At 44.2% G+C, this 71,593-nt stretch overlaps 1 protein-coding gene across 1 annotated transcript; it reads left to right on the top strand.

Annotated features, from left to right (window-relative positions):
• Positions 1 to 34,129: 34,129 nt before the first annotated feature.
• On the top strand, positions 34,130 to 56,399 carry LOC309857271 (conserved oligomeric Golgi complex subunit 2-like). The gene is made up of 3 exons (XM_082750032.1): positions 34,130 to 34,328; positions 54,528 to 54,689; positions 55,859 to 56,399. The coding sequence occupies exons 1-3, from the start codon at positions 34,257 to 34,259 to the stop codon at positions 56,042 to 56,044; spliced, it is 420 nt and encodes a 139-aa protein (XP_082606158.1). The 5' UTR covers positions 34,130 to 34,256; the 3' UTR covers positions 56,045 to 56,399.
• Positions 56,400 to 71,593: the final 15,194 nt, after the last annotated feature.

Genomic DNA, 71,593 nt, shown 5'->3' with positions numbered 1-71,593 from the left:
CTGTTGGAGCTTTCCTGTTTTGGTTTTGTCTGCTTAGCATAACATGTAAGACTGAGTTCTGGTGGCAGGGACCTAGTCCTTGGGGCTATAGCACTAGCGAGGGGAGGTCAACTGCTCTGGGCCTTGGCTAAGAGCAACCCCTGCTCCAGAGATATGGTGCCAAGGGCTTATTAATTTTGATACTAATTTGCTTTGCTGACCAAATACCTGGTATCAAAAGATGGGAAGGCAAAGGCTGAAAGCAGTGTTGTCACCATGGGGTCCAGCCCCAAACTATGAAGAAAACACAAAGTGTATAAATCTGAGTAAGTATATATTTACACACCTTTTTAAATAGGTTGTTATCAAAGATTTAATCAATGGGTAATGTGCTCCTCGTGGCTGGGAAGCATCAGTTGCCATATATTAAAAACAAAGAAAAGAGGTGTCTGGGTGGCTTCCTCCATAAGTGTCCCTTCTTTTCAGGTCATGATCCCAGGGTCCTGGGATGGAGCCCCACATCAGGCTCTCTGCTCAGTGGGAAACCTGCTTCTCCTTTTCCCTCTGCCCTGCTTATAGTTCCTCTTCCTATCTCTCTGTCTGTCAAATAAATAAAATATTTTTTAAAAAAGAAATAAACAAAATGTTTTTTAAAGGTCTTTTTTTTTTTTAATTTTCTAGGGGTGCCTGGATGACTCAGTTGTTTAAGCAGATGTTTGCCTTTGGCTGAGGTCATGATTCCAGTGTACAGGGCTCCAGCCCTGCATGGGACTACTTGCACCCCAAGGAGCTTGCTTCTTCCTCTCCCTTTGCACATGATTCCCCCCGCTTGTGTGCTTCCACTCTCTCTCTCTCTCTCTTTCTCTCTCTTGCTGTCAATAAACAAAATAAAATCTTTTCCTAAATAAATAAATAAATAAATTTCTAAACCTACTTTCACTTTAGGTCCCTTAACAAAAATTGCTACTGCTTCATTAAAAAAAAAAAAGATAATTTATAAATGTGCTTCCAGAGCTAAAAAGCTGTTTTTTTTTTTGTCAGGATTAAATATAGAAGTGCTTTAAAAAGTAAAAGAAAAAATATGCTATATAAACACTAATCACACTATAACTTTGGTGGTTATATCAAGATAATGAAAAGTGATTTTAAAGCAAATTTCATTATCAGACATAAAGATCAAGTCAAAATTACCGAAGAGTAAAAGGATGAATTCCTCAGGGAGTATAATAATTCTTGACTTTTAATACTTAATAACAGATTTGGGGATATATAGGGAAAAACTAAGAACAAAAATCATAACTTCTACCTTAGAAGAGAAATGGAAAAAAATTTCAACACCTTTATTTTAAGAGTATATAGACAAATGGTCATCAAATTGGTAAGATATTTAAGACTTGAACAAAATTATCAACTAACTAGATATGCTTGATATTACAGAACACTCCCAACAACCGCATACTACATATATCTTAAGCCATGATTTTCTTTGCAAAGGTCAACATTGATAATGTTCTAGTCATTCCTCCGTGTACCAGGAAAGAAGTAGCACTTTCTTGAAAGCACAGCTATCATAGCTCCATTGAGAAACCGTAAAGATGGAGAAGGGATTTGCAAATTATATATCTGATAATGGACATCTGCTCTGATTATTAAAAAATGAATAAAAATAAAAAACCTTACTAATAACCAAACAGAGTAACCAATTTTACATGTGAAGAAAATTATTGCAGAGACATGTCACCAAAAGGATATGGATGGCTTATATGCACATGACAAATTTCTCAACATTTAGACATTAAAGAAATACAAATTAAAATCATAATGAGGCATGCTTACATATCTATTAGAATGGCTAAAATTATAAAGGCTAATTGTACTTCGTCTGAGCTAGATTGAGAAGCAACAAAAAATCTAAACTGTTGTTGGCATATATCATGATACCACCATTTTGGAAAATATCTGTCATATAATAGGTTCAGTAGACAATTTGTAAATTTCAGAAAAAAATAATGTTGAGAGTATACTGAATTTCATAAGTCATTTCAATATTTTTTTTCCAAAAAATAAACTATGTAAAACATACCTTAAATTTACTTTCAAAATATTTTATAGCATATAATGGACAATATACATAAGCCTTAAAGAAACAATCATATAAATAACCATTTCATACCTACTTAAAAATTGCATAATACCACGCTCCTAGATCCTCTCTGAATGCTCTAAAATAACCCTTCAAAGGAAATACATTTTTAAAAATAAGTTTTTTTGACAAATAATTTAATAAATAAAAATTTCATTCATCTACGTAGATCATAATAAATGTTTTTAATAAGCATGAAATTATAACTCTGAAGTGTGCTAAAATGAAACCACCTGCGAAGGGTGAGAGAACAAAAATAAACATCATTTTTCCAAATAAGAGGAATTTATTACCTTTGAATCCAAGCATGTGGATTTGTTCAAACTGGCAATAAAGGAATATGGAAACACAAACCATAGAAAGTCATATTTTAGATTTCTAAAAGACTTCAAAGTGAAGAGTATACATTTTTTAAATGTTACATAATGCTACATAATGACAAGTTGACAGGTTGTGACAAATAGCATTTTAAAAGCTCTACTCATAATGGAATGGAAGGTGTCATTTCCCTATAATTTTATATATGTCATTAATTTACTATATCTGGATACAACATATTACTAAAAAGATGTTCATCAAAGACTAAATCATTTTTAATGGAACATAATAATTTGAACCTACATCTATTAATCATTTTTTTCGATCAAAATTTATAGTTTCACTAAACATTTTATCAGTTTTCGACAAAATTAAAAAACAATAGGATAAAAAGTCGTGTTTGGAAAAGTAGATTTTCTTTGAAATTTGCATTTAAATGAAAATATTTGCTGATATTTTTAAAACTTTAAATGTAATTTTATATATATCTAACCTATCAAATGATATAAAATTTTTGGAGACTTAATATAGTTTGGGGCACATGGTAAGCAATAATCAATTTTTTTGTTGATCCAAGTGTTCTTGTATTATTTTTCTTAATTATTCTAGTACCACAATTTATAGTTCTAAGATTTTTCCACCCCCCCATTTTAATATCTCTTAAGGTGGCACTCACCTTGCACTTGATGACATATCCTAGTTTAACTGACAGCATTTCACTTTCTTAGTCGAACATAAACTATAGTGCATCTTACCCTTGATGAAAGCTAGGATGCAATTAAATACTCTATTATGGTTACGATTCTGATATGTGAAATCCTCCGGTAGCTCCCTGTGCCCCCACAGTGTAGTACCTCACCTCCTCGCCAAGTATACAAACCTTCTCACCCCCAGTGTTAACCCCGGGGCTCAGCCTCCATCCCCAGGTGATGCTGCCAGATCAGCTGTCGGTTGTCATGAACTTGCTGTAGTTTCCCGAATGCACTGTGCTGGCTCCTGACACTTTAAAACTTGACACACTCATCCTCATTCTTCGCTTTGCCCTTGTCTATCACCTCCCCTGAAAATCTGTTCCTAAGTGGCTTTTCCCAGCTCCAACCTACCCTTGGCAGTCTTTTATCTCCCTGTGGTAAAGCCTGTCACACTGCACCATGGACATGCCCATTGTCCCCCTGAGAAGAGAAAAGGGACAGTTAGGGCCCCCCAGCATTTGCAGCTCTAGTGCAGAGCCCCATGCCTGGCTTGCAGGAAATGCCAGATCATGAAGACAAACGGAGATTATCCTCTGACTAAAACCAGCTCTTCTTTGCCTACCGCAGGATCTGGATCAATAAAGAGCAGCCAGTTATTATTGCTGTTTGTCTAGGGATTTTTTCCCCATATATTTCCCAGGTCTTTACTCTTTTTATAGCACTTTAATTCAGGCTTCAACCACTTCCTAGTCAGATCAGGTGAAATCATTTCCTTCCCATACCCTCGATGTATTTCACACCTAGTAATTCTTTTTGTAAATATCTTATTTACCCATTTGACAGACAGATCACAAGTAGGTAGAGAGGCAGGCAGAGAGAGAGGGGGGAGGCAGGCTCCCCGCTGAGCAGAGCGCCCGATGTGGGGCTCCATCCCAGGACCCTGAAATCATGACCTGAGCCGAAGGCAGAGGCCTAAACCACTGAGGCACGCAGGAGACCCCATATCTGGTAATTTTTTTTTTAAAGATATTATGTATTTATTTGACAGAGAGAGAGAGAGAGATCAAGTAGGCAGTTAGGCAAGAGAGAGGAAGCAGGCTCCCCGCTGAGCAGACAGCCCGATGCGGGGCTCGATCCCATGACCCTGAGATCATGACCTGAACCAAAGTCAGAGGCTTAACCCACTGAGCCATCCATGTTCCCCCATATCTCGTAATATTTAATCAACGTGGATTTGCTGCATCAAATAGTTCCTTCTTCAAATATAAATATATAAATATATTGATCAAGTCACTCGCATGTCTTAGGAGAATGTCATGCCTTTAGTAGCAAACTTGAAATCTTGGCCATTGGTTTTGATTTTTGATTTTTGTTTTGGTTTGATTTGGTTCGGTTTTTGTAATTTTAAAAATGCCTCCAGCCCTTGCTCGGTCTAACCTGATTGCTTTCAGCTGCTTTTGCAAAATTGTCCCGGCAGTGAAAACTCTCATTGTTTACAGTGGCGCCCCCTTCTGAACACTTTGTTAATAAAAAGCTTTTTTTTTTTTTTTTGGCTATGATAAATGTGCAACAACAATGAGGTATTTCAAAGAGGTGAACCACAGATAAATTTCTCTAAGGGTGGGGTGAGGGTTACTCAAAAAGGAACTTGACAAGGCTTTTAAAGATATCGACAATCATTATAACGTAATGTGACTGATTGTTACCGTGCTCTTAACTGGGCAAACACTTGTTGGCTTCCAAGAAAGACTAACATTGTTGAGATGGTTCTAGCGGTCTTCTAGCACAGGGTCTCATGAGGCAGGGATTCTAGCCACTGGCTGTGCAAGGCATGAGGCCTGTTAGTGATTTTATTTTTTCCTCTGCAGAATGGGTCTTTCTACATTCCAGGTTCTTTCTACCCCAATAAATAATGCGGCAATTCTCTCAGTGAGGTGTACTTTTGGTTTAAACAGCCAACTGTCTCTTAAAAAGGACTTTTGTTTAAATTCCTTAAAAAAAAAAGTCTTTTTAAAAAAAATCTTTTTTTTTTAATTTTTTGTTTTTTAATCCCATATGTTTACTCTGATCGTGGAACTTTGTCATTATGACCTTCTCGGCTGATTAAAATATTCATCATCAGCACCTACTGCTCTCCTCTCCTGGTGGTCTCTCTGGAAGGGGACTTCTCTAGCTTTTCTAGCAGGAGATGGGCACTTCCCCTCTACCCCTGTTGCCGGACCAGCCTTTCCTATCCTGCAGGGTCAGGTCGTTCTGGCCTTTTATCTGTTGTTTTCTTCTGAGTGGTTAATTTTTCATAGATACCGTGCTTTCCTTTCGTCAGGATTTACCCTGGACTATCAAAACCCTTTTCTTGTGCCAGTGAAGCCTACGAAACAGTCCTGATGAGAGAACCAGGAACTCGAACAGATCATATTTATCCTGAATGTTGTGTCCAAAATGAAAAATACATTTCTGAGGAGCCTCAAGATCTCTGAGAAGGGAAGTTTCACCAACTCTGTCATGTAGGGGCATCAATTCCGATTTTGTGTCAATTTTCCTACTTTCCCAGCTAATAATTCTCTACCTCATAAAGCCCAATCTCAACCGTTTCCTCTCTCAAAGGCAGTTGCACTTAGAGTCTTCACATGGTACATGGGGCCTGCTGGTCGTTGGCTACTGCGCTCTTACTTTGGGTCTAACAGCTGGGCGGCATCAAGATGAGAACGTCTCTTGTTCTAAGACTTAATATAGTTTGGGGCACATGGTAAGCAATAATCACTTTTTTAGTTGATCCAAGTGTTCGAACTTTTCTTAATTATTCTAGTACCACAATTTACTTTTCTAAGATTTGCCCCCCCCTATTTTAATATCTCTTAAGGTGGCCCTCACCTTGCACTTGATGACATACCTAGTTTAACTGACAGCATTTCTCTTTCTTAGTCGAACATAAACTGTAGTGCATCTTACACTTGATGAAAGCTAGGATGCATTTAAATACACTATTACGGTTACGATTCTGATTTTTGAAATCCTCCAGTAGCTTCCTGTGCCCCCACATTGTAGTACCTCACCTCCTCGGCATAGTATACAAACCATCTCACCCCCACTGTTAACCCCGGTGCTCAGCCTCCATCCCCAGGTGATGCTGCCAGATCAACTGTCGGTTGTCATGAACTTGCTGTAGTTTCCCGAATGCACTGTGCTGCCTCCTGGCACTTTGAAACTTGACACACTCATCCTCATTCTTCGCTTTGCCCTTGTCTATCACCTCCCCTGAAAATCTGTTCCTAAGTGGCTTTTCCCAGCTCCAACCTACCCTGGCAGTCTTTTATCTCCCTGTCGTAAAGCCTGTCACACTACCCATGGACATGCTCGTTGTCCCCCTGAGAAGAGAAAAGGGACAGTGAGGGCCCCCCAGCATTTGCAGCTCTAGTGCAGAGCCCCATGCCTGGCTTGCAGGAAATGCCAGATCATGAAGACAAACGGAGATCATCCTCTGGCTAAAACCAGCTCTTCTTTGCCTACCGCAGGATCTGGATCAATAAAGAGCAGCCAGTTTATTATTGCTGTTTTTCTAGGGATATTTCCCCCATATATTTCAGGGGTTTCTGGTTAGCCCCAGAGGGCAATGTTTTTTCTTCTGGAAGGCAGGCAGAGGGCTGCATTGTAGTTCTGGAATTGCCAAACTGGAGGGCTTGTGGGCCAGTAGTTGAGGACAGAAGTCTGAGAACACAAGCAACCTTAGGGTCTGGGCAAGGGCATGGCAGGTACGCTCTGCAGATGAAACAAGATCTCGTGCATCTGAAATCGGGTGAGGATCTGACGAACGCTCAGGTTGGAGTTTTTGTCCCTTATGGCCCTCTTCATGAAGAGGTGGTAGATCACGAGGCTATGGAATTTTTCCCATGATGGGAGTTGTGAGATGCTCCAAACCGTAAAGATTCTTCTGCAGGGCGATTGAGACCTGTTGGTTGGCTCCAGGACTTCCCATACGGATCGATTCCGAGTAGGGTTCTAAGGATGGATAGCTGGGAAGCCCGACTCTCATTCCTCTTGTGTCCTAGTGACAAGACAGGTTAGATCTGCTGGATCTGGGGGAGAAACTGAGAGGGTTGAGTTGAAATGAACTCTCTTGTGGATGGGTCCTAATGTGGGTTTGTGTCCATGGAGAACTTGGAATGAGGCAGTGGCACAGGGTCCCTGAAGGGTTCTCCTAACCAGAGGCTTTGACTCAGCTCCAACGTGCAAGATTCCCACGTGGAGACGAGATTTCTTCTGATGGGTGCCTCAAAAAACAGCCATATGCTGCTATTGGAATCCAGGCCTCTGAGGAGAGATGCCTGGACAACAAAGCAATGGATCCGATTAGGATCTAGGGGCCTGCTCATTGCAATTTACCTCTGGGGACATCTGTCCACGGGTCTAAGTGCAGGTAGATGCTCAGCTGGTGTCAGACCGCCCTTGTTTTTCCTGGGCAGTCAACACTATTGGGATGGCCCCGGGCACTTTGGAGGTTTATCATCCTATTTCTAGTTTTGTGGCCAATGGAATGGGCAGAATTCCCAGGTACAGTCCTCAGGTTTGGCTCCAAGCACCTGTGCCTGTAGGTTTTGTGGGCCAGGGCTGTGGGGACAGTTGTCTGAAAACACAAACTCGGCTTAGGTTTCGGGTCGTAGGTATTGCAGGACTGATCTACAGACAGTGAGGAGAACTCTTCAGGATATGAACAAGGGGGCGAGTGTGAGATGCTTGCTCAAGATTTTGTCTCTGGATATTGTGTCACTGATGGCCGTGGAATGTCCGGGTGGCCTCATGGGCCATGGACGAGTCTTCCTCTCTGGGCATTTGGCCCGATCTGAAGAGTTTGGGGTTATTCTTTGAGATGGGAGGAGTTGGTTTTGTTTTGTTTTTACCTCAGGTGTCCCACCAAAAGAGAGTTTCCAGAGCAGAGCCCTGGGGAGGGGCGATGGGACAACCAGAAAGCTGGTTAAAACTTGGGGCCTAGGGGCATGGCAAGCCCATTATGACGTCTAATGGTCCAGCCACTGAGAGGACTTACTAGAGGACAGGACTCACGCTGAGGGTCACAATGCGTGTTTGTGCCCTCTTCGTACTTAAGCATTGGCGGGGCATAATGGTGTCAGGGTCAGGGTCAGTGTCAGCGTTCGGGTTAGGGTTTGGGGCAGGCTCAAAGTCAGTGTCAGGGTCAGGGTTAGTGGTTACTGTTAGGGTTAGCCCCGCTCCTGGGTCATGGACCCATCCGTTCAGGGTCTCAGGATAAACCCTGTGCAGAAGTGTGTAGACCCTCCACCCGATCCCCCTTAACCAGCCTTAAACTGGTGTGTGAACATAACTTGCCCACCAGACATCTAAACCCTCATCAGCCTGATCCTGCTTGGGGCATCTCCTCCCACGATGGCATGGCAAGGTCCTCTTTACACACAGACACACAGACACCCAGAGGCACACAACACACACACAGAAACGGGGAAGAGACCTAGGGCTACACCCGTGGATCAGAAGGTGTGGGACTCTCTGACTCTGAGCCCCTGGTGTCACCTTTTGATTTTATTAGCCAAAGGGTCTGAGGCATTGGGGAAACATGATCTGACCTGAAGGGAGGCGACGTGTCTGGTGGGCGAGCTCTCTTCTCCCTGCATCCTCTCGGCTTCAGTACAGCAGAAGAACATGTCGCTTCCTTTAGGATGTGCCTAGAAATGAGCTGCACAGGGGTTTTTTCTCTGTAATGGGTTGCCTGGATACGTGGGTTCCAATTCCGTTGGGCTCTGTCGTCAGGGAAGTGAGGTCACCACTGCCTGGGGGCTCCTTACCGAACTTCCTGCTGTACCAGAGCTCCCTGAGCCACCGGTGCACAAGCTGCTCAGGCTCACACTCCACTCAACGCAGTGCCCATCCAGTGACCCCCATTCAGACTCCACCCAACCCTTGGGAGGCCTGGGTGCAGCTGTTGTTCCCGCTGGAGGCAACAGAGCTGGGTTTAGACTAGGTTAGAGTTAGGGTTAGGGTTAAGAAAGACTTAGGGTCAGGGTTAGGTTTAGACGTCGTTGGGGTCAGGGTTAGCATAAGGCTTAGGGTAGGGGTCAGGGTTATGGTTAGGTTCATGGTTAGGTTTAGGGTCAGGCTCACAGTAGGGTCACAGTTAGCGTAACGGTCAGAGTCAGGGTCAGGGTCAGTGTTAGGGTGACGGTTAGGTTTAGGGTCAGGTTCAGGGTCATGGTCAGATTTAGGGTCAGGTTCAAGTTTTGGTTTGGGGGCAAGGTTCATGTCAGGGTCAGGGTTAGGTTCATGGTTATGGTAAGGTCAGCTTTATGTTTAGGATCTGTTTTATGAGTAGGTTCAGAATCAGGGTTAGCTTTAGGGTTAAGATTCTGTTCAGGATCTTGGATTGGGTCAGAGTTAGGTGTACATTCAGGGTTAGGGTCAGTGTTAAGGTCAAGGCCAGGGTCAGGTTTAAGGTTAAGGTCTGACATAGGCAAAGTTCAGAGATAGGGTTATGATCAGGGTCAGGTAGAGGGTCAGGATTATTGTTAAAGTGGGGTTAGGGTTAGGGCTAGGTAGGTTGAGGGTTAGGGTTAGACCAGGTTAGAGTCAGTGTCAGTGATAATGTTAGGGGTTAGTTTTAGGGTTAGGTTCAGCGTTAGGTTTCGGGTCAGGGCCCGTGTTAGTGTCAGGGTCAGGGTTACGTTTAGGGTTAGAGTTAGGGTCAGGCTCACAGTCAGGGTCAGGTTCAGTGTTCAGGTCAGGGTCGGGTCACTGTTAGGGTCAGGGTAAGATTTATGGTCATGGTCTGGGTCAGGGTCAGGGTGAAGTCTTGGGCCAGTGTCAGGGTTACAGTCAGGATCAGGTATTGGTTTAAAGTCCACATTCGGGTCAGAGACAGGGTTATGTAGTGGTCAGTGTTAGGGTCATGGTTAGGTTTAGGCTCAGGGCCAGGGTCACGTATAGGGTCAGGGTCTGGTATAGGCAAAGTTCAGGGTTAGGGTTATGATCATAGTCAGGTATAGGGTCAGGGTTATTGTTAAAGTTAGGGTTAGTGTTAGGGTTAGCGTTTGGTTGACGTTTATGGTTAGAGCTTGTTAGGATCAGGGTCTGTGGTAGGGTTAGTGGTTAGTGTTATGGTTGGGTTCAGCGATAGGATTCGGGGGAGGGCCCGTGTTAGTGTCAGGGTCAGGGTCACATTTAGGGTTAGTGTTAGGGTCAGACTCACAGTCAGGGTCAGGTTTAGTGTTCAGGTCAGGGTCGGCGTCACTGTTAGCGTTAGTTTTAGATTTATGGTCATGGTCTGGGTGAGGGTCATGGTGAAGTTTAGCGCCAGTGTCAGGTTTAGGCTCAGGTATAGGTATTGGTTTAAAGTCCACATTCGGGTCAGGGACAGGATTGTGTAGTGGTCAGTGTTAGTGTCATGGTTAGGATAAGGGTCAGGGTCAGGGTCAGGTGAAGGTCAGGGCCAGGGTCAGGTTTAGGGTCAGGCTTTGGTTTAGGGTCAATGTTTGGTTCAGTGTCACAGTTAGGTTAGTCGGTAGCGTTTGGGATTGGGGTTAGAGTTAGAGTTAGAAGTAGGGTTATGGTTAGGGTTAGTGTTAGACAGCGTAAGGTCAGGGTTAGGGTTTGGTTTAGGGTCGGGGTTAGTGTTAGGGTCAGGGTCAGCGTTAGGTTTAGGTTCAGGGTCCGTATTAGGGTCATGGTTAGAGATACCTTTAGGTTTAGGGTTAGGGTCAGGCTCACAGTCACGGTCATGGGTAGGGTTAGGGTCAGGGTTATGTCAGCGTCAGGGTTAGAATTAGGGTCATGGTCAGGGTCATGGTTAGTTATGAGTCTTGGTTACAGTAATATCAATGTTAGGTTTAGGTTCAGGGTCCACATCAGGGTCAGTGTCAGGCTTAGGTTTAGGTTTAGGGTTCCGGTCAGGATCACAGATAGGGTCAGGGTCAGGGTCAAGGTTTGGGTTAGGGTTTGGGGCAGGCTCACAGTCAGTGTCAGGGTCAGGATTAGTGGTTACTGTTAGGGTTAGCCCCGCTCCTGGGTCATGGACCCATCCGTTCAGGGTCTCAGGATAAACCCTGGGCAGAAGGGTGTAGACCCTCCACCCGATCCCCCTTAACCAGCCTTAAACCGGGGTGTGAACATAACTTGCCCACCAGACATCTAAACCCTCATCAGCCTGATCCTGCTTGGGGCATCTCCACCCACGATGGCATGGCATGGCCAGGTCCTCTTTACACACAGACACACGAACACCCAGAGGCACACACACACACACACACACACACACACAGACGGGGAGGAGACCTAGGGCTACACTGGTTGATCAGAAGGTGTGGGACTCTCTGTCTCTGAGCCCCCTGGTGTCACCTTTTGAGTTTATTATCCAAAGGGCCTTGGGCGTTGGGGAAACCTGATATGACCTGCCATGGAGGGGATGTGTCTGGCAGGCGAGCTCTCTTCTCCCTGTATCCTCTCGGCTTCAGTACAGCAGAAGAACATGTCGCTTCCTTTAGGATTTGCTTTGAAATGAGCTTGGATGGGGGGTTTTCTCTGTAATGGGGTGCCTGGATACAAAGGTTCCCATTCCGTTGGGTTCTGTCATCAGGGAAGTGAGGTCACCACTGCCTGGGGGCTCCTTACCAAAATTCCTGCTGCACCAGAGCTCCCTGAGCCACCAGTCCCCAAGCTGCTCAAGGCTCACCCTCCACTTAATGCAGTGCCCATCCAGTGACCCCATACAGCCTCCCATAAGCTCCTGGGAGACCTGGGTGCAGCTGTTGTCCCCGCTGGAGAGAACAGAGCTGGGTATAGACTAGGTTAGTGTTAGGGTTAGGGTTAAGAAAGACTTAGGATCAGGGTTAGGGTTAGACGTCATTGGGGTCAGGGTTAGCGTAAGGCTTAGGGTAGGGGTCAGGGTTAGGGTTAGGTTCATGGTTAGGTTTAGGGTCAGGCTCACAGTAGGGTCACGGTTAAGGTTATGGTCAGAGTCAGGGTCAGGGTCAGTGTTAGTGACGGTTAGGTTTAGGTTCAGGTTCAGGGTCATGGTCAGATTTAGGGTCAGGTTCAAGTTTAGGTTTGGGGGCAAGGTTCATGTCAGGGTCAGGGTTAGGTTTCGGACAGGTTTAGTGTCAGGGTTAGGTTCAGGTTCAGGGTTAGGTTCATGGTTATGGTAAGGTCAGCTTTATGTTTAGGTTCTGTTTTATGTGTAGGTTCAGGATCAGGGTTAGCTTTAGTGTTATGATTCTGTCAGGATCACGGATTGGGTGAGAGTTAGGTTTACAGTCAGGGTTAGGGTCAATGTTAAGGTCAAAGCCAGGGTCAGGTTTAAGGTTAAGGTCTGACATAGGCAAAGTTCAGAGTTAGGGTTATGATCAGGTTCAGGGAGATGGTCAGGATTATTGTTAAAGTGGGGTTAGGGTTAGGGTTAGAGGTAGGTTGAGGGTTAGGGTTAGACCGGGTTAGGGTCAGGGCCAGTGATAATTTTAGGGGTTAGTTTTAGGGTTAGGTTCAGCGGTAGGTTTTGGGTCAGGGCCCGTGTTAGTGTCAGGGCCAGGGTTACTTTTAGGGTTAGAGTTAGGGTCAGGCTCACAGTCAGGGTCAGGTTCAGTGTTCAGGTCAGGGTCGAGTCACTGTTAGGGTCAGGGTAAGATTTATGGTCATGGTCTGGGTCAGGGTCAGGGTGAAGTCTTGGGCCAGTGTCAGGGTTACAGTCAGGATCAGGTATTGGTTTAAAGTCCACATTCGGGTCAGAGACAGGGTTATGTAGTGGTCAGTGTTAGGGTCATGGTTAGGTTTAGGCTCAGGGACAGGGTCACGTATAGGGTCAGGGTCTGGTATAGGCAAAGTTCAGGGTTAGGGTTATGATCATAGTCAGGTATAGGGTCAGGGTTATTGTTAAAGTTAGGGTTAGTGTTAGGGTTAGCGTTTGGTTGACGTTTATGGTTAGAGCTTGTTAGGATCAGGGTCTGTGGTAGGGTTAGTGGTTAGTGTTATGGTTGGGTTCAGCGATAGGATTCGGGGGAGGGCCCGTGTTAGTGTCAGGGTCAGGGTCACATTTAGGGTTAGTGTTAGGGTCAGGCTCACAGTCAGGGTCAGGTTTGTTGTTCAGGTCAGGGTCGGGGTCACTGTAAGGGTCAGGGTTAGGTTTATGGTCATGGTCTGGGTGAGGGTCATGGTGAAGTTTAGTGCCAGTGTCAGGTTTAGGGTCAGGTTCAGGTATTGGTTTAAAGTCCACATTCGGGTCAGGGACAGGATTATGTAGTGGTCAGTGTTAGTGTCATGGTTAGGATTAGGGTCAGGGTCTGGGTCAGGTGAAGGTCAGGGACAGGGTCAGGTTTAGGTTCAGTCTTTCGTTTAGGGTCAATGTTCGGTTCAGTGTCACAGTTAGGTTTGTCGGTAGGGTTTGGGATTGGGGTTAGGGTTAGAGTTAGAAGTAGGGTTATGGTTAGGGTTAGGGTTAGACAGTGTAAGGTCAGGGTTAGGGTTTGGTTTAGGGTCCGGGTTAGTGTTAGGGTCAGGGTCAGCGTTTGGTTTAGGTTCAGGGTCCGTATTAGGGTCATGGCTAGAGTTACCTTTAGGTTTAGGGTAAGGGTCAGGCTCACAGTCACGGTCATGAGTAGGCTTAGGGTCAGAGTTAGGTCAGCATCAGGGTTAGTATTAGGGTCAGGGTCAGGGTCATGGTTACATATGAGTCTTAGTTACAGTAATATAGCGTTAGGTTTAAGTTCAGGGACCAATTCAGGGTCAGTGTCAGGCTTAGGTTTAGGTTTAGGGTTCAGGTCAGGATCACAGACAGGGTCAGGGTCAGGGTTATTGGTTACTTTTGAGGTTAGACCCGCTCCTGTGTATGGACCCTACCCTTCAGGGTCTCAGGATAAACCCTGGGCAGAAGGATGTAGACCCTCCACCCAACCCACTTAACCAGCCTTAAACTAGGGTAAGATCATGACTTGCCCACCAGACATCTAACCCCTCATCAGCCTGATCATGCCTGGGGCATCTCCACCCACGATGGCATGGCCAGTTCTTCTTTACACACACCCTAACAAACACCCAGAGGCACACACACACACACACACACACACACACACAGAGACGGGGAGGAGAACTAGGCCTACACCCGTGGATCAGAAGGTGTGGGACTCTCTGACTCTGAGCTCCCTGGTGTCACCTTTTGATTTTATTAGCTAAAGGGCCTGAGGCACTGGGGAAACCTGACATGACCTGCCAGGGAGGGGACGTGTCTGGCTGGTGAGCTCTCTTCTCCCTGCATCCTCTCGGTTTCAGTACAGGAGAAGAACATGTCGCTTCCTTTAGGATGTGCCTAGAAATGAGCTGGGCAGGGGGATTTTCTCTGTAAAGGGGTGCCTGGATACATGGGTTCCTATTCCGTTGGGCTCTGTCGTCAGGGAAGCCAAATCACCACATCCGGGGTGCTCCTTACCGACCTTCCTGCTCCACCAGAGCTCCCTGAGTCCCCGGGCCCTGAGCTGCTCAAGGCTCACACTCCACTCAATGCAGTGCCCATACAGTGACCCCCATACAGCCTCCCCCCAACCCTGGGAGGCCTGGGTGCAGCTGTTGTCCCCGCTGGAGGGAACAGAGCTGGGTTTAGATCAGGTTAGTGTTAGGATTAGGCTTAGAAAGCCTTAGTGTCAGGGTTAGGGTTAGATGTCATTGGGGTCAGGGTTAGCATAAGGCTTAGGGTAGGGGTCAGGGTTAAGGTTAGGTTCATGGTTAGGTTTAGGGTCAGGCTCACAGTAGGGTCAGGGTTAGCATTATGGTCACAGTCAGGGTCAGGCTCAGTGTTAGGGTGACGGTTAGGTTTAGGGTCAGGTTCAGGGTCATGGTAAGATTTAGGGTCAGGTTCAAGTTTTTGTTTAAGGGCAAGATTCATGTAAGGGTCAGGGATAGATTTGGGACAGTTTTAGTGTCAGGGTTAGGGTCAGGGTCAGGGTTAGTTTCATGGTCAGCTTTATGTTTAGGTTCTGTTTTATGAGTAGGTTCTGGATCAGGCTTAGTTTTAGGTTTACGATTCTGTTCAGGATCACGGATTGGGTCAGAGTTAGGGTTATGATATGGGTCAGGGAGGGGGTCAGGATTATTGTTAAAGTGGGGTTAGGGTTAGGGTTAGAGGTAAGTTGAGGGTTAGGGTTAGACCGGGTTAGGATCAGTGTCAGGGACAAGGTTAGGTTGTTAGTTTTAGGGTTAGGTTCAGCGTTAGGTTTAGGTTCAGGGTCCGTATTAGGGTCATGGTTAGAGTTACCTTTAGCTTTAGGGTTAGAGTCAGGCTCACAGTCACGGTCTAAGTTAGGGTTAGGGTCAGGGTTAGGTCAGCGTCAGGGTTAGGATTAGAGTCAGGGTCTGTGTCATGATTAGGTTTGAGTCATGGTTACGGTAAGGTCAGATTTAAGTTTAAGTTCAGGGTCCACATCAGGGTGAGTGTCAGGCTTAGGTTTAGGTTTAGGGTTCAGGTCAGGATCACAGTCAGGGTCAGATCAGGGCTTGGGTTAGGGTTTGGTGTAGGCTCACAGTCAGTGTCAGGGTCAGGGTTAGTGGTTACTGTTTGGGTTAGCTCCGCTCCTGGGTATGGACCCATCTCTTCAAGGTCTCAGGATAAACCCTGGGCAGAAGGGTGTAGACCCTCCACCCAATCCCACTTAACCAGCCTTAAACTGGGGTGTGAACATTACTTGCCCACCAGACATCTAACCCCTCATCAGCCTGATCCTGCTTGGGGCATCTCCACCCATGATGGCATGGCCAGGTCCTCTATACAACACAAAGACACAGACACTCAGAGGCGCGCGCGCGCACACACACACACACACACACAAACACACACACACAGTGAGAGAGACTGCGAAGAGACCTAGGGCTACACCAGTGGATCAGAAGGTGTGGGACTCTCTGACTCTGAGCCCCCTGGTGTCACCTTTTGATTTTATTAGCCAAAGGGCCTGAGGTGCTGGGGAAACCTGATATGACCTGCCAAGGAGGGGACGTGTCAGGCAGCGAGCTCTCTTCTCCCTGCATCCTCTCGGCTTCAGTACAGCAGAAGAACATGTCGCTTCCTTTAGGATGTGCCTAGAAATGAGCTGGGCAGGAGTGTTTTCTCTGTAAAGGGTTGCCTGGATACGTGGGTTCCAATTCCGTTGGGCTCTGTCGTCAGGGAATTGAGGTCTCCACTGCCTGGGGGCCTCTTACGAACTTCAGGGAGGGTTAGGTTTAGGGTTAGAGTTAGGGTCAGGCTCACATTCAGTGTCAGGGTTAGTGTTAGGGTCAGGGTCAGGGTCACTTTTAGGTTCAGGGTTAGGTTTCTGGTGTTTGCCTGAGTCAGGGTCAGGGTGAAGTCTAGGGCCAGTGTCAGGTTTATGGTCAGGATCAGGTATTGGTTTAAAGTCCACATTAGTGTCAACGACAGGGTTATGTAGTAGTCAGTGTTAGAGTAATGGATTGGATTAGGGTCAGGGTCCGGGTCAGGTGAAGCTCAGGGCCAAGCTCAAGTTTAGGGCCAGGCTTTGGTTTAGGGTCAATGTTCGGTTCAGTGTCACAGTTAGGTTTGAGCGGTAGGGTTTGGGATTGGGGTTAGGGTTAGAGTTAGAAGTAGGGTATGGTTAGGGTTAGGGTTAGACAGTGTAAGGTCAGGGTTAGGATTTGGTTTAGGGTAGGGTCTAGTGTTAGGGTCAGGGTCAGCATGAGGTGTACGTTCAGGGTTCGTATTAGGGTCAGGGTTAGAGTTACCATTACTTTTAAGGTTATGGTAGGCTCACAGTCATGGTCAAGGTAATGGTTAGGGTCAGTGTTAGGTCAGCATCAGGGTTAGGATTAGGGTCAGGGTCAGGTCAATGTTAGGTATGAGTCATGTTTTCGGTAATGTCAGAGTTAGGTTTAGGTTCAAGGTCCCCATCAGGGTCAGTTTCAGGCTTAGATTTAGGTTTAGGGTTCAGGTCAGGATAAAAGTCAAGGTCAGGGTCAGGGTCATGTTCATGACTTGGTTTAGGGTTTAGGGCAGTTTCACAGTCAATGTCAGGGTCATGGTTAGTGGTTACTGTTAGGGTTAGCCCTGCTCCTTGGTCATGGACCCATTCCTTCAGGGTCTCAGGATAAACCCTGTGCAGAAGGGTGTAGACCCTACACCCGATCCCTCTTAACCAGACTAAACTGGGGTGTGAACATAACTTGCCCACCAGACACCTAAACCCTCATCAGCCTGATCCTTCTTGGGGCATCTCCACTCATGATGGCATGGTCGAGTCCTCTTTTACACACAAACACACACAGACACCCAGAGGCACACACGCACACACACACACACACACATACACACACAGACAGGGAGGAGACCTAGGGCTACACCCGTGTTGATCAGAAGGTGTGGGACTCTATGACTCTGAGTCCCCTGGTGTCACCTTTTGAGTTTATTAGCCAAAGGGCCTGAGGCGTTGGGGAAACCTGATATGACCTGCCAGGGAGGGGACGTGTCTGGCGGGCGAGCTCTCTTCTCCCTGTATCCTCTCGGCTTCAGTACAGCAGAAGAACATGTTGCTTCCTTTAGGATGTGCCTAGAAATGAGCTGGGCAGGAGTGTTTTCTCTGTAAAGGGTTGCCTGGATACGTGGGTTCCAATTCCGTTGGGCTCTGTCGTCAGGGAATTGAGGTCTCCACTGCCTGGGGGCCTCTTACGAACTTCCTGCTGCACCAGAGCTCCCTGAGCCGCCGATCCCCAAGCTGCTCAAGACTCACACTCCACTCAATGCAGTGCCCATCCAGTGACCCCCATACAGCCTCCCCCAAGCCCTGGGAGGCCTGGCTGCAGCTGTTGTCCCAGCTGGAGGGAACAGAGCTGGGTTTAGACTAGGTTAGTGTTAGGGTTAGGGTTAAGAAAGACTTAGGGTCAGGATTAGGGTTAGACGTCATTGGGGCCAGGGTTGGTGTAAGGCTTAGGGAAGGTTTCAGGGTTAGGTTTAGGTTCATGGTTAGGTTTAGGGTCAGGCTCACAGTAGGGTCAGGGTTAGCGTTATGGTCTGAGTCAGGGTCAGGGTCAGTGTTAGGGTGACGTTAAGGTTTAGGGTCAGGTTCAGGGTCATGGTCAGATTTAGATTCAGGTTCAAGTTTAGGTTTGGGGGCAAGGTTCATGTCAGGGTCAGGATTAGGTTTGGGACAGGTTTAGTGTCAGGGTTAGGGTCCGGGTCTGGGTTAGGTTCATGGTTATGGTAAGGTCAGCTTTATGTTTAGGTTCTGTTTTATGCGTAGGTTCAGGATCAGGGTTAGCTTTTGGTTTACGATTCTGTTCAGGATCATGGATTGGGTCAGAGTTAGGTTTACAGTCAGGGTTAGGGTCAGTTTTAAGGTCAAAGCCAGGGTCAGGTTTAAGGTTAAGGTCTGACATAGGCAAAGTTCAGAGTTAGGGTTTGATCAGGGTCAGGGAGAGGGTCAGGATTAGGGTCAGTGTCAGGGATAATGTTATGGGTTAGTTTTAGGGTTAGGTTCAGCATTAGGTTTCCGGTCAGGGCCCGTGTTAGTGTCAGGGTCAGGGTTACGTTTAGGGTTAGAGTTAGGGTCAGGCTTACATTCAGTGTCAGGGTTAGTGTTAGGGTCAGGGTTAGGTTTCTGGTCTTGCCTGGGTCAGGGTCAGGGTGAAGATTAGGGCCAGTGTCAAGTTTATTGTCGGGATCAGGTATTGGTCTAAAGTCCACATTTGGTTCAGCGACAGGGTTATGTAGTAGTCATTGTTAGGGTCATGGTTAGGTTTAGGGTCTGGGCCAGGGTCAGGTTTAGGGTCAGGGTCTGGTATAGGCAAAGTTCAGGGTTAGGGTTATGAGCATAATCAGCTATAGGTTCAGGGTTATTGTTAAAATTTAGGGTTAGTGTTAGGGTTAGAGTTAGGTTGAGGATTAGGGTTAGACCTGGTTAGGGTCAGGGTCCGTGGTAGGTTTAGGGTATAGTATTAGGGTTAGGTTCAGCGATAGGATTCGGCGGAGGGCCCGTGTTTTTGTCAGGGTCAGGGTTACATTTAGGGGTAGAGTTAGGGTCAGGCTCACATTCAGTATCAGGGTTAGTGTTAGGTTCTGGGTCAGGGTCACTGTTAGGGTCAGGGTTAGGTTTATGGTCATGGCCTGGGTCAGGGTCAGGGTGAAGATTAGGGCCAGTGTCAGGTTTATTGTCAGGATCAGGTATTGGTCTAAAGTCCACATTCGGGTCAGGGACATGGTTATGTAGTGGTCAGTGTTAGGGTCATGGTTAGGTTTAGGGTCAGGGCCAGGGTCAGGTTTAGGGTCAGGGTCTGGTATAGGCAAAGTTCAGGGTTATGGTTATGTTCATAGTCAGGTATAGGGTCATGGTTATTGTTAAAGTTTAGGGTTAGTGTTAGGGTTAGAGTTAGTTTGAGGGTTAGGGTTAGAACTGGTTAGGGTCAGGGTCTGAGGTAGGGTTAGGGGTTAGTGCTAGGGTTAGGTTCAGCGATAGGAATCGGGAGAGGGCCCGTGTTATTGTTAGGGTCAGGGTTACATTTAGGGTTACAGTAAGGGTCAGGCTCACAGTCAGGTTCTGGTTTAGTGTTCAGGTTTGGGTCGGGGTCACTGTTAGGGTCAGGGTTAGGTTGATGGTCTTTGCCTGGGTCAGGTCAGGGTGAAGGCTTGGGCCAGTGTCAGGTTTACGGTCAGGATCAGGTATTGGTTTAAAGTCCACATTCGGGTCAGCGACAGGGTTATTTAGTGGTCAGTGTTAGGGTCATGGTTAGGTTTGGGCTCAGGGCCAGGGTCAGGTATATATGCTCAGGTTCTGGTATAGGCAAAGTTCAGGGTTAGGGTTATGATCATAGTCAGGTATAGGGTAGGGTTATTGTTAAAGTTTAGGTTTAATGTTAGGGTTAGCGTTTGGTTGATGGTTAGGGTTGGAACTTGTTAGGATCAGGATCCGTGGTAGGGTTAGGGGTTAGTGTTAGGGTTAGGTTCAGGTCTACATTTAGGGTTAGAGTTAGGGTCAGGTCTAGTGTCAGGTCAGGGTCAGGGTCACTGTTAGGGTCAGGGTTAGGTTTATGGTCATGGTCTGGGTCAGGGTCAGGGTGAAGTTTAGCGCCAGTGTCCGGTTTAGGGTCAGGTTCAGGTATTGGTTTAAAGTCCACATTCGGGTCTGGGACAGGATTATGTAGTGGTCAGTATAGTGTCATGGTTAGGATTAGGGCAGGGTCAGGGTCAGGTGAAGGTCATGGACAGGGTCAGGTTCAGCGTCAGGCTTTGGTTTAGGGTCAATGTTCTGTTCAGTGTCACAGTTAGGTTTTGGCGGTAGGGTTGGGATTTGGGTTAGGGTTAGAGTTAGAAGTAGGGTTATTTTTAGGGTTAGGTTTAGACAGCGTAAGGTCAGGGTTAGGGTTTGGTTTATGGTAGGGGTTAGTGTTAGGGTCAGGGTCAGCATTAGGTTTATGTTCAGGATCCGTATTAGGGTCATGTTTTAGAGTTACCTTTAGGTTTAGGGTTAGGGTTAGGCTCACAGTTACGGTCAGGGTTAGGGTTAGGTCAGTGTTAGGTCAGTGTCAGGTTTAGGATTAGGGTCAGGGTCAGGGTCATGGGTAGGTATGAGTCATGGTTACAGTAATGTCAGAGTTAGGTTTAGGTTCAGGGTCCACATCAGGGTCAGTGTCAGGCTTAGGTTTAGGTTTAGGTTTCAGGTCAGGATCACAGTCAGGGTCAGGGTTGGGTCAGGGCTTGGGTTAGCTTTTGGGGCAGGCTCACAGTCAGTGTCAGGGTCAGGGTTAGTTCTTACTGTTATTGTTAGCCCCACTCTGGGTATGTACCCATCCGTTTCGGGTCTCAGTATAAACCCTGGGCAGAAGGGTGTAGACCCTCCACCCGATCCCACTTAACCAGCCTTAAACTGGGTTGTGAACATGACTTGCCCACCAGACATCTAACCCCCATCAGCCTGATCCTGCTTGTGGCATCTCCACCCATGATGGCATGGCCAGGTCCTCTTTACACAGAGAAACACAGACACACAGAGGCACACACACACACACACACACACACACACACACACACACACACAGGAATACTATGCAGCCATAAAAAATGAAATCTTGCCTTTTGCAATGACTTGGATTTAACTAGAGGGTATTATGCTAAGTAAAGTAAGTCAATCAGAGAAAGGCAATTATCATATGATCTGTCTGATATGAGGAATTTGAAAGGCGGGGTAGGGGGTCATGGTAGATAGGGAGGGAAAAAATGAAACAAGATGGGATTGGGAGAGAGACAAACCATAACAGACTTAATCTCACAAAACAAACTGAGGTTTGCGGGGATGGAGGGGGTATGGAGAGGGTGGCTGGGTTATGAACATTGGGGAGGTTATGTGATACGGTGAGTTCTGTGAAATGGGTAACACAGATGAATCACAGACCTGCACCCTTGGGGCAAATAATACATTATATGTTAATTTAAGAAAATTTACCTGTGCTTTATGCTGTCTGGAGGAGGATGGGCACACATATAAACCCATATAGTGACTAGTCCACCTGACACCAATAGGACCAATCAGAGTCTCCCTGGGATTGATATGTAAATGACAGGAAGACGAGGTTCTCTCTTTAGGCGAGTGACTGGCCTTGCTGGATGGGATTCAGGAGCTGGCCATGGCTATCTTCCTGGACACTTGAAGAGTCTGACCAGAGAAGAAAGCAGCCATATGGAGACGAGTAAACATGAGACATGGAGAAATAGAAAACTGTTTTGCTGGTTTCCAGTCCCTGTTCTTGATTCTGAAATTTTTGTTCTGCAGCTCTTCTTTTGATTTTTTAAAAAGATTTTTTTTATTTATCTGACAGAGATCACAAGTAGGCAGAGAGGCAAGCAGAGAGAGAGGAGGAAGCAGGCTCCCTGCAGAGCAGAGAGCCCGATGTGGGGCTCGATCCCAGGACCCTGGGATCATGACCTGAGCCAAAGGCAGAGGCTTAACCCACTGAGCCACCCAGGTGCCCCATCTTCTTTTGGATTTTTATGAACTTCTGTGGTATCCATCCCTACAGGAACCTGGACATTCCTTTGTTTTTTGTTTGTTTGCTTGCTTTTCCCTTTTGGTTCCTCCAGTTTACTTTGGATTGCTGCCACTTGCAAGCAAAGGGTCTTGTAAAAATACCACACCAAGGAAATTCACACATCCTTAGGAGCTATTGAGCAAGTTCCTGTAGGGGAAGGACACAGTGAGATGCACATTTTAGAGTGATCACCTTAGAATAAGTTTAGAGGATAAATTGGTGTGAGGAGGGGAGGGAAAGGGGCATATTCCTGAAGAGGAGATGACGTTATGGTCATTCTGGCAAAGTATGGTGAGTGCCTGAAACAGAAGAGAAAGGGGGGCCGAGGAAAGATTAAACTTACACAAGGTGAGAAGACTAATGAGACTTTATGAAATCTGAGTTTGTGAAATCGGATATTGTTAGGCTTTTAGCACACTAACTTTGGGATCTAATCTTCAAAAATATTTAAATATCTCTGGTGGTGACAACACCATCGTCTTTCCAGTGATTAAGAACTCTGAAATCTTAATCTGGCCTGGGCTGTAGAATGTCAGCTGTGGCTTGAGCACAACGAAAAGCCGTTGAAGGGTTTTACACTGGTGGGTGGAGGGTGGTCATGGGATTCCTTTTGCATTTTTAAAATGTCATTTTTGGCTGCTGTGTAAAGAATGGATAGAGAAAAGGCAAAAATAGTAACAAATCATTCTCCAATATTTACGGAACATCTACTATGTGTCAGGTACTGTTCTAAACCCTAAAGACAGAATAGTTAACAAGAGACAAAATAAATTTGATGTCCTCTTGGAGTTTTCATTTTAGTTGTTGAGTGAGAAATGAAGCAAATAAATATACATACATATCAGGGGTTGATGTGGGGTAGGAAGGAAACTAAGCTGAGTGAGTGGACATGGCGTGTGGGGTTTAGGGGAGCAGGTTGGTATTTTCTATGGGACTGTGTCAGGGAAGTCTCCCTCATTTGAGGAAAGACTTGGAGGAAATTAAGGAACAAGCAGTTGTGCTGTTTGGAGAAGAGCATCCCATACAAAGCAAACAGTAAGCCCAAGGTGGGAGCACATCTGGTGTGTTTAAAGAATGACACGGCGACCAATAATGCTGGGCAAAAAATGAGCAAGACGGCAAGTGGTAGTGAAAGACCCTGGAGCTGCACCCAAGAATCAAACAGCACGCCTCCACTGGATGCAAATTGCAAGAGGTTTATTGGTTACACAGGCGCCTGCGGATGCATCAGCCTTTGTGGGCTGAGCGTGCCGGGCTAAGTTGGGGAGCAGATTATATAGGGCAGGGTTGGGGTGGCGGGAAGCAAGCTTACAGAAGCAGATGCATGGTTACAGGGATCTGATTGGTTAATTAGTCAGGCGTTGGGTTTAAGGCAAGGACACAGCTGTTTGTTCTGGCGGGCCTTGCCTCAGCACTCTGGAAAGTCCCAGGTACACTCTATTCCTCATTTGTCTTTTCTTTTGACAGACCGGGTGATCACAGACAATAGACATCCTGGTATGTGTTGCCATCCGGCTATGGGGACAATCAAGCCTTCAGCAAGGGGAGAGGGGGTGCTGTGGGGACATCAGGTTACTTAAACAAGCCTTTAGCAAGGGGAGAGGGGCCTTTCAGTAGGAGGTAGGTAAGGAAGGTAGTGGGGTCAGATCACATAAAGTATTCAAGGCCATTGTAAAGATTTGCCTTTAACTTTGTGCCAGATGAGAAGAGCTTGGATGGTTTTGAAGAGGCTTGACTTGATTTAGATTAGAAAAGGATTGGGGCGCCTGGGTGGCTCAGTGGGTTAAGCCTCTGCCTTCAGCTCAGGTCATGGTCTCGGGGTCCTGGCATCGAGCCCCGCATTGGGCTCTTTGCTCATCAGGGAGCCTTATTCTCCCTTTCCCACTGCCTGCCTCTCTGCCTACATGGATCTCTCACTCTGTCAAATAAATAAATAAAATCTTAAAGAGAAAAGAAAAGAATCACTCAGGCTGCTGTGTGCAGAACGGACTTGTGGGGTTGTGGGGTGGGGATGCTACTTGCATTAATGTAGACTGAGATTTCTATACTGCTGACATTTGGGGCCACATTAATTTTTGTTATGGGGAGCTGTCCTGTGCACTGACCACTAGATCGCAGGAGCGCCCTTTCCCACTCTCAAGTTGTGACAACGAAAAGTGTGTCCAGACCCTGTCAAAATCCCCTGGGGGGGAGCAGGTACACAAAACTCTCCTGGTTGAGGACCACTGATTTGGGTGAGAAGGGGTATTGGCCCAGACCAGAGCAGTAGATGCAGGGTTGGGGAGAAGGGGGGAGATTCTGGGTGTATATTGAAGACAAAACATGCAGGATTTGTAAACATATTAAGTGTGGAGTGTGCGGAAAAGACAAGAGTTGGGATGATTTTACAATTTTGGGGGCCCGAGGCCCTGGAACAGTGACGTTACCACTTGCTAAGATGGGAAAGACGACGGGAGAAGCAAGTTTGATGGGCAACAGGTGTTTGGTTCTGGAAATGGTGGCTGAATCCACATGGGGATGCCCAACCAGCAGCTGAACACACGAGTCTGGCATTCATGGGTGAGGTCCAGGCTGGAGGCACAAATATGAGCACCGTTAGGACATAGGGTTCAAGCTCTGAGAAGAAGTGGGCTTACCTACGCAGTGAGTATGGACAGAGGTGTGTTTGGCAACATGATAAGGCAGCTTCATGATATCTGTCCCCTGGTATTTGTCCTGTGAGTATGGATGGGAGTGTGTATGGGACTTAGGACTTGCTTTTAACCAGTATAATTTGGCAAGGTAAGAAGATGTCACTATTATGATCTCATTATATTAAATCAGACTGTTTTACGGATTGGAGTGAGAGGCTGTCCTGGACTTGAAGAAGCAAAGAGTCAAGTTCAGAATCACCTGTGGAGAGAGTTATATGGCAGGAAACCGCAAGCAGACTCTGGGGGCTGAGGATGGTTTCCAGTTAACAGCCTGGAGAATCTCCCTGGCCTGCCCCAGCATGGGCTGCCCCCCAAATCACACAGCTACAAGGAAATGAGTTCTTCCAACAACCCGAGTGAGTTTGGAAGCAGAGCCTTCCCTAGTGGAACCTGCAGGTGAGAACACAGCTTGGTGGGCGCCTTCTTTCCTCCTTTGAGTGAGACCCAGAGCCGAGGACCCTGGTTAAGCTGTGTCTGGCCTCCTGACAGCTAGAGATGGTAGGATAGTAAACTGAGCTGTTTAAAGTTACTAAACTTGTTATTATTAGTTATGAAGTAACTATTAAAAACAAAACAAGAGGCCCAAAATGGAGTTGCTTATGCTAAGCCCCATGTCCCCAAAACCAGACTTAATTATGATTTCAGCTGTCCCAGAAATTGAATCTGAGCCCAGGCAAGCAGACACCACCTGATCCCCACTCCCTCGGACCCCTGCCATCCCCATAAGCCAAGTCACCTGGCCATAACCAACCTGCCTTGTTTGCCTGATGTGACTTCCTTGCTCCTCCTCTCTTCTGCCTATAAAAGTCTTTCATTTTGTACTGCTCCTCCGAGCTCCTTTCAGTCTGCAAGCAGGATGCTGCCCATTTCGTGAATCATTGAATAAGGCCAATAGGTTCTTTAAAATGTACTCAGCTGAATTTTTTTTTTTTAACACAACAGAAAACTCAAGCAGAAGGTCCGAGTCCCAGAGCACAGGACTGATGTCTAAAGGTCAGGAAGCTCAACAAAACCCAGCCAGGAAAGGAGCCATCATCACTGACCAGTGTGGAAGAGGAAGGGAGAGCCAACATCACGATGAAAAAGATAGAATATTTCCAGAGAAGTGGAGGGAGTTCTATGTCTATAGGACTGACAGGTTGAGTCATTTGGATCTGAAAGTTAATCATTGGATTTGGCAACTTGGCGGTGATTAGCGATCTTGTAAAATATCTGTGTAGGTGTAGTCGTGGCTGTTAACAGTGTCTGAAGTGCAAAAAAAATTCAGGGTTTGGATTCAAATGGGAGCAGTGGATATAAAGAGCAGTGAGCAAGTCTGACTTCTGTTTTGGAGGTCAAATCAGTTGGTTTTGCTGATGGATTAGATACGAGAAAAGGGAAAGGGGGAATTTATCCCAGGGGCTGAGGCTTTAGCCAGTAGGAGGTGGGGATGCTGTTTACTAAGATGGGGAGACTGGGACAGGAGCAGGTTGAGGAGGGAGCAGGATAGAAATCATGGTGAAAATAAGACTCCTGTTACATATTCATGGAGAAATATGCTGCATGTGAATCTCAGCTCCAAGGGCGGGTTAGGATTAAAGACGTTAACTTCAGAGCCTTCAGCTTCTACAAAGAACTTAAATCAATGATGCTGAATGGAATCGGCCAAAGCAGTGGTTTTAAAACTGGGGCTGGGAGGCAAGGAGTTTTGCTCCCAGGGCCGATTGAACAATATCTGGCGACATTTTTGATGCTCACCACTTGGGGGGGGTGCTGCTGGCATCTAGTGGCTAGAGACCAGAGATGCTGCTAACTGTCCTGCGTGGCACAGGACAGCCCCACAGCAGAGAATCACCCACCAGGTATCAATAGTGCTAGGTTGCAAAAGCCTGATGGAGGGGGAGAGAGAGAGAGAGAGAGAGAGAGAGCAAACACATAGCTCCAGAAGACCCAGAATCAAGCTCTTCAAAGGGGCAGAGATGAAATAGAGAAGCAAATTGAGAATACAGGTCCAGGATGGTAGGAAGAGAAACCATGTGATTAAGAGGGCACTAAGGAAGCGGGAACCTAGAGACACCGAGTACATCCACGTTTGCTAGTGATAGGCGTGTTCGGTGCATGGACCACCTATGAGAATTCACACACCTTGCACATTTTTAAGTTGACATCTGAAACTTTTTAATCATAAACTTTTCATCACAATATATGTATATTTTATTAACTAGGTGTTGAAAATATTAAACATTTAAAAAATGAGATAGAGGGCACCTGGGTGGCTCAGTCACTAAGCAGCTGCCTTTGGCTCAGGTCATGATCCCAGGGGCCTGGGATGAAGGCCCACATTCCTGATCAGCAGGAAGCCTGCTTCTCCCTCCCCCGCTCTCCCTACTTGTGTTCTCTGTGTGTGTGTGTGTGTGTGTGTGTGTGTGTCTACCAAATAAATAAATAAATCTTTAAAAAGAAAATGAGATAGGAAAGGATCGACTTCATTGGAATAACATTTGCCTGCTACAAGTTGTATTTTTTTTTTCTAAAGCAGAACAGTCTCATTTTCTGTTATTTTATTTCCCAAACCACACTGGAATGGAATGAAACCATTAAAATCCTTACTTGTGCTTTTTCCTATTATGTCCCTAAAAATATGTAGTTTAATTTAAATATGAAGGAATGAGTGTCACTAACCAAAACTGATTGTTATTCTGATGTCAGAGCACTTCCAACATCTGCCCTAATCCCCTTTCCGATGTTAACCTTTACCCTTAATAAGGAGAGGAAGCTCTAAAGGTGGAGCCCCAGGACTGCCCACAGAAGGGCATTATTTGAAACAAAACTGGTATTTCAACTTTGGTATCAGCCCAAGTCCTACACTCTAATAAGATCTGAGAGGAGTGTCTTGATCTTCCAGGAAGTAGAGGAGTATCCTGATATCAGACCCAAGAATGGGCATATCACCTATCCTACAGAGCACACATGGAGTTTGGATCTGGAAATGGACTCCCTTAAAATGATCTGCACATAAGGATTCTTTATAGAGATTTTTCAGCTACCCTTGGGGACACGGTACCTTACAGCCACAGGTGTAGACAAATATTTTACAAGCTATGCTGGGAATGAGGTGGGGAGAGAAATATGGAGGTTGTTATAGGAAGGTAGAAGGTTAAAGGAAGTCTTTGTTTTGGGCTTTTTCCTTTTGTTTTTAAGAAAAAGGTCATTTGTCTTCTGACTGGAAGGATCCATTGGGACAAGAACTTGATATTGACCCTGGGAGTGGAGTCCTGGAGAGGGTTGGAGGGAACAAATCCCAGGCACAAGGAAGAACAAACCCCAGCTGGGGATGTCTGCTCTTCTCAATAAACCTGCTCTGTCTTCAACTCTTTCTGTGTTTCTTGTACATTTCTCCAATTACCATGTAAATTCCATGATGCCAGGGACTTTTCTGTGTCGTTCGCCACAGATTTACAAACACTCAGGGCAGTGTGTAGCACACAGTAGGTACCGACTAAATATTGTTGAGTAAATGTCTAAAAACAAATTAAAAATGGATACAAATGTAGGTATAGATTTGATTGGGTGGTGGTAAGATAAGAGAATTCCTGCACAAGGGGCTTTTATTTTCTTGAAGTGTGACACTAGTGATGAAGTTTTGGAACACAGGTGAGGTTTGGTGGGGTGAGGTCCAGAGCCGATGACCAAGAAAGGATTCTTGAGACGTCTTAGGTGCAAATGGTGGTTTTATTAAAACACAGGGACAGGACCCAGGGTCAGAAAGAGCTGCTCAGACAGAGGCATGGTTGACTGGGAGCTGAGGAAGGTGAGTACAAAGGGGAGTCTTTGTACTGTCATATGCTAAAGAAGAATTTCAGGATAAGGGAGACCTGGTTATTGTCAAGTCAAGGCTGTTTTTGCCTCTAATGAGGGAAAGCATGAAGACAGCTGGGAGTTTCCTGGAGATATGTTACATTCCTCTTATCACACATCCTTGTCAGTGGGCTTTGGGCTTAGAAGAAATTCAGTTTTATTACACTTCCCTCCCCCTTAGCCTCCCTCAATTTTATGGAGGGGAGGGTGATGTTAGGGCTTCCGGAAACTGAGGTATGGTTGTCTGGATGTCAGGCTATTGATGAGAAAGCTTCTTCCTTCCTTGTAAGTTGCTAGGACATTTGTAGATGGAGGGAAACTCCTGTCCTGCAAGACTGGGATCTCTATCAGTTAAGAATCGTTTTTCCTTTAGGGCAGCCGGGAGTGCATGAGGAATGTTACACATATGGCATGGGGAGAGGGTGTAGGGCGCCAGCTTCTGCTTTGTCCTCAGCTTGCCTTCTGCTCCCTCATCCTTAGGACAGGAGCTAAGGAGCTGGGAGTGAGGTGACATAGTTCAGAAGAGGTAGGGGTAGGGATTGTTGAGGCAAGTCTTGAAGGTGTGAAACGGTCATCCATTAGAGGGAAAGCAAACTCACCAGAGAGACAAGGGAGTTTGAAGCCAGAGTTGAGTATCCACTGGAGAATTGTGGTCAAGTGTTTTAAAGTACAGCAGGTTGGCTCAGCTATATGATTCCTTCCTGGTTTCTGGTGCATGCCGCTGGCATTGGTAGAATCATTTCTAAAGAAACAAAACAAAAGAGGATAAGCCGTTCTTTCAGAAATGACGATGAATCAAGTTTTGAACATGCTGGGTTTTGAGGCACAGGTGGGATATCAGTGAAATAGCATGAGTAGGTAGTCAGTTACATGGGCCTGGTGGGTAGGAAAGAAACAGATGGTCATGTATCAGTGGGAGAGATGTTGGCTAGGGAATGGGAGCTGAAACCAAGGGCACAGTTGATATCACTACAAGAGAGGGTAGCTTGGAAGAGAAAGGTTAAATGAACCCCCGGGGAAACCCTGATGGGAAAGTCACATGCATTTCTCAGGCATGCCAATGTTGACACATATTATTGTAACTTCTGGAGGCCAGAAGCCATGGCTTTGAGACTCATTCATTCTCTGCCTCTGGCATAGCATGGGCCACATTAAAGGTAATTCTAAAATTCATTCCGATTTGATTTCATTGCACTTCTCATTTACTAGAATCTTGTCATGGTTTGCTAGTGTATCATTTTCTCGAAAAGATTAAATAAGGACCATTTTACAAATATGAGATGAATGCCTGAAGGGATTTTGTTTAATTCATTCATTAGCTCGGGAACCACTAAGATGTTACCACCATTTCAAGCAAAAATCTCCAGGCAGACACATATACAATCAGTAATACTTAAACGAATTTTCTTTGATAGATGCAAATAGATATGCAAATAGAATGCAAATGGATGCAAAACTGCCTTCTACCAAAGGAAAAGGGGTCAACTGTACTTCCAGTGGACAAAATTCATTTACATATAGCTAGACAAGATCATCTGCATCCACATCAATTATGTACAATCTATAGAGTTGCAAAATAGCTCAAAGACAAGAAAGGCACAGAATATCCCATAGAATTGGTCATCCCAGAAGGTTACATGAGACAACACGTGTTTTCCCTTGGAAGACAGTATAATCTTTTAGGTTCATTTCAATGTCTTTCATGATTTTGCCTATGCTTTAAAAAAAAAAAAAGTTACCCTTATTCTTATTAGTTTGAAAAAAAACTAATAAAATACTAGTCTGTTATAAAATACACATGGAAGAATGTTCTGGCACTATCATACCCAATTTGGGTATGATTAACTGATTAAGAAGATGAGGCAGAATTTGGGAGCCCCTAGAATGAGTCTGTTTCCGGTTGGAATGGGAAATATTTAAGAATCAAATTAAATGATCTCAAATCCACTCTGGAATGAAACAGGTTATAAGGAAAATACAGAAGATGTTGAAATGGACCTGTTGGCTCATTGTGAGCTTTCCTGGTCGAATGGAGACCTCTACCATGATGCTTGTCCTCCATGTCCCACCCGTCCCATACCTGCTATCCTGGCACCAAAGGGCCATCAGACTTTAGGCTCAGTCTGCAGTTCCAAATGGAAACCCTCTGTTCCCACAGTAGTGGACAGGATGACTCTGGTTGCTGGTGGAAGCGTCAGCTGCTTTAGTCCAACAGTTCAAGAGAGGATCAGAAGAGCATAAGGACGATATTGGAAAAAAATGCTCGGATGAATTTCCAGAACACAATATTTCTCTTTGCAATTTTTGAGTGTTCTGTAGCCAACCTGCCAAAAAAATGTGAAAACTATAAATAGAGAGGAGTGGGAAGGAGAAATGAGGACCTGTCACAGTGCCAGCGAAAATAGGGAACTGAGAATCTTCCAGAGATTCAGAGTCAAAGGGGGTTAATATTTACTTAGAAAAGAAGTCGTGGGCACAAGTTCTAGGATGAAATGAAGGCAAGAGAGGGAAGTTAGGGAATCGAGAGAGAGAGAGACTTGAAGATAAAAAAAAGTCAACTTAAAGTCTCATTCCTCATTAAGGAAAGTACATATCAGAGAAGAGGGGAGAGACTGGGATATAGTTGATTGCCGATTGTGTCTGGCTCTGATTAGAAGCTTTGTATCCACTTTTTAATTTAATCTTCCAGCCTGTTTCCTGGATTCCAGCTTCTATTTCCTATGAAATAGGTACCATCACCAAAGACGAGAGTCAAACATGTAACAGTAGTCAAATCTTTAACAGCGTGGACAACTAACCAACCAAAAGCTGGCCCGGGGACCCCTGCAGAGTCAAGTGTTACACGCCCAGTGCCTGGATCACGAGGCCTTCTTGGGAAGGGTTTAGGGTAGGGAGACACACAGCAGGTTCTGGCCAGAGGCTAGTCACCAAACTTTGTGTGGCTGAAGGGGTGTGTACCAGCTGAATGGCAGCTCCCAGATGAAACTGAGGGAAATGTACTTTGGGAAGGTTTCCGCTGACTCTCTGCCTTTCCTTCATCCTCCCCAGGGTGTTCCATTAGCATTTGGCGTCTGGGGTCTTGCCTGTTGCTCCTGGCTTTGGTGGGCCACGCCACTGCCACAGCCAGGGCTCCAAGTGGCAGTGCACTGTATGGGCTCTTGACTGTTCCCTCCTTACTCTTGGAAGGAGAACAGGCAGCAGGGATTTTCATTCTTTGTTGGCACCTACTCTCTTCAGCAACCCCAAGATCAGTACCCCAGGCTGCACAAGCTCAGGTTCATGTCTTTACCAAAGGCCGGCAATAATTTCAGAAAGGAATGACAATGAAGGTAAAAAACAGTTCAACTACTCGCTCATCTGGACTTCTAGGGCAGGTGGGGTTCCCAGACAACTTTATTCCATCGGTCTGGCACCCTTGCCCCCCGTCTCGGTGCCTTGGTGATGAGTGTGGGCCTTGCTGTTTGCGCTGCCTGAATTTGCCCTTGTCGCTTATTAGTACTGTGGCCCTGGGCTAAAAGTCATGCCTCTCAGAGCCAATCAGAATAGCTTATTACACCTATTGATTCTGGCATAGTGGGCCTGTGCGGAAATCTCTCTTCTTCATCCCTCCTCCTTCTCAGTCTTCCCCTCCTCCACCTCTTCCTCCTCCTTCTTTGATGTGTAAACCAAGGTATTTGGGGAGCAGGGAATGATGTGATGTTTGGGATTTACTTTAAAATATATTCCAGACCTCCCCCCTCCCCAAAAACAAAAATACAGGCACTTCGGGGGCAGTAGAAGGAGGAGGGCCTATGAAACAGTTGGGGAAGCAGAGTGATAAGTACTCGGAAGGGGCGGGATCCTTCTGCTCTACACATTTTGGTGTATGCTTGAGAATTTTCATAATAAGAGTAAACAAACAAAGACCAAATAATGAGGCTTTCATTCCCTATATCCAAATGACCACAACAGGGCATAGAATGCAATTTCATAGTTGTTCCCCTGGCAATTTATTCTGATTCTCCAAATAAGATTCCAGCTCTCATTCTACCTGTCATAGTCTCTGGATATTGACTGGGAACGTTTTCCTCAACAAGGCCTTGCCAGGCCCACTGCTAGGGAATGCATTGTTTCAGATTCTGTACTCAGGTTTTAAAGATTTTTTTTTATTTATTTATCAGAGGAGGGGGAGAGCGAGCACAGGCAGATAGAATGGCAGGCAGAGGCAGAGGGAGAAGCAGGCTCCCTGCCGAGCAAGGAGCCCTTGTGGGACTCCAACCGAGGACGCTGGGATCATGACCTGAGCCAAAGGCAGCTGCTTAACCAACTGAGCAACCCAGGCGTCCCTGTACTCACGTTTTAAAAAAAGTGACCAGTTTCCCGTTTGGAGTGACTCGAATGCAAGACTCACTGTAAGCCATTGTCTTGCTGTGTCCCATCCCTTTCTAAGGACTGCTTGTGCTATCTCTGGGAGATCACAGCATTGGGAGGGGCAGCCCAGGCCTGGGCTATTACAGCAAAGCTGCAGCCTGAAGGGCACGCGTGAGATCTGTGGTTTGAGCTGTCAGAGTCTCACGGAGAAAAAAAAGAGAAATGAATCATCATTTGACCATGACATTCCCACTAAAGGGGAGGACAGTGGGAGAAGAGCAAGGGAAGAGGAAAGAAAAATCTCAAAATAAATGTGGGGTGGACGGCAGGAGGAGGGGGGGCAGGTGTGGCGATTGAACCAACGCTAGCCAAACACACGATTCCGCCCATTCTAGAGCGGACTGGACACAAACATGCTCCCACATCTACTTGTCGGCTGTGTTTTGTCGGCCAGTAGCGAGGTGATTCTTTAAGAGCTCTGAGAACCCAAACTTGTGGCCTCCCAGCAGCTGAGCCGAAGTGGAGCTGGGAGCTGCCCAGACGACCCGAGGCTGCCAGATGACCACCTTCCTCCCTACTGATCACTGGAGCCAAGCTCGGCGGGGGAGAAGCCACGCTCGCGGGTGGGTGCGGGGGCTAAGGGCGGAAGCCGGGTTCCCACAGAGGACTCTGCGCCCAGGCGGCTGCAGCGGCGGCGCAAGGGGACCGGAGGCCTGACACCGGGACGCGCCCCCCACTCTGGACAACCGGCCGCAGAAGTAAAGGGCCAGCATCCCGCCACAGCTATGCTTCCCGCGGGACAATCTCGGGAGAAGGTCCTGGAAGAGGCTCGCAGGCCGATTTTCCGAGGGAAACGGCGAGGTGGGGAGGGAGCGCCCCTGACCCTACCCGCCCTCCCCTCTCCCGCTCACGCCGCATCACCAGCGGAGGGGCTGCTCCGCAGAAACTTACTCGAGGTTGTAGTTCGCCCTCCGCCGCATGGGGGCCGCATCACCTGCTGGCTCGGCGTTAGCGGTCCGCACCCCTCTCTTGGCGGAGGCAGGCGGAGGCGGGCCTGCGGAGTCCTCTTTCATTGGCCGGGGCGCAGACGCTGCCATGTTGGAGGAAGCAGTGCCTTCTGTTCGGTGGAAACGCCGTGGCTTCACCGGTAGCGTCGGTAGGAGCGCAGCCTCCTACCTTTCCTCCTCGCTCGAGTGTCGGTGCTGAGAGGCGGCGGCCGGCGGGATGGAGAGAAGTAGGATGAACCTGCCCAAGGGGCTGGACAGGCTCTGCTTCGACAAGGACGTGTTCATGAAGGTGCGCGCCTGGGCTCTGCTCCCCGGAGCTGGGACGTGGGTGGCCTGCCCTCCTTGGCCCTCCGGGGCCTCTCCTCGGGCTTCTCCTGTGGGCTTCCTGGGCCTTCCCCGCCCCGGACGGGTCCTCGGCAGGGACCTCACTGCACTTCGCAGTGAGTCTCTTGGCCTCGGGTGGGCTAGGTGCAACCTGGAGAAAGCACTCCTGTGAAATCGTGCACATTGAATGAAAAGGCCTGAAAGTTCAGGGCAAGTGGTTTTGAGCTAAACATAAAAGCCCCGGACCCGTAGGACCCGCCTCTGGTACCGTGCGGCACAGTCAGACCGCCGCTCCCCCAGCCTGACAGAAGCCTCCCAGTGCCTTGTGCCTAGAAGCTCAGCGTCTGTGCGTTGAACACATCTCTGAACACACGTACTTACCAGGAATCGGGTCAAAAAGGCACTTAAGCTAACGTTTATGCCTGACTTTCGTCTTAAGCTCAGAATGAGAAATCTGAAAGACTGTACTGTCCTTACTGGTTCTGGTCCAGTACTACAAAGCATACCAAGCTCCTTTACTAATGTTTCCCTACTTCTCTTGGTGAAGTCAGCCTGAAGCTGGCAGCAGATAACTGTAGGACATAAACTTACAGAATAGAAATTTAAACTGAAAAGACTTTACTGACAGGAAAGGTTCATCAGACATAGCCTTGAAAATGTCCCAAGGTTTGAATCAGAGCCAGGAGGAGCTTTATCTGTTTTCTGTATCCCTCTGGGTCTGTACTTAAACTATCAAAACGTATATGTTTAATTTCTAAGGATTGGGATTTAGTAGCTGGTTTCAGTGTTAAAAAGTTTTGGCTCTGTAGGTACCTAAAATTCTGAAGAGTTTGAATTTCTTACTTTTTTATGGCTTCAAGTCATAATATGTTTTTTTCTTTTTTGGGTTAACCAGCTAGTTCCTTTTTGATACTTGCATTCAGATCACATCTCCCAAACTCTGGCTTTAAAAGTCCTTATGTCTGGATCCTCTGCGGTGTGGCCATATCATTTTTAATATGTAGGGATGTCTAGACGAAGGTATATTGTACTCTTGTTCTTGTATGGTGATGTTAAGCCACTGTAATAAAAGGTGTAAAGTGAATGGAGTGTCTGAAGGAGAGCACAGAGTGAATTCTCTGATCCAGAAACCTTTTGTTAATGAAGGACACGTGATGAGGAGAGAGGTCATTGGAAGAAGAAAAGGCACACACATAGACTTAAAGAATCTCAAAGCACGGAAGTCTCTTTAGCTTGTCTGTCTTTGGACTTCGTCAGGCTTTCTTTGGGCCTAACACTAGCATTTTCTAACACTTCCTAGCCCTGCCATCTTTCTCACTCTGAGCTGACAGAATGCCTTTGGTCAAAGCAGCTTCGGAAAATAGAAATCTCAAAATAGCAGTTCTAAAGTAGGACTTAGAGGTAGGAAGAGAGCAAACTGGGAAAGTGGCTAGAATGCCAGCAATTCCATATTCTTTCAAAGCTCTGAAATTTCTGAATATAATGTACAATTTGTAGTGTTAATGAACATGACCCCTTCATACATAGAAGGAAAATACATGGAACAGCTGTTCTGTGTAAAGTAGTATTGATCTTCTATGTGGGAGCTGGAGATAAAGGTTATTTGCAATTTCTGTTTCCATCAGAGAGATGTTTTGTTAAGTTACAGTTCCGAGGCAGAAATGAGCGGAGAGCTTGCTGTCGGGGTTGTATTTCTACATAGGTGTCTTGTTTGGCACATTTTGGAATGAGACTGGGATGGTAGAAAGGGAGATGGGGTGGGGCTGCGGGTTGCACCTTGGACACTGCATACATTGAGGGGTCCACGTTGATGCAGTCTTCATGGTAGAGCTGCAGTCAGGTTTACAGCAGGAAGTTGCATGGTCATATCTGTTGAGTTCGAGCTGACTGGTGGCAGGAGACTACTTAAAAAGTCATGTTTATGAGATCTAATAAGAAATAGAAGGGGAAAGGTATGCAAAAGAGGTAGGTGATCAAAGTGCAGGAATGGCAGATGGGGAAGGGTCACCTGGGGCAGAGGCACTGGCAACATCATACTTTGTCGGCTTAGAAATCCGAAAATCCTTTGGGTTGACAGCCAACTAATAGATGAGCAGGACATAAGGTATTGGTAGTAGGGGGAGAAAGTGGCATAACAGATAAATTAGACCATTTACATGGGTGTGCTATTGACATCACAAGTAGCCTTCCTCTTTCATCTCCAGTCGTACAGAAAAATTAGCAGCCATCCCACGGGACCTCTTCCATCCTGCTGACCATGATCCCATTCTTGTATTTGTCCCCTTCTCCTCCTCGCCTGGTACGGGGAGGGGCTCTCCTTCCTCCTCGGGTTCAGTCTCCACTCTGGCTCGGAGTCCATGCCCTCCCGCCCTTCCAGGAGCCTGCAAGGATCCTCTCCCCTGCACTCCTTCCCATCACGCGCTACTGTTTGATCCTCTCCCACTTGACTGCCCCACCTCTAGGTATTGCCCTGTCACTGTCGCGCATCACAGCCAGTGCTCAGGGGTTGACTTGACTTTCCCACCTTCCACCCTTCAGGCCCTGTCGTTCCACTAAAGAGTTCTTACCAAAACTGTTTCTAAGTCAGCGCACCTGACCTTTCTCTGTCTCCTTACTCGACATCGCAGTAGACCAAATGCTCTGCATTGCTTTCTGTCTTTCTTCTACCTCTCTGATGTGTCTCCTGTGCAGAGTCATGCTCCTGGTAGCCACTGAATGCTGATTATGGGCTCAGCCCCGTGTTCCTTTCTTTTCCTAGATGACCTTTTGTGCAGCTTCATGACCACCTATCAGCAGGTAAGGCAGATTCCTGTCTCTGGTCCACACGCTTCCTGAGCACCAGTTCTGTGTATCGGACTTGCTGACCTTTCTTCTCGGATGTGTCTGTGGCCCCTCAGACTCATCAGGCTCAAGACGGAATTCATGAGCACCTCCTCCACGGAAAACCACCTTTCTTATTCTATTGCCTCTCTCGGTAAACACTTCATCCGTTTAGCCTGGAGTCGGGAAACCAGAAGTCAACTCCTACTCTGTCACCTTTCCAAAATCTAGTCTGTTACACCAAGTCCTGTGGATTTCGCTTACTAAACCTCTTGAGTCCATATACTTCTTTCCATCTCTTCTCGTACCTTTGCAGTGCGCCCTTGCCATCACACCGTAGAAGCTTCTCACCCAGTCTCCATGTGCCTTCCTTGTCTTTCTGGCCCCTGGTCTACACTGCAGGCGAGCCACTCTTGTCAGAATGCGGATGTGATCTTGTATGTACCAGGTGACTGGTCAGTCCACCAGCTCTTGAAAAACCATTTTCCCACGCACTCGAACGTATTTCAAAGAGAATCAGTCCCCCATGGGGTAGTTTTCCTTGGTAGACAGTTTGTTTCTGCAATGAGCCATCTGCCTCCTTTAAACTTCTCTGTGTCAGTTCCTCTCTGGAACCTGTGGCTTCGTTGGCACCCCGGGTAGGCACATGATGACCTTTTCCATGAGAAGTGAAGGCAGGAGCCCTCTGGACAGTGAATGTATGTACCCTCATGTTCCATAGGTAAAAGAACCGTGTGTGGGGGTGGGGGGGTAAGTCCTTGAGTCTCCTCCCTGTTCTAATTGGGTGAACTGGGAATTTTGAGGCAGGAAGCAGGTCCTGTGTGTCCTTGTTTGCAGGGAGCATGCATTCTGATGGACAAAATGGAAAAGGGGAAGAATGAGCAGCTGCTCAGATCTGTTTGTACTGTGCTGGCTGATTAGCTGTGACCTGCAGATGTGGGTCCCATCCTCGGCTCTGCTCTCTGCCTGCTTATGTCTGACTTGGGGCAAATCACTCGCCTCCGGCCTTCTGTTTGCTTGTTAGTATAATGAGGTGGTGCTTATCTATGTGATCTTTGCCGGCTCCTCTGAAAAGACTCTAGTCCATCCTGGCTTGCAGATAAGGAAACTGAGGCCTGAGGTGTGATGACTTCCTTTAAAGCCACACAGCTAGTTGGGGCCAATCACAGGCCAGATCTCCTGACCCCCACGCATCAGTCCTTGGAAATCCTACTGTAATATGTTCCTTTCCAGAGGCCACAGGTGGGAACTGAGGGAAGTGGGACAATCAGAACATTAAGAATAGCGCAGAAGATGGCACAATGTCCGCATGCCTTGGCACCTGCATTTCACCAATAGGGCCACCTCTTACCTTAGAAGAAGTTCCTGAAAGACCCGCGGATCCCCTTACCCAAGAATCCAACACTGCCACTGGATGCAATCAGCAAGAGGTTTATTGTCGCGCAGGTACCGGCGGGTGTTCGGCAGCCTCAGCTAACCGAGCACCCCGACCGGAGTGAAGCGGGGTCTTTTATAGGAAGGTACAAACAAGTTTTGGGTGGGGCGCAACTGATTGGTGGACAGTTTGAACTTTTGAAAAAGGCATATGTGGAGTTTGCTGATTGGCTTTGGGGACCCGCGCGCGCGAAGAGAGCGGCGCGAAGGGGGAACAAGCTGATTGGTTATGAGGGCCTGCGCGCGCGAAGGGAGAGGCGGGAGAGGGGAACAAGAAGGGGGAAGGGAGGAATGCCATCATGGCGTCTCCATTATTTCTATAAGCCAAGCAGTTACAGAAGGGCAAGAGAGCGATTAATCACGCAATTAATAACCTAATCTACGCCTAAAAGCCAGCGGTTCACAGAAAAGCAAACAAGCGGTTAGTTATCCTATCTATCTTCTAGGGGAGGGGGCTTTTTCTTGGGGGAGGGGTCTTTCATTCCCACAGGGCTGGTGATCTGGATGCCTGGCCTGGAGCTTAGCTATGGTAAATGGGACCAGAGGGAAGTGATGGCTGTTTGAGGTGGACTTTGTTGACAGCAGCTGGAGATAGCAGCTGACAGAGGAGGAAGAGGGAAGAGTGACAGACGGCAGATAGCCGCAGGCCCACAGGTCAGCCACTGTTGCCCAGGGTCGCCCATCCCCAGCAGCCGACTTCATATCACAGGATCTGAGTGCTTACCCTGTGGGTTCTTAGTTCGATGTCACGTCTTGATGACAAGATTCCATTCTCTTCCGCATCAGTGTGAGACAGACATCGTAATGAAATTCTAATTAGCCAAATATGGAATGTAAGCCTGGAACTCATTTTATAGAGAAATTTTCTTATGTGAACTACTTTCCCTGATGATAGAGGAGTTGTGACGATGTAACATCAGATAAAGTTTATCTGATTGGCACTTGTAAGAAGGGTTCCCGGCAAAAAAGAACTGTTTTTTTGTTGTTGTTGTCCTCCCTTTTGATCTTTCCTTTCCATTCCTTTTTTTTTTTTTTTTGTCTTGTGAGCGGTCATCTGATTTATAAAAAGATGCAACAAAAAGTAAAATGGTACAAGATAATCAGTTTCAAAACATAAAAAAGTGAGTGTCTTTAGCCATAGCTCAGAACAGAGGAACTGGGTAAGGAGAATTGCTTGTATGAACTGGCAACAGGAAAAGTTGGTAAAGGAGAGCTGAGGAACTCTATTAAGACATAGGAGTGAGGGGCTCCATCATCATCTGGCATTTGCTCAGTGTCGTCTATATGGTTAGAGATGTCCATGATGGGAACTCCAGCAATCTTCTGGGTCTGGGTCAGCTGATGCCACAGTGTAACACTCTGAAGTACTTCCATACTGAGCAGTCATCTGCATAGTTTGTCTTGTGTGTACGTGGTAATCATTTGAATCTTGGCTCTTTCGCAATCCTTAGAGCCTCTTGATACTTTCACCCCGGTTTCTCAGTTTCAGCCATTACACAGTCAGTTGTACAACTGGTAAACTTGGCACACAGCCCATCCATCATTGACCGGTCAAGTTTGGCTTAAATAGAAAAGTTGATAAAGTCGGTACCAACCAGGATGTGGTAAGTCGGCCCAGCTGTGTGTTTATATTGGAAAAAGCAGGAGGGATGTTGGGGGACTTCTCTTTCCTTGAGTGCATGGGATCCTTCTTTTCTTTCTTTTTAGGTTTTAATCTGTCCTTCTCTCAGAGAAGGATCTCAGAGCTAAGCATTCGCTTCCTGGTCACATAGTTTCTTGCTTTCTCTTGCTTCCCCATGTTCACATCATGCCCATTTCTCCTTGCTTTTGATTTTCTAATTCACTCTTTGTAGTACCATAAAACTTATTTAAATAAAATGTTGGCCTACTAAGTTATTGATTATTAGTAAGTTCTTTGTTCAAAATTTGAGAGCAAGAAGTATTATGTAAATATATCTTTTTGTTATTTAACTAGTCTTACAACATTTAGCATCAAATTTCTTGAAACATTTAAACAAATTAATCACAAACTGGGGCTTGGGCTCTTTCTTTCTTTTTTTTTTTTTTTAAGTAATCTCTATACCCAACATGGGACTTGAACTCACAACCCTGAGATCAAGACCTGCACGCTCCAGTGACTGAACAAGCCAGGTGCCCTTTGGGATTTTTGTTTTTAAGTTCCTCAGGTGAGGGGGTGCCTTAGTGGCTCAGAGGTTTAAGCTTCTGCCTTCAGCTCAGGTCATGGTCTCAGGGTCCTGGTGTCGAGCCCTGCATGGGACACTCTGCTCAGCATGGAGCATGATTCCCTCCCTCTCTGCCTACTTGTGATCTCTCTCTCTGTGTCAAATAAATAAATAAAATCTTAAAAAAAAAAGTTCCTTAAGTGATTCTAATGTGTGACCAGTGTTGAGAACTCTAGCACTGGATAATTCCTTTAAATAGCTCAAGAAATTAATTTTGAAAAGCGAACTAAAAGCCTACATAGATTATGATTGGTGTTAAATTGAGGGGAAAAAAGAGATAAAGAGAAGAAATCAGCTGGAACAGAGTGTAATTAGGTACTCAAATATTTGTTAGATGGATAAATACATTTACGGAATGTAGGGTTTGTTGTTTTTTTTTTTTTTTGTCTCTTCATAAATATGTCAAATGGGTATATAAATTCAAGAAAGGAGTTTGATATAAAATTGATTAAAATGTTAGAACAGAAGTTTTTTAGAATTTTAGTGTTACTATTTCATGATGCTTTTAAGATGATCTCTCTGTAGATGGTGGGAAGATCTTGTTAGCATATGTTTTTAATTTCTCAAGCTTGAATAATTTAGTCACCGAACAAAGATTTAGAATGAGTTTTGGGAGACACAAGTCCTAGATTATGTCCCCACCTAGCTGGGTCAGAGATTTGAGAGCAGGGGCTGGAGGGAAGAGCTCCAAGGACATTTTTGTATACATGCTGATACCTTGGGCGGGAACACTCTTCCCACACTTCCGGTGGCTAGCTCTTTTGTGTCATTTGGATCTCAACTCATTGTTCTATATTTCCTGGTTCATCCAAGTTAAAATACATCCCATTTGTCACTCAACCTTTACTGTGTCCTGTTTTCTTTTTAGCTGTGATCACTATTCATTAATCACTATTTGATCACTGTTCATTAATATAATGTTTGTTTACATATTTATTTTCTTATTTCTGCATTAGAATATCTGCTCCTTAAAAGCAGAGACCTTGTCTTTTCTTTTCCTGACTGTGTCCGCAGGTCTTAGAGCAGAGCTGGAGTTGCATGATAAATATTTGAGGAATATTTATGGGATATACAGGGACATTTATTCATCTCTGTTGTCCATTGTTTTCAAGAATGGTTGGAAACACACACATACGTGAGCTCACACAAACTTTCTATGTCTTTCAACCCCTATGTAGTGTGCAGATTAGTGCTTAACTATTTTGGTTTTTTGTCTCGATGAAATGGGACATGTTTCATAAATTTCATATGCCCTCTTAGTACTTCTCATCATTACAGAGTGATGGTTCTGGGGGATTCTGCTTCTCGTGGAGATAGTATATAGTGATTTTATAAGTCCATGTATCTGGGAAGGAGTGTTTTACTTCTTGGCAGCTTAGAGAACTTCAATCTTTCCAAATTCCATGTAATTTTCATAGCATTAAAGCTACTAATTTCAGATTATTGGTAAGTTTTAAATGATTAATTCCCAGGTTACTTTGAATTAGTCTTTGTTTGCCATCCCTGATTGCAGCTAGTTAGTAAAGTAGCTAAACTTTTAAACTCTACTTGGTTTTAATTTTGAGTGATGTCACTGCTTCTCTCATGGTTAATGGTTCTTAATTACCTGCAGCTTGTCTGGTTTGCTCATTTATTTTCCTGTGTTCCAACACCTCTTGTGATCTCCCAACTTCTGGCCTTTTGGGGGATTTGTACTTTAACTGGGTTCAGATAGGAAATGCCCCTGAGTACAAAGAGAAGATATTTTTCTTCTAACTTCACTATCTCCTATTATTAATGTATTACATTTTTGTGGTGCATGTGTTACAACTGATGAACCAGCATTGATACAGTATTAATTAAAATCCATGGTTTACATTAGGGTTCACTCCTCTTTCTATAGTTCTGTGGGTCTTGACAAATGTATAATGTTATTTACCTACTGTTGGTATCTTACAGCCTAGTTTCATTGCCTTGAAAAACCCTGTACCTCATCTATTTGTTTCTTCTCCTCTCTCTGCACCCTCCTTGCTCACCCCTCAGCCTGGGATCTTTTTACTGTCTAGAGTTTTACCTTTTTAGAGGCACCTGGCTGGCTTAGTTGCTAGGGCATCTGACTCTTGATCTCAGGGTTGTGAGTTCTAGCCACCACATTGGGTATAGAGATGACCTAAACAATAAATAAAAATAAAAATGTTGGTTAATTTTTACCTTTTCCAGAATGCCATAGAGTTGGAATCATATAGTATTTAGCCTTTGAGACTGGTCCTTCACTTAGCAATATGCATTTAAGGTTCTTCGAAGTCTTGTGGCTTAATAATTCATCTTTTAATTGTCGAATAATCCGTTGTGTGGGTGTGGCACAGTGTACCTGTTCACCTACTGAAGGAGATTGGATTGCTTCCACGTTTTGGCACTTCAGAGAATAAAGCTGCTGTAAATATCCGTGTGCAGGTTTTTGTGTGGACACTAGTTTTAAGCTCTTTTGGGTAAATACAAAGGAGCACAATTACTGATCTTATAGTGAGAATGTGTTTAGTTCTGTGAGAAACTGCCAAGCTGTCTCACACAGTACCTCCCATTTTGCATTCTGACCAAACAGTGAATGAGAGTTTGGTTGTCCCACATCCTTGCTAGCATTTGGTATTACTAGTGCTTTGGATTTTTTATATTCTACGTGATATGTAATAGTACCTTGTTTAAATTTGCAATTTCTTAATGACATACAAAGTTGAGCATCTTTTCAGATCCTTTTTTTTTTTTTTCGTTTTTAAAGATTCTATTTATTTATTAACAGCACAAGCATACGGAGAGGTAGCAGCAGGCAGCAGGAGAGGGAAAAAAGCAGGCTCCTCGCTGAGCCGGGAGCCCAGTGTGGATTTCAGTCCCAGGACCTGAGCTAAAGGCAGATGCTTAACTGACTGGGGTTCCCAGCCACCGCTCTTTTCACATTTTTAAATTAGGTTTGATTTCTTGTTGCTACTAAGACATCTTTATATTATATTTCTTATTTTTGCAGATATTTTCTCTACTCTGTGACTGGTCTTTTCATCTCTCTCTCTTTTTTTTTTTTAAAGATTTTATTTATTTATTTGTCAGAGAAAGAGCGAGCGAGAGTGAGCACAGGCAGACAGAGTGGAAGGCAGAGTCAGAGGGTGACGCAGGATCCCTGCGGAGCAAGGATCCCAATGTGGGACTCGATCCCAGGACGCTGGGATCATGACCTGAGCCAAAGGCAGCTGCTTAACCAACTGAGCCACCCAGTTGTCCCGTCTTTTCATTCTCTTAACAGTGTCTTTTACAGAGAAGTTTAATTTTAACAAAGTCCCTCTCATCAATTTTTTTCTTTCGTAGATCATGCTTTTGGTTTTATATCTGAAAAGTCATTGCCAAATCCAAGGATCCCTACATTTTTTCTTATGTCATCTTTAAGAAGTTTTGCATTTTACGTTTAGGTTTTGTGAAAGGTGTGAAAAGTTTGTTTTTATTCTTTTCATTTGTTTGTTTTTTCTTATCAATGTCCCATTGTTCGGTTCCATTTGTTGAAGACTGTCCTTGCCATTGAGTTGCCTTTGCCTGTGTGTGTGGATGTTGTTCTGGGCTCTCCACTCTGTTCCAAGCACCTGTCTCTTTTGCCAGGCACCTTCTGTCTTAATCACTATAGCTTTAATAGTAAGTCTTGAGATTGGGTGGTGGCAATCCTCAATTTCCTTTTTTTCCCCACTATTTAATATTTTGTTGACTACTCTGGGACTCTTGGTTTTCCAGTTTTCCATCCAAATTTTAGAGTCAACATGTTGGTATCCACAGAATAACTTCCTGGCATTTTGATTGGGATTGCATTGAGTCTGTCGATCAGTTTGGGAAGAACTGACCTCTTAACAGTATTGAGTGTTCTTACCCAAGATTGTGGACTTTCTTTCCACTTCACATCTTACCTTGCTTGTTATCTTTCATCAGAATTTTATACTTTTTCTCATATAGATCTTGTGCATATTTTGTTAGATTTGCACCTAAGTATTAATTTTTTTGGTATGCTAATGTAAATGGTCTTGTGTTTTTAACTTCAAATTCCACTTGTACATTGCTGGTATATACGAAAGCAATTGACTTTTTAAATTTTTTAATTAAAATTCAATCTCGTTAACATACAGTGTACTTTTAGTTTCATGGTTAGAATTTTGTGATTCATTGGTTGCATACAACACCCAGAGCTCATCCCAACAAGTGCCCTCCTTAATACCCCTCACGCAGTTACCCCAACTTTTCCCTCTCCAGTAACCCTCAGTTTGTTTCCTGTAGTTAAGTCTCTTGTGATTTGCCTCCCTGTCTGTTTCTATTTTTCCTTCCCTTCTCCTATATTCATCTGTTGTTTCTTAAGTTCCACATGTGACTGAAACTATATGGTATTTGTCTTCCTCTAGTTCCATCCATGTCCTTGCAAATGGCAAGATTTTGTTCTTTTTGATGGCTGAGTAATGTGTGTGTGTGTGTGTGTGTGTGTGTGTATACCACATCTTCTTTATCCATTCATCTGTTGATGGACATCTGGGCTCTTTCAATAGTTTGACTATAAACATCTGGGTGCTTTTGCCCCTTCAAATCACTTTGTGTACTTTGGATAAACATCTAATAGGGCAATTGCTAAGTCGTTGGGTTGTTACATTTTTAACTTTTTGAGGAGCCTCCATACTGTTTTCCAGAGTTGCATTCTCACCAACAGTGTAGGAGGATTCCCCTTTCTCCACATCTTCGCCAACATCTGTTGTTTCCTGACTTGTTAATTTTAGCCATTTTGACTGATGTAAGGTGGTGTCTCATTGTGGTTTTGATTTGTATTTCCCTGATGCTGAGTGATGTGGAGCCCTTTTTCATGTGTCTGTTGGCCATTTGGATGTCTTCTTTGGTCTGTTCATGTCTTCTGTCCATTTCTTGACTGGATTTTTTTGTTTTTTGGATGTTGAGTTTGATAAATTCTTTATAAATTTTGAATACTGGCCCTTTGTCTGATACATCATTGGAAAGCAATTGACTTCTGTATTTTAACTGTGTATTGTGTAGACTTGCTATAATCACTTGACTAGTTTCAGGAGGGTGTGGGGTGTGAAGTCTTTGTATTTTCTGTAGACAGTCATGTCATCTGTGAACAAAGTTTTATTCTTTCCCAGGTTGTATACCTTTTGTTTCCTTTTCTTACCTTGTTTCATTAGTTTGGCCTTCCAGTATAGTATTGAATAGTAGTAGTAGGAGGGACATCCTTGCCTTGATTCCCTCTCTTCTATTTTCTCAGTATTAATATCATGTTAGCTGTGGATTTTTGGAAACATTCTTTATCAAGTTGAGGAAGTCCTCCTATTCTTAGTTTCCTGAGGGTTAATAATGAAGAGGTGTGGATTTTGTTAAATGTTTTTTTTCCTCCCTTCATTGATATGATCATGTGATTTTCTTTCTGTTGATATGATGGATCACATTGATTTTCTAATGTTGAACATTTTCTAATGTTGCATACCTGGAATAAATCCTACATGACCCTGGTGTATAATTTTTTAATATAGTGTTTGCTTTTATTTGCTAATTTTTGTTGAAGATTTTTATGTCTGTGTTCATGAGAGATACTAGTTTATAGTTTCTTTTCTTGTAGTATTGGTTTTGGTGTCAGGGTAATAATGATCTCCTAGAATGATTTAGGAAGTACTCCTTCTAGTTTTACTTTCTGGAAGAGATTTTAGAGAATTGTGTAGTATTCCATAAATGTTTGGTTGAATTTACAGTGATTGGGATTGTTAGCAGTAGCCCTCCCTTCTTTCATCTGATATTAGTAATTTATGTCTTCTACCTTTTTTTCTTTGTTTGACTGGCTAAGGGTCTATCTGTTTTATTGATGTTTTCAAAGAAACAGACTTGGGGTTTATTGATTTAAAAAAAAATTCCTGGTTTTAATTACATTGATTTCTGCTCTAATTTTTATTTTTTTTCTACTTCCTTTAGGGTTTTTTTTTTAATGATTTTATTCGACACAGAGAGAGTCAGTGAGAGAGGGAATACAGGCAGGAGGAATGGGAGATGGAGAAGCAGCCTCCCTGAGCAGGAAACTCTGATGCAGGGCTCTGTCCCAGGACCCTAGGACCATGTCCTGAGCCAAAGGCAGATGATTAACCAACTGAACCACCCAGGAGCCCCTCCTTACTTTAGATTTGATTTTGTTGTTGTTGCCTAAAATGGAAGCTTAGATTATTGACTTTAATCTTTTTTTTTCTAATATTTGCATTCAGTACTGTATTTTCCCTTTAAGCAGCATTCCACACATTTTGCTACATTGTATTTTGTTGAGACTGGTCTCCTGTCGTTTAGAAGTGTGTCATTTAATCTCCATGTATTTTGGACTTCTTCAACTATCTTCTGTTACTGATTTTTAATTCCATTGCGGTCTGAGAACATATTTGGTATAATTTTTATTTTTAAAAATTTGTTGTGTTTTGTGGCCCAGAATTATTCTGTCTTGATGAGTGTTCCATATGAGCTTAAGAAGAATGTGTGTTGCACTATTTCTGGGCGAAATAGTCTGTGTACATCTGTTGTACGGTAATTGATGGTGGTGTTAAGTGTGCCATGTCTGGACTGAATGTCCACATCTGTCAAATCCTTGTTGCCCTGCTGCTGGATTGGCCCATTAATGATGAAGAAGTGTTGAAGTCACCAGCTGTGATAATGGAATTGTTTATTTCTCCCTGCAGTTCTGTTAGGTTGTGTCTTACCTGTGTTGATCAGGCACACATACCTTAAGGATAATTGTGTCTTCTTGGTCAGTCGATTTCTTTATCATTATGTAATGCTGCTCTTTATGCCTGATAATTTTCCTTCTCTGAAATCTGCTTTGTCTGAAATTCATGTAGCTACGCCATTGTTCCTGTGATTAGTGTTACTTTGGATTTTTTTTTAATGTATCCTAGCATTTAGCTTGTTGATATTTAAGTTGTTTCATTTTTCATCAAAATATAATTCACAAAGCATAATAGTTGCCATTTTAAAGTGTACTCTTCTCTGGTTTTTAGTATATTTACTGTGTATATGGTACATACGTCACTTCTGTCTAATTCCAGAATGCTTCCATCACCCGAAAAATAAACCACTTACTTCCAATTCTCCCCTCCCCTTATTCCCTGGCAATCATGAATCTACTTTCTGTTTTTATGGATTTGCCTTTTCTGGAACATCTCATATCAGTGGAATTGTATAACACGTGACCTTTTGTGTCTGGCTTCCTTTAACCTGAGAGTAGAATGTTTTCAGACTTCACTCGTGTTGTAGCATGTAACAGTTTATTCCTTTTTATGGTTGTGTAAGAGGCTCTTCCACATTTTATGTATCCATTCATCAGTTGATGGACGTTGGGTATATACTCTTTTGGCTGTTACGAGCAGCGCTGCTGTGCACATTCATGTACAGGTTGTGGCAGGAACATCTGTTGTCAGTTCTGTCGATGTCATACCCCTAGACGTAGAACTGCTGGGTAATTGTACGTGTGTAACTTCTTGAGGAGCTACCGAGCTGTTTGCTGCCTTAGCCACACTGTTTTACATTCTCACCGACAATACAGGAGGGTTCCAGCTTCTCCGCCTTCTTGCCAGCACTTTTCTTCTTCTTTTTTTTTCTTTTTCTTTTTCTTATTTTACCATAGTTGTCCTAGTGGGTGTGACGTGGCATCTGCATGTGCTTTTGATTCGCATTTCCCCAATGACTAAGGATGTCGAACATCCCGACATGTGCTCTTGACCATCTGTGTATCATCTTTGGAGAAATGTCTATTCAAAAGTCTTTGGCTTGTTTTTAAATTAGGTTATTTGTTTTTTTGTTGTTGAGTTCTAAGAGTATATTTGCATATTCTGGTTATTAGATCCTTGTCAGACAAATGATTTGCAGATACTCTCTCCCATTCTGTGGGTTGTCTTTTCACGTTCTCCGTAGTGTCCTTTGACACACGAAAGTTTTTATTTTGATCAAGTTCAGCTTATCTAATATTTCTTATTGCTTTGTGTATCATGTCTAAGAAAGCTTTTCCCGATCCAAAGTCATACAGATTTTCACCTGTTTTCTCTGAGTGTTACAGTTTTGACTCTTACATTTAAATCTTTGATCCATTTTGAGTTATATTTTTGTGTATGTGTGACGTTGCTGTTCCAAGTTCATTCTTTTGCATGTAGATATTCACTTGTCCCAGTAGTAGGCACTCGAAAAGACTGTCCCCCCCCCCCCATTAAATGGTCTTGGCATCCTTGTGAAAAATCAGTTGACCATAAATGTATGGGTTGTAAATACTTTCTTTTTGAATACTTGGGGAATCTACACTATAAAGTAAAACCATTCCTAAAGTAGTAAAACCATTCTTGGTTAAGTGAAATGGGTCTCTATTATGGCACTGTGAGTTTGGGTTTGCTTTTCACAGCAAACGCTGCCTAACCCAGTATTCACAGATGTTCCGAGTTATTTAGTCATGTGTTATGCAACTTTTGTTTATCTGAGAACAAATGCATAAATGGTAAGTTGAGTACTAATATTACCTAATAGCATTTGTTCACTGAGGCTAAGTTATATGATTTATTTATTTATTTATTTATTTAAGATTTTATTTGAGAGTGAGAGAGTGCAGGAGCAGGAGGAAGGGACAGAGGGAGAAGCAGGCTCCTTGCTCAGCAGAGCGCCTGATGTGGAACTCAAACCCAAGAGACTGGGATCATGACCTGAGCCAAAGGAAGATGCTTAACCACATAGGCACCCCAGTTATACAATTTAGAATGCCATCATGAAGTTCAAGAACTTCAACAATGTGTAACTGAGGCAGGGAAAGTGATCGACCTAAAGGTATACAGTTGATGCGTAGGATGGCCAGGATTATGAACCAAGACCCCCTCCCATGATGTACTACATAACTATGATGTAAGGTCTGAAATTGTCTCAGGAGAGAAAGGTCCAGGCTAATTTGGTCACCAGTGTAAGGAGCAGGTGGCTTTCTGTAGATGACTGTGAAATTACGGTTTGGTATGAAGTCCTTCTCTCTGACACTAGCAGGGTCAGTCTTTGGTTGATTAACTAAAAAAGTCAGTTTAAACAAGTACTCTTAGGGAATGGTACATACAGTTTTTAGCATTTTATTTGGAAAAAATATATGTACATTTATTCTCCATTGAAACAGTGCCAGGTCTTTTCTCTGGAAACTGGCCTGCAGATTAGATTTCTGAGTTATCACAGCACTTGGGTCGCTCAATAGGTTAGGCATCTACCTTCGGTTCAGGTCATGACCTCGGGGTCCTGGGATGGAGTCCCACATTGGGCCCCCTGTTCAGCAGGGAATCTCCTCCCATTGCCCCTTTCCCTGCTCATACTGTCTGTCTGTGTCTCAAATAAATAAAAAGAATCTTTAAAAAAAGTTTTCTATGTTGTCTTTTTTTGCATTCAGTTTCAGTTTCTTTAACTGAATTGAGTGAGAATCCTGTGGTCACTCCCTCCCTGCCTGGTACTTGGTCATCTCACCCATACCTAACTTAGCAAAAATTTTCTTATTGATTTCTTTGTATCAAATCTTTCCAAAGTAGCTGTGTTAGTTTTCAAAAGAACAGTGATTTTTTTTGCAGTCATATTTTGTTGGTTTACATAGTGTTTAATGAAAAGTAAGTGTAGGTGTCCTTAACTAGTTTGGGAATCATCACATTTGATTCTTTTTTTTTTTTTAAGATTTATTTATTTGACAGAGAGAAATCACAAGTAGACAGGCAGCCAGAGAGAGAGAGAGAGAGGGAAGCAAGCTCCCTGCCGAGCAGAGAGCTCGATGCGGGACCCGATCCCAGGACCCTGAGATCATGACCTGAGCCAAAGGCAGCGGCTTAATCCACTGAGCCACCCAGGCGCCCCATCACATTTGATTCTTGCTGACTAAACAGGTCATGGAGTAGCAGAGTCACAGGGGAATTAGATAGTAATTTATTGCCTCTAAGCATATAAGCCTACCGGGATATCACAGTATTGTAGAGGGGAAACACAGGATAGCTAATCCTGTGAGACCAATACTTGGAAATAGGTTATGAAAGATTTGGAACATCTGTTCAATGGGACACTCAGCATGCACATAAAATATTAATAGAAATGTATGTGTTTTATGTAAAGACATTCAAGTTATATTTTTAGATGGGAAATTTTTTTAATAGAATGGGTTTTTATTTTTTATTTTTTTATTCTTTTTTTAAGATTTTATTTATTTATTTGACAGAGAGAGAGAGAGGTCACAAGGAGGCAGAGAGACAGGCAGAGAGAGGGGGGAAAGTAGGCTCCGGCTGAGCAGAGAGCCTGATGTGAGGCTTGATCTCAGGACCCTGAGATATGACCTGAGCCGAAGGCAGAGGCTTAACCCACTGAGCCACCCAGGTGCCCCTAGATGGGAAATAGTTTAGAAGAGCATGAATATTTGTGTGTGTGTGTGTGTGTACACACATATGTGTGTGTACACACATACATAGATAAGGTCTGGGGTTTCCATTCAAGATGGTGGCATGGGAGGATCTTGATCTCATCTCTTCTATGAAATACACACTGAATCTATAGCTCCATATGGAAAAATTTCCTGTGGAAAAAACCCTACAACTAGCTGAGTGACTCCTACACATTAGGTGAGTAAGGAAAAAAACCTATGTTGAAGTAAGAATCCGTCTTGCCATAAACCCCACCCCTGGTACAGCGACCTGGGATTGGGAGGGTACTCAAAACCCCAGGCTTCTCCCTGAGGAGCAAAGGGTTTGAGCCCCACTTCTGGCACCCCAACTTCCAAGACGTACATCTAAGAGACAAGACCCCAAAACATCCAGCTTTGAAAGCCATCAGAGCTTGCACCCATGAGACCCACAAGGCTATAGCAAACTGAGAAACAGTTCTTAAAGCAGTCCCGCGAGTAGACTGACCCACCCTGGAACTCAGCACAGAAGCAGCAGACTGAAATGGGATCAGATTTCTGTGAAAGAGGCTCATTTGCTTATCTTAAAGCCCTGAGGAGCAGGCATCTAATTTAACGTGGATCTGGGAGCCTAGTAAGGTATTCTCCAAAGATGGAGCTGATGGGTACCATCTTTGCGCTGTCCCTCTACCTCGCTTCTGCTTTCTGGTATCTCCTGGAAAGGAGCTTGAATGCTCGTATGATGCCCCGAGGTTTGCAGTTGCTACCCAGGTATAACTCTAGATCACCTGGCTCAAGCAGCCAGCAAGATTCACACTCACGGTAGTGAGTATCACAGTATTTACAACAACCAAGACTTGGAAATAACTAAAGTGTCCACCAATGGGGTGAATGGATAAAGACAATGTGTGTGTATACGATGGAATATTAACCATAAAAAGAAGGAAGTCTTGCCATTTGCAACAACATGGATGGACCTTGAGGATATTGTGCTGAGTGAAATAAGTCAGACAGAGAAAGAGAAATACTGTATGATCTCCCTCACATGTGGAATCTAAGAAACAAATCAAAATGAAGTCATAGAGAACAGATTGGTGGTTGCCAGAGGCGAGGTTGTGGAGGAAATAGATGAAGGGGTCCAGTGGTATAAACTTCCAGTTAATAAGATAAGCCTTGGGGATGTAATGTACATCATAGTGACTGTAGTAAATAATACTGTGTATTATTGTATATTAATTTTATTATTTTTTATTAGAAATATGTATTATTAGCCCCAGGGTTACAGGTCTGTGAATTGTCAGGCTTACACACTTCCCAGCACTCACCGTAGTACATACCTTCTCCAATGTCCACAACCCCACGACCCTCTCCATACACCCCTCCCTCCAGCAACCCTCAGTTTGTTTTGTGAGATTAAGAGTCTCTTATGGTTTGTCTCCCTCCCAATCCAATATTTTTTTTTAAGATTTAATTTATTTATTGGACAGACAGAAATCACAAGTAGGCAGAGAGGCAGGCAGAGAGAGAGGAGGAAGTAGGATCCCCGTTGAGCAGAGAGCCCGATGTGGCCTCGATTCCAGGACCCTGTGATCATGACCTGAGCCGAAGGCAGAGGCTTTAACCCACTGAGCCACCCAGGTGCCCCCCTCCGAATCCAATCTTGTTTCATTTTTCCTTCCCTACCCCCACACCCCCCACTTTGCCTCTCAAATTCCTCATATCAGGGAGATTGTATGATAATTGTCTTTCTCTGATTATTTCACTCAGCATACCTTCTAGTTCCATCCACGTCATTGCACATGGCAAGATTTCATTTCTTTTGATGGCTGCATAGTATAATATATATATATATATGTATCTATATATATATATATTTTTTTAAGATTTTATTTATTTATTTGACAGAGATCACAAGTAGGAAGAGAGGCAGGCAGAGAGAGAGGAAGAAACAGGCTCCCTGCTGAGGAGAGAACCTGATGTGGGGCTCGATCCAAGGTCCCTGGAATCATGACCTGAGCCAAAGGCAGAGGCCTTAACTCACTGAGCTACCCAGGTGCCGTATATTATTATATATTTAAAGTTGCTAAAGCTTAATAGTTCTTAGCACAAGAAAAAAATGTGTATGTTTGGTGATGGATGTTAACTAGTCTTAGGGTGATCATTTCACAACAGATAAAAATATGGAATTTTTTCCCTGATATGAGGAAGTGGTGATGCAACATGGAGGCTTAAGTGGGTAGGAGAAGAATAAATGAAACAAGATGGGATTGGGAGGGAGACAAACCATAAGTGACTCTTAATCTCACAAAACAAACTGAGGGTTGCTGGGGGGAGGGGGTTTGGGAGAAGAGGGTGGGATTATGGACATTGGGGAGGGTATGTGCTTTGGTGAGTGCTGTGAAGTGTGTAAACCTGGTGATTCACAGACCTGTACCCCTGGGGATAAAAATATATGTTTATAAAAAATTAAAAATTAAAAAAAAAATGGAATTTTTATGTTGTACGCCTGAAACTAACATGTGTCCATTATATGTCAGTTTCTTTAAAAAGTAATTGATATTTTATTTTTTTAAAAATTATTTATTTATTAGACAGAGATCACAAGTAGGCAGAGAGGCAGGCAGAGAGAGAGACAGGGAAGCAGGCTCCCTGCTGAGCAGAAAGCCCAATGTGGGCTTGAACCCATAACCACTGAACCAGCCAGGCACCCCAAAAGTAATTTATATTTTAAAGAGAAAGACTATGGCACCTGGGTGGCTCAGTCAGTTAAGCGTCTGCCTTCGGTTGAGATCTTGATTTCAGGGTCTTGGAATGAACCCTGGCATCAGGCTCCCAGCTCAGCAGAGAGCTGGCTTCTCCCTCTGCCCCTCCTCCCACTTGTTCTCTCTGTCTCTCTCTCTCAAATAAATAAAATCTTAAAAAAAAAAAAAAAGTAAAGAGACCAAAACAAAGTCTGGAAGGATGTGAATCGCTGTGTTAAAATTAAGAAGAAAAAGCTGTTTCTATTTTGAGAAGAGCCTCTGAAATGTATAATTAAAAGAAATAAAATGCCTTTAGGGTTAGGCAACAGGAGAGAATGGTCTTGGTGAGGGGCCCCCTTTCCCATAATCTTAGGAAGTGAGCAGACCCCCTGATGTCCTGTGTGTGTTCCCCTGCAGTAATACGGCCTCTTATTCTTTCTCTGATCTTATTTTTCTATGTAAAATGTGGTATCAGTGCAATCATTTTTTCTTTCTGGTTTGATTTTCAGGAAGATTTCAACGTCGATCACTTTGTGTCTGACTGTAGGAAGCGTGTCCAGCTGGAGGAACTAAGAGGAGATCTGGAACTCTACTATAAACTTCTTAAAATAGCCATGGTCGAGCTCATCAACAAGGATTATGCAGATTTTGTCAACCTTTCCACAAACTTGGTATACCTGAAATTCACAAGTCCTACACAAACACACACACACACACACACACACACACACACACACACACACACACTTTCTCTCTCCTTCATATTTATTAAAAGGGCAGAGTTTTTAGAAACCTTTCAGTTGATTACCCCACCAACCCCACCAGAAACTTGAAGAAATTACCAATTTCATTAATAAAAGAACTAAACTTTTTGGAATACATTTTTTTGTTTTAGTTTTTATTCATTTAAGGTTGCTCTAGTTTGATTATGTTTCAAATTCATTAGTCAACAGTGAAAAGTAAAGGATAATAATACCCAAGGGGTTGTTTTATTAGTTGCTAAGTGATTACCCTGAAGTCTTCCTTGATTTAGACTAATTTGTAGGAGCAAATGTCCACCACTCTTACAATGTTTAATTTACTCCCAGGTATATCTGTTAGCCAGAGCTAGGTTGAGGGAACATTGGCCAATATTGATATTTAAAAAGTTTGGTTTTATAAAAATATAAGAATGATTTGCAGTGAGCTTATCAATTGTTTGTAAAAGCCGTTTAGAAATGTTGAATTTTGTTCCTTGGCAGAAAAGTCTCCTTGTTGATGCTTCATTTTGTTTTAAATCTGTTTGTCCAGAGAAGCACAGAAAGTTGCAGCTCCGTGGGAATTTCAAGAAGCATTAAAATTAATGATGCACATTTGCTTTTGGGAAATATACCACTAAGATAAATATCCCAATAGGATTAAAAACCTAGAAAATTTTACTTCTGTTTAATTTCTATTTTTCTCAAGGCTTATAATAATGTTTAAGAGAGACGTAGCCCATCAGACTTTCACATCAGCTGGCTGAGTATCATCAATTACAGACAGAGAACTGTTCACCTTCTGTGAAAATTTTTCACATTCATTTAAAATGTCATCTAAAGGCAAATTGTTCTTAAGGAAACTTTCGTTTCTCCTGACTTCCCTTATTTTTATAGTTTCATGTATTTCAACAGATTTTTTTCATATTCTATGAACAACATTAATGGCCAAATAACACTTCTGTTGTTTAGCTAGTTATGTAGCAAAATACGGTTGTGCCAAAAAAAACAAGTTAAATCTGGTACTGCTTTGATCGTTAAATAGATACGTCACTATTACTCCTTATCGTGATGTGTTTGTGCCAACCTGGTTTTGCCTTTAGGTTGGCATGGACAAAGCCCTCAATCAACTTTCTGTGCCTTTGGGACAGTTACGAGAAGTTCTGGTAAGTCCCCAATTAATGAAAACAGTCTGCTGTGACGCCTGTTGTCCTCGTCGGCTTTTCTCTAAGAATTCTTTTCATCTGTTAGTTTGGTGGTACTGGTGGTTGTATTTTAACGGTTCATGATTATAATATTCACCTTCAGAAGAGTTGTAAATGATTTTGTTTTTGCATATGCTAAAAACCTAAAAAAACATGTTCGATTTGAAGAAGACATATTCTCAGAGTAGACAACCTTAAAATGTCAGGGGAGAGGAAGCATATTTCCAAATTCAACTTATTAATGCCACTTTGGTCATATGTAAGTGGTTTCTAACTTACGAATGACTTGTATTTTAACAGTTTGTAATCTTGTAAATATCCCCCCCCACCCCACGTAATCTACGTGTGGTTAGGTTCCTGGGCTGATCTACAAAAACTGTGTAATCCCTAATGGAACTGAAGGATAATATAAATAAAATGTAATACTTAATAAATGTTACATTTGCATGTTCTCTCAGAAAAATCTCTGTTGTGGGAATGGGACTCCCCACCTCTAAGCCATTGGGAATAGGAACTCCACCTGGGTGAACAGTGGAGGGGCAGTTGTGGCATCACTTCTTACAGAAAACTGTGCTGCCCTGTCTCCCCTCCCGCCCCCCCCCCGTCTGTGTCTGGTGCCCTGACTTACGGCCTCTGTCCATTCTGATGCCCTGTCGTAAACTTGTCATAAACGACACCATCCTTCCTTGTGTGTCTCCTCTAGCTTGAGTGGCCTCTTGCGTCCCTCCCCTAAGACAGTGCCTGCATCCTAGAGAGAATATAAGGAGAACATAATTTAAGTGAAGACACAGTACATGGTTAGAACCAAGAAAAATGCGGAGTAATGGAAATATCAGTGCTGAGAAGCCTAAGGGAGGGGCAGGCAGGAAAGAGTTCGTGAAACAGGTAAAAATCTTGAGTTGTGCCTTGAGGTAGCCAATACTTTCCATGGTTTATGTCTCATTTGAATTTTACAAAATCTTGTTAAAGATACTTTTCCTTGGAATGGAAGGGATTTTCATGGTCCGCTGTTGGATTCCACACCAGCCGCTGTGGGGCTCTCCCACTGCCTCCTTGGTGTGCCTCTTCCTCCCGGGGCCTCATAGTGGTGTTGTTTCCCAAGCCTAGCCTTCCTTTGGCCTCCCACTCTTCTCTCGAACCCCCTTCCTGGAGGCAGATTTGCTCTACTCACACAGGCTCCCGTCCCGCCTCACCCCCTGCCATCACCGTATCCCCTCCCTTTTCCATGGCCTGTTTTTATGGCCACTTTGGTCCTGCTCAGCCACAGGCCTGACCTGCCTTTCTGGTCCCAACTCTGAAGCTGTTCTGTGAGATTCTCAGACCACTGAGGGATACGACTATATCTGTCTTCATTGCATCCCTGTAGGCTGCCACAATACTGACGTCCAGGAGGTGTTTCATAATGTTGATGGAGTGAATTAATTCACCTTCCTGTGGAATTTTTGTGATATGCCTACTTGATTCTAGTTGTTTCTGTTAACCTTTGTTTTGGCCCTAATTCCTAATTATCTCTTTATTCATTAGCTTCTGGACATGTTTCTCTACCTCTGTGCTCTGCCTTTTTCTGGTCTTCTGTTCTTCATTCTTGATTCCTGGTATTTCCATACCCACATTTCATCATCCTGCATCAGTGCTTTGACATTCTTTCGTTCTCCAAAATATGCAGAATCTAAAGACTTCATCTCAGTGAAGTTGGCCCTCCATTCCTATTTCTGCTTCTCTCCAGAAGGAAGCCTGCAGTGCACATGGCTGTGTGCCTGTCTGACCCTGCCCCTGAGTGTGTGTGCACTTACATCTGCTCCCCATCCCCTCCCCACCTCGGCAGCTGTGTACACATGGCTTTCAGAGTCCGATTCGAGCCCCGTCGCATTTCCAGACTCTCCTGTACTTTGCTTCATATTATCTGTTCTCCATTCTAAGCCCCCTCATCCCCATAACTTTCACTGTATATGTCATTCTTCTTCTGGCCATGCGACCCTGCCTTCGTGTCATTATGCCCCCAGGTCATGAGTCCCCTCAACAGTAACTGTGTCTGGTATATCATGTTTTTTTTTTTTTTTCTTGTCAATATCTGCATAGTACTGGTGCACAGGTATTAATTTCTGTGGAATTGAATGAGATGTAGGAAATTGATAATGTGACAAAACAATGTCTGTAATACATTTTCTTTATTATTCTTTTAAAGAGTTTCAGGTCATCAGTCAGTGAAGGAATTCGGGCAGTAGATGAACGAATGTGTAAACAAGAGGACATAAGGAAGAAAAAGGTACCCTCCAGTAGATTTCTTATGCTGCATGCCAGTTGAAGCCCTCTCCTCTTGTCTCCGCGAACTTGTCAGCACTATTCAGCTTTTTTTCTTTTTTTTTTTTAAATTTAGCTTTTTTTCAAAGCTCTCACGCATGTGCATTTTATGCATTATGTCACGTTATCTACCTGAAATAAGAAGACAGAATTTCAGAGGTACCCACACGATCTCAAGATCACCCACTTTTTCCAGAACAAGAAACAGTGATAACTGTTGTCGGTGCAGCGCTTGACAGTTAACGACTGTATAAATTGTCAGCGGCCCTGTAAAGAAAATAGGCCTATATTAGAGACTAGGGGAGAAGTGGGCTTTCCAAAGCAAACTCAGGATTCTGCCGTAGGTTTGCTGTTATTTTCTGATCCTGTGTTCTTTATGTTCTGGTGTTCACTTTAATTTTTTCAATTCCCAGTAGTTAGCATGCGGTGTTGGCTTAGTTTCAGGTGTGTGAGACAGGCAACGGCTCTGTACATCTGAGGGCTCACCCCGGGAGTGTGCCCCTTAGTGCTATCTCCAGTTCCAAGTGTCCCCGATATCATTCATGATCATAACGATGTAGGGGCACAGCGGGCATTGAGAGTCTGGGCTTCTGACTCTCGCCTGCTGCTCTGTACAATGTTTTCTATGTGTATTATTAGCATATTTGTTAAAATCTCAGTGGGGAGAAGCCTGTTTGAGGGACCTTCTGTTTAATTCGCCTCTGGATCTCCTCACAGCTTTTGTCCAAAGAATGCTTGTCGTGCGCTTCCAGACAAAACAGTAAGCTTTGTGAGAGCAGGGTGTATTTCTTGCTTTATTTTCTCGTGCCCCCCCCACCCCCCGTCGGAATGAATATTGAGCTCCCAGGGGTGTTCATTATTATTATTATTTATTGAATGGATGACTTTGTATTTTTTTGTTCTTTAAGGATGAGAGTTTTCATAATGTCCCTCAACCTCTTTGATAATATTTGTAGTGTAAAAGGTCTTTAATGATTTGGTGCTTGGGCATATAGGTATATGCACATGTAAACTGAGAGGGCCAGTACAATCGGAAGCCAAAGTTAAAACATGAATAAAGGGCCATAAGAAAACAAATGGAGGGGCGCCTGGTGGCTCAGTTGGTTAAACGTCCGACTCTTGATTTTGGCTCAGGTCATGATCTCAGGATCATGAGATTGAGCCCCGCATTGAGCTCTGTGCTCAGCAGGATGTCTGCTCGAGATTCTCTCTCTCCCTCTGCCCCTCCCCTGCACGCGCACATGCAGTCTCTCTCTCTCTCAAATAAACAAATCTTTTTTAAAAAAATAGGAAAGAAATGCCCATAGAAAGATTCAGGATGGGGAAAAAAAGAAATAAGAGTATAGAATACGAGAAAGCAAAGTCTAGGGTTTTTTTTTTTTTCCTCTATAAACTTGCAATAGAATATGGAAGTATGCTTATTCTAGAACTAAGATTTGCATTCTTGAGAATTCTGTGTTTCATAGAAATATTCAAAATATAGCATGCCCTATATATTTGAAGTTAACTTTTGGTCTTATATTTTCCTGCATTTAGCATGGGAAATAAAGATGATTAAGAGTAAAGATGGTGACGTTTTTTGTTTGCTTAATTTTTATTTTTATAGATGTGTGTGTTGAGGCTTATACAAGTTATTTGATCAGTTGAAAAGATTGAAAAAATCTTAAATTCACAAAGTTCGAAAGAAACCTCTGCACTAGAAGCAAGCAGGTAAGCATTTTTTTTTTAACTAAGTAGCACATAAATTAATACTTCACATCCAATCTAATTAGGCGGGGACGGCTTAGTTAGAATTCATTTCTGAACAAGAAGAAAATCCAGGTTTGTGGCTAGAATGTAGCTCCAGGAGAGTGGAGAGCATGAAATGGTGAAATCTATAACACGTTCCTATAAACCCTTTGGTTATAGACCACAGTTCCAACACGTCATTATGCTTGCAGTGTAAAAGTATATTTGGAATCACCTTCCCTGAGGACTAGCAAAGTCCTGTTGATCTTTAAGGCATACCTACCATTCATCTTGGTTTTTCTCCATCTCATTTTTTTTCCTAGACATGCCCAGAGTATTACCATTGATGTATTTTGCACCAGCATTATATTATTATGAAACAGTATAGGACATATCCAGTTGAACTTTACAAACAGGAAAGAAAAAACTTATGAAATAGGAAAAAGATGATGGCTCTCTTTGTTATACTGTGATTGTCTTGTTCCCTTCCTGGTGTGAATTTTCAATCAGCCAGGGTAGATGAGTGACTCAGAAAATGAGTAGTTAGGTCCTGTCAGCACTGTGAGACGCACAGTGGTGCAGTGGGAGTAGCCGGGGCTGGTCCTACACATACCAGCTGGGCTGCCTGCGTCAAGGTCGCCTGGTGCCCTGAGTGCTCTGTTGTGTGACGCTAACAGTCCCTCCCCTTGCAGGCGGAGTTAGGTTTCTAAATTTTAGGAATTAAGGTTTTAGATTTGGAAGGAACTTGAGAGACCATATGCTCCACATGTCTCATGATGGAGATTAAGAACGGACACATCCCAAAGGAAGCGATTCTCTGGTCCTAGGTCTCTGTCCCCTTTCACATCAAGGCATTCAACTAAGTGGTCAGCCTCCACTGTGCTTGTGTCTCTAGCCCGTTGCACTCGTGCTTCTGCCCCATTCGTCCACACTTAGCAGACAGTCTGCACGCGGCCCTTCTGCAGCCCGTGTGTCTCCGGCGGCTCTGCTTCACTGCGGCCCTTGGCAGCGCCTGCAGCCCCTCCAGCCCCTCCAGCCATGTCCACGTTCGGCCCCTGGAGAGCTGGCCCTCCAGTGTTCTTCCCGTCTTTGCTGTTGCTGCTGTGCTCCTCGGATAGAAACACCTCAGTGAGCTCTGTGTCTACAATCCTGTCCCTTTGCAACACTGTCCTTGATAAACAGACATTGTGCGCTTTCTTGCTCAGAATTACCTTGGAGGACTTTTTTCTCCAGAAGAGCAGCTCTGAGCTCTAGAGTCAGGAAAGCCAGAGCAGCGTCAGCGCACAGTAAATCCATCATGCTCTGCCAGGCCCAGAAATGCCGAGAAAAGGATAAATAGGAAATGCGCATGGGATCAGTCAGTAGAGGTTGGGATTAGGCTTCAGCACTGTTCCTGCCAAGCGCTTGCCTTCCCTCCACACCAGTTCTGATGCTCTGGGACGGGGCACACCATGGCAGGTCTCCAGAGATTTTGGGTTTTCTTACAGTGTGTTTCCTCACTACCTGACTGCCCATCCTCAGATGTGGGATGCCTCATAGAGCCCAGCAGGGGCTTTGGGGCCTTTGTTGTGGTTTTTTTTTTTTCTTTCACTGTTCGACTTCCTTTTGAATGGGGTTAATGCTTTCTAATGTGGGGGGCAAGAGGGAAGTGTATCCAGTCCACTTGATGGCAGATGCACTGTGAGTGATTTCTCACCAGCTCCCGGAGCACCGAGCTTGCTCTTTCTGCCGTTGGGTAAATTTAAACTTGGAGTCCACTGCTCTGAGCAATTTCCCAGGTTGCTGCTAGGCGGTCAGTTTTAGCTGATTGAGGAGACAGCAGTAGTTGGTACTGGGGAGATACTTGGGAGGGAGAATGAGGCAGGCAGAGAAGATGAGGGGGCTTCGGGTATGAACGGTAGGACAGGGCAAGAGAGAGGAGGGGGTTAGAGAATGGGAGAAGAAGGGAGAAGAAGGGCACGAATGGGAGAGCCCGAGGAACGTGGAGGAATCATGCAGTTGTACCCATACTGACCTAAAATAGCTCCATCCCCTTGCCTGGGCCCTGTGGCCCGGGCCAGGCTGCGTCGGTGGCTTCTACGACCTCCCCGCTCCTCACCCCTTGCACTGGGGCCTGCTGCACAGACAGTTTGTCATGAAAATTGATGGCGTTCAGGTGCAGGTGCCTGAGCGCTGTAAGGCATGGGGGGCGGTGGGGATGGCAGGTTTTAACTTTGGGAATTACATTTCTCTAATTGTCTCTACTAGCCCTCTCTGGACTAGACAGATTTTGGAGAGAATTGCCACAGAATTTAACCAGTTACACTTTCATGCTGTTCAGAGCAAAGGCATGCCTCTTCTGGACAAAGTAAGACCAGCAAGTGTTGGTTTCGATTTTCAATTTGCTGTTTGCGAATTTCCTGGATGATTTTGGTTTGACCTAGCATTGCCCCTGATAATTGCTACTCTACAGGATTTTGAAGCTAGCTTTGAATTTTTTTTTTTCAGTGTCTCCTGCTTGGGACCCTGCTTCCATTATGTCACACTAGATAGATTTTGTGTAAAGACACAAGCATAGTCTCCAAACTATGCAAGTAAAATTAATTCTGAATTTCATGTAACTTGACACATCATATGATGTAGTCAGAGTTCATTTATCCAAAGCCCTTGACTGGGTTTAAATGCACGTTTGTCAGATTTACTCCGTAGCTTAAGAGGCAAATAACTTTTTGTCATTCCGTAATTGTCTAAACTTCACTTTGATGAAGCCGACTTACTTTCAAAGAAATCATAGGGAGGGGACGCCTCAGTGCCTCAGTCAGTTAAGCCACTGCCTCTGGCTTAGGTCATGATCCCAGGGTTTTGGGATCGAGTCCCACCTTGGGCTCCTTGCTTGGCAGGAAGCCTGCTTCTCTTTCTGCCTGTGTCTCCTTGTGTGCTTGTGCTCTCTCTTGACAAATAAATAAATAAAAACCTTAAAAAAAAAAGAAAGAAAGCAATCATGGGGAGAAGAGATTCATTGTTATTCTCTAGGAAATGTTGGGATTTTAATCTTACATATATTCTGGTAGAATTAGAGGCTCGCTTTATATATATAACACATATGTATATAAATTATACACATATATTTGAGCTTTTAGAAACTGTGGTGCCTGGACCTTCTTTCCTGGTCTCTCTGTTCTTGCAGCGTATAGCCCACATTACGGCCATGCTGCAGCAGTCCCTGGGAGGCCTGCTGCTAGAAGAGCTTCAGACTTCCAATGTGGACATCATACGGCACTGCCTCCAGACTTACGCTACAATTGACAAGACACGGGATGCAGAGGCGTTAGTCGGTCAAGTACTGGTGAAACCGTACATGGATGAGGTTTGTGCCCCCATGCACCTCATTCCACAAACACAGAGCATCTAATCTGGCTTCGTTTCTTGACTGGGTGCGAGAGAGCTCAGGGCTCTTCCTTGAAGATGCTCTTAGTTCCTGCTCTTCTGGTTGTAAGAAAAGGTTGGTCCCGCTTGGTGCCCATCAGCATGGCAGGAATCAGGCATGTGCTCTGGTCTCTTACAGTGATGCCATAACTCAGGGATCATCTTAATTTAGTAGGGGTGAGGGACTTGCCTAGGAAGAAGGTACAGATCAGAACATTTTCAGGTCAATTTCCATTTCCATAAGTTATACGTTAATGAAGTTGCCGAAAAGCATGACCCCACCAAGGTGCCCATGCCCACTGGAGGAGCTGGAAGACAGCTCTGTGCGCAGGGAAAGTCTGTGAAGGGAAGCGTCTTCGCAGAATTGATGTGGCCTAAGTCTTGAAGACCATGGGGGGGGCGCCTGGGTGGCTCAGTGGGTTAAGCCGCTGCCTTCGGCTCAGGTCATGATCTCAGGGTCCTGGGATCAAGTCCCGCATCGGGCTCTCTGCTCAGCAGGGAGCCTGCTTCTCTCTCTCTCTCTCTGCCTTCCTCTCCGACTACTTGTGATTTCTCTCTGTCAAATAAATAAATAAAATCTTAAAAAAAAAAAAAAAAGAAGACCATGGGGGAGTTTGCCAGGCTAGGAAGGTGGGAGGGAGGGAATATTCAAAGATAAAGGGCTTTGAAGAGCGAGTTAGTGGGGTAGTACCTTAAGTCCAGAACTTGGTTACCCAGTGTTCTTGACCTTTAAGGATACAGTTAAATATAGGGAGTCAGTGTATCCTGCCTCTGAGCGGCCGGAGTATGGGCTGCACCATGTGAGGCCGCCAGCAATCAGCAGCTTCCAACTTAGAGAGCGTCGGTTTCATCTAGTTCAAGCTGACAGAAGTCATGAAGCCAGTCTCAGCGTTTGAGGGCTTTCTTCCAGTCACCTGCCAGTGCGAGTGTTCTTTCTGTCTGGTAAGTATAAAGCTACCCACCATGACTTCAGGATGAAAGGCTTCCAGTTTTAAAACGAGACAGTATCCCAGTGATAGAAGTGAAATTGAAGGATTAATTTCAGTAATCTTCTCAGCTTCATTAAGACTACTAAAAGTAAATGATCTGTCAGTTCTTTGTATGTATCCTATTATAGTTCATAGCTCTCTCTGTGGGGGTGAAAAAGATCACATTATTCTTTGTCACTAAATGAAAATATTTTAGTTATTTAATTTATGCCCTTTTCATTGAACTGAATCTAATATGCTAAATTAGGGAAGTACTTTACGTTTCCGTGTCATTAAATGAACTGTGGCCACGTTTGTATTTTAAGTTTGTATGCTTGTCATTCACCTCCTGCAACTCAGCCTCACCAAAAAAAATTAAATACTAAAGCAAAATAAGATGTGTTTTCTTCCATCACTTTCCATCTCAGCCCTTTCCCTGTTCTGGAGACGGTAGAGGATAAGGCCAGGGTGAAGATGGTACAGAGCTGTTGTCTGCAGATACAGTATTTCGCTTTTAAGCTCAGAAGGGAAGCAGATGAGTGTGTGTGATGTTTTAGCTTCAGGCCAGTCTCTGTCCCTCAGCCTCTGTGTCCCCCAGGGTTGGAGCAGTATTCCCAAATCCCGGGACCTAGATTTTCATGCCATTGTTACTTACCTCCTATTTAGAAAGCATACTGAGTGGGGAGGAGGAAGGACGAAGTGCATTTTTAAGGTTTACACGATTCTTTTCTCTGTAGTGTATAGTTCATACTTCTCTTTTAGGTGCTTTAAAAACAAACAAAAACACAAACAAACAAACAAACAAATAAATAAAAATAAAACGCTCTTCCTTCTGCTAGGTGAATTGTAGAGCAGATCGTTGAGTCTCATCCAGACGGCCTGAAGATCATGTATGCTAATAAGCTCCTGGAGTTCGTTCCTCACCACTGCCACCTTCTTCGAGAGGTCACAAGAGGAGCCATCTCAAGGTGACATAAAATGCTGTGTATGCACCTGAGCTCAGTTTAGTGACCACCTGTCACCTCCTCATGTGCCGCTGATCCCTGGCTGTCCTGTCTGACCTGGGAACGTGGGAACGTGTGCTCTTCCCTATTTGTTACCAGTGCTGTGAGGCAGGTGTCACTTGCCTGGGTTTACAGGGAAGGGAATGAAGAGTGGGGACGAATCTCAACGGTGACATTTGTGTGACTCCAGAGCCTCTGCTTTTCTCTTGTCTATACTGTCTCCTTAACCAGGCTCAAAATCAAAATTGGTTTCCTTCCATTATTGTGATGTCATCATCGGTCTAGAAATACCAATTCATTTTAATTCAACACGTTTTATACTGATGGCAATTAAAGTCATGAACGGTTTTCCCTCCCTCTCTTATTTCATTTCCATGGCTTTCCAGTTCTGTTTCATGAATATCCCATTACCTTCCACCATCTCCGTCATCCCAGTCCAGACCTTTGTTGCCTTTTGTTCGAGGGTAGTGGGCTCTCCCCACCTGGTCTCCCAGCTCCACCTGTCCCTCTTCATTGCAGCCCTCAGGTGTCCCACCTGCCCAGAGCTCTTCAGCCTTCCTGAGTCGCTCGTCGCTTCTCATCGCCCACAGAAGAGCATCCAGTCTTCCTGGCGTAACCTGTGACCATTGGTGCTTGAGTCCTAGTGGTTCTCCGCTGTAGAACTTTCTACTGTGGAACTTTCCCCCATACCACTATGGTTCCTGGCCAGACAGGAGCACTTGACCTTCCCTAACACACCTGGTACAGAAGATCCCTGACTTCACCTTCGTTCAGTTTATGGTTTTTTGACTTTTTATAATAGTGCAGAAGTGATATGCATTTAGTTTGGATCTTTTCCCAGGCTGGCGATCTACAGTAGGGTCCTCTTTTGTAATGCTGGGCAGGGACAGCGAGCACAGCCCCCAGGCAAACCACGTGATCACGAGGGTCAGCAACCAACACACTTGAACCGTCCTGTTCTGGCTTTCAGTGCAGTGTTCAGTAAGTTACATGAGATACCAGACACTTTATTGTGAAATAGGCTTTGTGTTAGAGGATTTTGCCCAACTGTGCAATACTGTAAGTGTTCTCAAGACATTTAAGTTTGGCGGGGCTAAGCTCTGATGTTCAGTCGCTTAGGTGTTTTCCATGCATTTTCAACTAAAGAGATTTCCAGCTGAACAATGGGTTTATTAGAAGCCGAGGCCGTCATAAGCCGAGGAACATCTGTCTATACTGTGCGCCTCTGTGTTTTCCTTCATTGCTTCCTGTCTCTTATTCCTTTGTCTTTCTGTTGATCTGTCACTCCACATGAAGCTCCAGTCAAATACAACTTCTTTTTTTTTTAGGTTATTTATTTATTTACTTATTAGAGAAAGCATAAGCAGAGGGGGAGGCAAAGAGTGAAGCAGGCTCCCCACTGAGCAGGGAGCCCGATGTGGGACTCAATCCCAGGACCCTGAGATCATGACCTGAGCCACCCAGGCGCCCCCAGGCTATGGTTATTTCAAGAAAAAGTCCTATTTGTGAATTCTTCATCTAGTGAAGATGAATTAAAATCAGAAAGTCAACTCTGCCACCTTTAAAAACCCAGGAACAGAAAAAAATTCCACGAGCAGGTATAACCCTATCCACAATAAATCACTTTCAATCCAGTCCTGAAAACTAATACAGAGTAGGAAGAAAGCATTACAGAAAAATTTTGTTTTCATTAATCAAGCTGGAAAATAACGGGCCTTACATGAATGCCCTTTAGGAAGACAGTTCTTATAGTTTTATGTTGATGGAAACTCACATTACATTCGAAATGCATGTTAAAACCATGACTGTAGATTAACTACCACTTTCAGTCGTCAGAAGATGAAAAATGGTCAAGAGTCACCCAAACTGAATCCTGGTTCCTCCTGGAAAATGTGTTCCTAAATATTTTCCCCCTGAACTACTGTGCTCTTTCTGTATCTTACACAGCAGACACTGCGATGCACAAACACATCCAGAAGGCCTTTGAGGGCTGACAGCCTGCTGGAACAATGAGGAATTCACCTGGGTTTCTGCCTTTCTGCCGGGCCCAGAAAGTTCTGGGTAACCCAGGTGACGTGTCATGAGAATACATGTGTAGCTCACACCATATGTATTATCTCCTCAGGGTAGACACCAAAATCCATGTTCGTATATGAAAATACGAGATGTGTACAGAAATCAAGAGTGATTCTGTCATCTTGAAAGAAAAACACACTGTTGCGCTGCCACATGCCTCGTTTCTTCTTGAGTGACTGCAGGAAGTAGCGATTGCAGTCAGAAATCTCAGAAAGAAAAATTAGAGTAAGGGCAACACCTGAAGTTTATTCCTGAAAATACTTGGAGAACGACTGTGACCAATAAACCAGGGCTTAGTTCATGAGACTATGTCAATGAGCTTATACCATCCCATGTCCTGGTCAAACCCTCATGTCTGGGAGATGGAGGGACGTCTTCATCTTCCAGAGCTACTCTTAGGGAAAAAGGTGGAGACCATACTGACTGAGTCCCTACTTCAGCAGGAGAGCCAAAAACACCTTGCCCCTCCATAATCCCAAATGAAAATAAACATCTCGGGGCGCCTGGGTGGTTTAAGCTTCTGCCTTTGGCTGGGATCAAGCCCCACGTCAGGCTCTTTGCTCAGCAGGGAGCCCACTTCCCTCCTTCTCTCTCTGCCTGCCTCTCTGCCTACTTGTGATCTCTGTCTGTCAAATAAATAAAATAAATAAAATCTTTAAAACAGAAAAGAAAAGAAACATCTCATTTTACTAGTGTGCAGCAGTGACTATGCAGGAGAAATTATTATTATTTTATTATTAGATGATATATTATTATTATTATTGTACTCAATTGTTAACCTTTTGAATTCGGACACCTAAAATTTTTAATAAAATATGAAGGCCTTTTTTTTTTAAGATTTTATTTATTTGAAAGACAGAGATCACAAGTAGGCAGAGAGGCAGGCAGAGAGGGGGAAGCAGGCTCCCCACTGAACAGAGAATCCGATGCAGGACTTGATCCCAGGACCCTGGGATCATGACCTGGGCTGAAGGCAAGAGGCTTTAGCCCACTGAGCCACCCAGGCGCCCCATGAAGGCTTTTTTTTTGTTGTTGTTGTTTTAAAGATTTTACCTATTTATTTGACAGAGAGATCACAAGTAGGCAGAGAGGCAGGCAGAGAGAGAGAGAGGAGGAAGCAGGCTCCCCACTGAGCAGAGAGCCCGACATGGGACTTGATCCCAGGACCCTGAGATCATGACCTGAGCCGAAGGCAGCGGCTTAACCCACTGAGCCACCCAGGCGCCCCATGAAGGCTTTTTTTAAAGAACAAAAACTTCAGACTATATCTTTATCCTATCAGTTCCCACTACAACTGGCTTCTGTCTTGGCCAACATTTAGCCATTCAGATAAAGTCCGTATTTAGTGCTTCGTGTGTATGCATGTGTAAAATAAGCGGACAGTCATAAATCTTTAAGATTGTGTATAATAACTGTGAAATAAGGATTCTTGATACACAAGGTCTCGTCTGGGGAAAACAGCTGGAGAACAGTATGCAGTTTTCAAATGACGAAGGGGAAATATGCATTCGGTTATGAAAAAGGGAAGGAGAACAAGACCAAATATTAATAAAAGGGAAAAAAGCTTTTTCTGCCATCTTTCCGTGCCGCAGTAACAGTGTGAACAAATGTCCCACAGATGCCCTCAAGAACATTAACACTGCTGAAAGGGGGGGCGATGATGTGATGACGAAGCATGAGTACATTGGCAAATTTGAAATTATTGATGACCACAGAGCTGGGAAAACTGCTGTGTACCTCACGGGCAAGTTAAACAAGTGTGGCATGACCAGCCCTAGACTTGTATAACTGAAAGATCTAGAAAAGTGGTAGAATATTTCCATCCCCTCAGTTTGGTTTCACTGCATGGAAAAATTCTTCTGGCATCATGCACCATGAAGAAGGAAGAATCCAGGCAGGAGGGAAAATCCTGGGATTCCTTTTTCCTAGAAATATAATATACATGGCACGTGAAATGCCTCAATGGGAAAAAAAAAAAAAAGGAAAATAAATTACAGTCAACTAATGTTTGACAAGGGTGCCAAACAATTCAATGGGGGTAAGAACAGTATTTTACTCCCAAGCAGCCACATGCAAATAATGAAACAGGTGTCCTGCCTCACACCATACAGAGAAAATAACCCAAAATGCATCAAAGACATAAATGTAAGCATTAAAATGATAAAGTTCGGGATGCCTGGGTAGCTCAGTTGGTTGGACGGCTGCCTTCTGCTCAGGTCATGATACCGGAGTTTCAGGATTGAGTCCTGCATCAGGCTCCAAGCTCCACAGGGAGTCTGCTTCTCCCTCTGACCTTCTCCTCGCTCATGCTCTCTCTCATTGTCTCTTTCTCAAATAAATAAAATCTTTTAAAAAATAAAAATAAAGTAAAATGATAAAGTTTTCAGAAGAAAACACAAAGGTAAATGTTAGTGGTCTTGAATCTAACAACGGCTCCTCAGCCAAACACCAAAGTACAAGCAACTTAAAAAAAATAATAAACAAATAAATGGGACTCAACCAAAATATCCCAGTTTTGTGCTTCCAAGGACCCCATTGACAAAGTCAAAAGACAAGCCACTAAATGGGAGAAAATATTTGCAGGTCATATATAAGGAACATGCATTCAGACTGTGTGAAGAATTCTTACAACTCAAATAAAAAGACAACCAAGTTAAGAAATGAGCAAAGAGGGGCGCCTGGGTGGCTCAGCGGGTTAAGCTGCTGCCTTCCACTCAGGTCTTGAACTCGGAGTCCTGGGATCGAGCCCCGTTCTTTCTGCTCAGCAGGGAGCCTGCTTTTCCTCTCTCTCTGCCTGCCTCTCTGCCTGCTTGTGATCTCTCTCAATAAATCTCTCTCAAATAAATAAATAAAATCTCTTAAAAAATGAGCAAAGAACTTGAATATACATTTCTCTAATATTCAAATGTATACATTAATATATAAATGTATATATAAATATGTTTTACATGATCATATATTTATATAAACATTTATGTAAGTATATTTACATTCTTAAATATGTATTTAAATATAAATAAAATATGAAATATATAATATATATTTAAAGATACATATAAGGTATATATAAAATATATGGGACAATAAGCACATGAAAATATGCTCAACATCACTAATCATTCGGGAAATGCAAATCAAAACCATGGTGAGATACCACCTCCCACCCACGTGGATGGCTACTATCAAAAACCCCAAAAGCAGGTGTTGGAAGGATGTGAAGAGCTGGAACCTGGAAATTGCTGGTGGGCTTGGAAAATGGCGCAGCCACATTAGAAATGGTTTAGTAGCTCCTCAAAATGCAGAACACAGAGTTGCCATATGACACACCAATATCACTCCTGTGTATAGAGCCAAGAAAAAAACTATGCCCACACAAAAACTTGTGCATGAAGGTTTAGGGTTTATTCGTAATAGTGAAAAGGTGAGAACAACCCTGATGTTCATCAACTGATGAAGAGATAAATAAAATGTGATCCATCCAGCCTGTGGAATATTATTCAGCCTTGAAAAGGAATAGAATTTTGATATGTGCCACGACACAGAGGAGCCTTGAAAACATTCTGCTGATTGAGAGAAGTCAGTCACAGAATACCACGTATTGCATAATTTGATTTATATGGAATTTCCAGAATAGCTAAATCTACAGAGATTAGCGGTGGTGATGGCTAAAGTTGTCTTTTGAGGATGATGAAAATGTGTAGGTAGTTCAGTATAGTATAGTTAAATATAGTGAAAGCCATTAAATTGTCCACATTAGATGGTGAGTGGTATGGCCTGTGAATTATATCTCAATTAAGCTGTCATCGAAAAATGCAAAGAACTTCTATATTTATCAAGTACAAAAAGAATGAACTTGAGATCTCCCTGATATGAGGAAGTGGTGATGCAACATGGAGGCTTAAGTGGGTAGAAGAAGAATAAATGAAACAAGATGGGATTGGGAGGGAGACTAACCATAAGTGACTCTTAATCTCACAAAACAAACTGAGGGTTGCTGGGGGGAGGGGGTTTGGGAGAAGTGGGTGGGATTATGGACATTGGGGAGGGTATGTGCTTTGGTGAGTGCTGTGAAGTGTGTAATCCTGGTGATTCACAGACCTGTACCCCTGGGGATAAAAATATATGTTTATAAAAAATAAAAAGTTAAAAAA

The sequence above is a fragment of the Mustela nivalis genome (genome assembly GCF_964662115.1).
Source record: "Mustela nivalis genome assembly, contig: HAP1_SCAFFOLD_592, whole genome shotgun sequence".
Taxonomy (NCBI): Eukaryota; Metazoa; Chordata; class Mammalia; order Carnivora; family Mustelidae; genus Mustela; species Mustela nivalis.
The sequence above is the reverse complement of the archived record's forward strand: the minus strand, read 5'-3'. Positions and strand labels throughout refer to the sequence as shown.

Coding starts and splice junctions, on each gene's coding strand:
- LOC309857271 (XM_082750032.1), top strand. CDS start 34,257: ATGGAGAGAAGTAGGATGAACCTGCCCAAGGGGCTGGACAGGCTCTGC. Junction 34,329..54,527: donor ACAAGGACGTGTTCATGAAG/GTGCGCGCCTGG, acceptor TTTGATTTTCAG/GAAGATTTCAACGTCGATCA. Junction 54,690..55,858: donor TCAACCTTTCCACAAACTTG/GTATACCTGAAA, acceptor TTTTGCCTTTAG/GTTGGCATGGACAAAGCCCT.